This window comes from Macrosteles quadrilineatus, unplaced genomic scaffold, assembly GCF_028750875.1.
Source record: "Macrosteles quadrilineatus isolate MER2022 unplaced genomic scaffold, UCM_ALF_1.0 Scaffold_5__1_contigs__length_97177068, whole genome shotgun sequence".
Lineage (NCBI taxonomy): Eukaryota > Metazoa > Arthropoda > Insecta > Hemiptera > Cicadellidae > Macrosteles > Macrosteles quadrilineatus.
In genome coordinates, this window is record NW_026542598.1 from 83397040 (window position 1) to 83469128 (window position 72089).

The 72089-nt window shown below is 32.0% G+C and overlaps 1 protein-coding gene across 5 annotated transcripts; it reads right to left on the reverse strand.

Annotated features, from left to right (window-relative positions):
* Positions 1–4510: 4510 nt before the first annotated feature.
* LOC128994581 (dentin sialophosphoprotein-like) lies at positions 4511–31673 on the reverse strand. Of its 5 annotated transcripts, none has more exons than XM_054419231.1 (26): positions 31572–31673; positions 27104–27202; positions 26476–26634; positions 25911–26066; positions 25130–25270; positions 24577–24732; positions 22107–22265; positions 21557–21712; positions 20185–20337; positions 19626–19775; positions 18981–19139; positions 18408–18563; positions 17065–17187; positions 16503–16658; positions 16139–16279; positions 15601–15756; positions 15108–15197; positions 14695–14850; positions 14153–14308; positions 12580–12681; positions 11679–11780; positions 9298–9399; positions 8732–8872; positions 8212–8355; positions 6977–7120; positions 4511–5879 (listed from the first exon to the last, which is right to left on the reverse strand). In XM_054419231.1, exons 1-26 carry the CDS (start codon positions 31627–31629, stop codon positions 4816–4818), a joined length of 4479 nt encoding a protein of 1492 aa, XP_054275206.1. In that variant the 5' UTR covers positions 31630–31673; the 3' UTR covers positions 4511–4815. The 5 variants fall into 5 exon arrangements, with proteins under 5 accessions (XP_054275206.1, XP_054275204.1, XP_054275207.1 ...); XM_054419229.1 differs by having other exon boundaries at positions 12580–12684; XM_054419232.1 differs by lacking the exon at positions 15108–15197 and having other exon boundaries at positions 12580–12684.
* Between the last annotated feature and the right edge of the window lie 40416 nt (positions 31674–72089).

Consider the following 72089-nt stretch of genomic DNA (forward strand, 5'->3'; position numbering starts at 1 on the left):
CAGTTTTTACTCTTTGTCTTCTTCCTCTTCTGGGGTAGTACAAGTATTTCTTGTCTTCTCTGCGAAAGTCTTTTCCTTCTTATCCCACTACCTTTACCATATCTTATAGACTGGTTGATCTTTTGCACTGTCTTCTGAGCAGTCTGAAAAGGTCTTCCATTTCTTCAGCCTTCTCTTCATATTGTTACAAGTCAGGAGCCCCGCGTAACAATAGCCAGGCGCCGTCTCAAAAGGGTTGTTTGTTTACACGGGTTTCTCCGTACGTGCCAGTGAAAGACAATAGACCCATGTCAACGGACTACGTCAATAGGGTCTTTGACATCCACCAGAAGCTTCTACGGTGATCCGTAAACAGCTTTGTTTGGGCTACTAGGTGCCTCCAGAATGTTCCACGGTAAACTTATATAAGGGACCGTCTTCCGGCACACGGCAGTTGAGTTGAGTTGAGCCTTCCGAGAATCGTCGCAGCAAGCGCGTGTCGGTGTTAGTGACCAGTGCTAGTGCTAGTGGCAGTGACAGTGTAGTGACGGTGTAGAGACAGTGTAGTGACAGTATAGTGACAGTGTTGTGACAGAAGTAGTGATAAATCCTGTAAAGGTTAGCTGTAAGTAGAATCATTGTAAATTAGAATAGGCTTTAGCTAGGTTAGATAGGGTTAGTTAGGTGTTAGGTAATTGTAATATCTGTAAATATAGAACAATTAGTGTAAATAAATAGTTATTATAAAATCGCCAAGTTTTATATTGTAAAGAACCCGTTAAGTCCGCAACAATATCTTACCTTTTGTCGTTTGTGGTCAGGAATCATCTTGCCCCAGTGCCTGATCTCCTCCTGTTCGAACTCTCTCCAGTTTCGTCTTTGAGCGTGCGCGTTGTTGCAACATAATAGGAGAACACATAGAAAACGGAAAATGTCCGTTTTGAGGTAACAATCTTTTGGGATACCTCAGAATGTGGTCATGACGTCATAGAATAGTGCTACTATCGACCAATAAGAACCGGATTGGCGATCGTAGTCGTAAGTTGTTTTGACAAACGATTGAAAGTAGTTGTTCGCCCGTTGGTTGCTTGCTTGATGTTGCTGTAGATTGGATTGTAACAACGAACAACTAAACCTAATAGCTACAGCACGGCATTCTCGTGCAAGAATAAATCTCAAGATTCTTCATCTCCTTAGAAATAACATACAGTAATTTATTACTTGTAAATGGTAAACGTCACTTTATATAATGGTGTTTTGGACGAACTAAACATCTTCCAGTAAGTAGGGGAAAGCCTATATTTGACTTAAATAAATCCAAATCACGCCATGTAAAGAAAACAAATCAGAAAGGACACAGTAGCCCTTTTTAGTGATCAATTGACATCAACAAATTATAACCTATACTATTAAATAATGGCAAGTCTCAAGTGTTAATAATTAATTCTTCATTCGGTTTCGGTTGGGATAGTTCACTCAATAGTCACCAGAGTTTTACAATCGGTAGTCCTGTAGTTATTCACTAGTTAAGAGTCTTCATCAGTGGTAGCCATATTGGATTTTAGTCCCATAAGAGCAATGTTAACTTTGAATTTCTAAAAAATTGTGATAAAAATGATTGAGATGTTAAAATAAGGTTTAGTCCTCCTCTAGGGAGTGAAGATTTTAGTTTTGCCATTTTCCCTCTACTTTATAAGTTAATGATAACCTAATAATAAATTGTCAAAACTATAGGTATCTTTATAAGTAACACCGGACGAACCGGCATGCTGCCTCAAATGATGGTATTTTTAGCCTTTAAAACAATTTAATCATAAGTTATCCACCACGTCACTTAACTAAAACGTCCATTTTGAATTTAATATTGATTATTTATTTAATTATTATTCCGATCATTAATCATTTGTTTATTTCGGTATGATAAATATTTTTGGGCATCACTCGCCTTATTGAAATCAGGAGAACATAGTTCTTGTCATATCACATATCACAGTTCATTGCACATACACAATGATAAAAAATACAAAAATAAAAATAAAATCACAGACTATAGTTCTCAGCTCCGACGTTTATGTTCAATTATTATTTATTTATTGATTCGTGTACTTCATTACTTAATTATACATCAACCCATTACAGGCTACAGTAAATTTATTTCCTATTATTTATTTGTCATTTTCTATTATTTATTTATTTGTCATGATGAGTCATGACAAAACGTTTGCCCGTGCCGCGTCGTGTGTGGAACTAGTTCCCGAATTTATGTTAATCGTCTTCGTCTGTCAATGTCTCATGTTTATTTATTTCAATGTTAGTGTTTTTGTGTGTTTGTAGAACTCGACGATCTCGCAAGAGTGACAACAAGAGCCTGAAGATGAGGTTATAACCTTGAAACCGGTTGCTCTATACAACAAATATAGTATCACAGACGGAAACAGGTAATTTTATACCATTTTAATATTCAAGAAGTGATCCTGGACCAAATAACCAAATAACCAAATAATCAATATGAAATTTATTTCCCCAACAAGTAAATTAAGATTGACTAATAAATCTCCTTAAGTGGGGTTTTAAAAGTAAAAAGTATATTGTTGACCTCTTTGAGTTTTCTCTTGGGCCTCAAAATAAGTTTACACTTGAATACTGTACACTCGCAATAAGAAATGGAAATCTAAGAAGGGTCACATTACATTTACAATTAACATGGTTAAAATATATAAATTTTCAGCTTTCGTGTACGACCTCATTTTATCTTCTCGTGAATTCCCCACGCAACATATTATATGTCCAATTCGTTATTCATTATTGACATAGAGTACACAACAATTATGTTAAATCTTTTACCTACGACCATTTTTTAAAGTAGCCGTTTCAGTTCAGTTCTTAGAATTGAAAAGTTTCTCATAACAGCATTGTTTACTTCCATAACAGCATAGTTTTACCATAGACTAACCAACACAAGTATACTTCTCATCCCATTGTAAATTTTGAAGCACGTTTTTCGTGTCTAGTTCATGTACGTGACACAAAGGCGTTAGTGTCGACGAAACTTTGTTTCTATTATTTTAGTGTTAATTTCTTGATTTGTGCTTTACTGTTTGGTTATATAACTAGGGGGCAAGTTATTGTTTATGATTAGATCGTATTATTTGGTTATACGAGGTTTTAAATGGCTGTAATAAAGGGAAACAAATTGTAAACAAAACACAACCTCTACATAAACCGCACAGAACTAACAATAAAATTGACTTCAGCTGTTCCATAAGGATGAGAAATCTACTAAGGGAGTATGTTTTATCTATGGTTTTACTCATAACAACACGGGTAACGGACCAATGACGTTCAAGGATTGAGAGCGAAGAAGTAAAATTGTAATGTTTCGAACTTCAACTAATCAGCTGTTCACGCCAATTTAATTGTTGAGTGGTGCAATTAGTGTTTGGTTCAACGTTTCGTTGCATCACTGTCATTGGCAATGAGAGGTTATGAAAGAAAACATAACCTCTCTTATGGGTAACGACACTCATAGAAGTTTTTAAGGCACTCGCCAAGGCTCGTACCTTAAATTTTCTACTCGTGTCGTTAACACTAACTTTACGCAATCGTTGCGTAAACTACTATTGACAGTTCAGTAAGATTATTTAAATGTCCAGAGATATGGTAGAAACCCGTAAAAATACATCATAACTGGAGACACTATATTGCAAGACCACATAATTTAATTAGTTTTTTATTGACCTATTGATAATGGGCGTTGTAATTTCCGTATGTAAACTTATTTTGTAGTGTTTTTGTTGGACACTGAAAAAAAATTATGTATTTTTTCGTGTTTACTTCTTATAAATCCCACCTCGCAACATAGACCTGGTTATTTTTCTTTTAGTAAACTATGCTGAATGGTATTAATCCGATTGTTCTTTTCTTTTGATCTGTATGAACATGAGCTACGTGTGTTTATGTTCTTGCAAAACAGTACATGGTGGCATGGCAACCCATAAGGCCTACATTAAACTGTTGAAAGTTCATATGCAAGTTATAGTGAAAATAGATTTTTACAGGCTGGATTTATTTCCACGGGTTTAGAACTTCTATTTGATGCAGAAATTAGTTATACTGTGAGGCTAATGGTGTTAATTGAAGCTGATTCCAAAATTGACGTAACAAATATACTTGTTACTCATATGTGTCCGTTAGCATGGTAACTCTATCAACAGGAATTGCTTTTAAAAACATGAAATATTTTAAAGTGTATTTACAATATACTCTTAAGTTATAACACAAACAATTTACACATAGATAGTTTTAGAGTAAGCGAAATCAGAAGGAATAAATATTAAAAATAAAATCGTAAAATAAAGGCTACCCTATAATTAAAGAAAATCCTTGTCAAAATTAACAGTCCGTCATCAACATGAAGTACAACTAAAAACCTCTATATATCACGATAAGATTTAAAGTCTAACACTATTCGAAGTAAATGGGAGACATAACATTTTACAAAATTTTCAAATTTACCTTTAATTGTCACATGTTATGTTTTTATGATTAGTTACAAACACAAATAATGATCAATATAGCAAATACGAGAAGTTACTTAAATTCATCGAAAGAAAACCATTCTGATTTTTAAAAGTTGATGGAAATATCCGAAATTTCACACACACTATTGAAGAAATAAAATGATTTGGTAACATCCTCTTTAGTATAGAATGACGCAGGAGTTTCTTTAAAATTGTTATTTGCACTGCAGAACTTTATATTGTTTGATCCATTTTGAAGACTTAAATAACGGTAAGAAACACGATATTACTATAATAATGGTTATAATGGTGTGTTTTACATTAAAAGTTTGCCGGTGAGAAGAGCGTAAATAGCATTGTAGTAATGCTTTTTAGTCGTATCCGTATGTTCAAACGCTTCAAACAATTTCTCCTCTCTTTTTCTTTCACTCTCTTCGTTGTATTCCTTTTGGATATCTCCTAGGTCAGTTCCAAAGTGGCCTCTCATAAAATTTATAAATTTTACGTCGTCAAATGGTTTTTCTAAAAACATTTTACGTAGTTCATCAGCAAAAAACTTCTGTTGATTCAACGCTATGTCCAGTATGGTTGTATGCAATTCTTCGTCAAACATATCGCTTTCTTTGAGGTGTGCCTTTATGGTATCAACTCCCTTTTCTTCGACAAATTTCTTCATTTCGGGAAGAGAAAGTTGAAGGAATTGCGCGTTTGACAGAAGGTGTTGATCATCTTGGTTTGGTTCGGAATCCAGTGTGTTCTCCCGCACGATATATGACTCACGTTTGATAAGGTCCGTGATGAATTTGATGTACTTTTCATCCATTCCATTTTTTTCAGGGGTCTGATGCGTTGACAAAATTGCATTTATATCGTTTTCTAGTGAATCTCCATACTGTACCTTATAAAACTCTCTGACTTTTTGCATAAGACAAGGTGTAAGAGTTACGATTATCTGTATCAAAATTTTCCGCGCTGCCACCTTTTGTGGGAAAGTTTTTCCAATGCTGAAACTAGGATGATTTGTCAACCTGGGTTCGAGAAATGTAAACAGTATATAGTTCAACTGATCGGCGTAAAACTCGTCCAAGGGTGTTGCCAGGTCCTCCATGGTTTTCTGGAACCTATTCCCTATCGTGATTCTATCGTGCACTGTCTTTCTCAGTTTGACCTTCTCGATTACTCTGTATTTCTCAGCGAGTGTTTTTCTTTCGTTCTCCGTGCGGAAAGCGAGTATGGGGATAAGCTTCATCTTGTCCAAGTCGTCAGACATAATTGTCCTTATGTCGTCCTCCATGTTAACGGTTGTCCAATGGCTCGTCCCCCCGGGTGTGCACCTAGTCCATGGACAAATCTCGCATTTGTCGTCTCCATAAACAGTCGCTGCAACATCACAATCGGTCATTAGAGGAAATGAATGGTGATGGACAAAACATAATTTTCCTACAGTTTTCCTACACAGATGCATTTCGGTCATTAGAATTAGTTTATTCACAATCAACAGGTGAATGCCCATGCGTAGAATAAATCGATAATCACATTTTAAATGTTATACATAACTGAATTTTTTTATCCCGATACAATCTAAACGACCGGCAACCTTGTGCGCCTCTCGTTAAAAAAATACCACTATGCTCACTAGCTGTACAAATAACTGTATTTTATGATGTGCACAAATAAATATCATACAGCAACGAAAATGTTGTTTTCAATACAATGTTGCAGCAATAACTTTTTTTTTATTAATGCAAAAAAGAATCACCTGGAGTTGAGGACATCAGCTGTAGTAAATTTTATAACAAGAATGGAGAGTACGATTTTGCACTTTCGAGACCATGTTATGTTTACTATTATGTTTGAAGTGCAAGCACTCCATTGGTCGAGACCGTGCAAAACACTTTTGCTTGAGGTTTGAACTATGTTTTTCACCACACTACTGAATAAAAAATCATTGGAATATTAAGTTTCACTGTGGAACAATTTTAAAACTAAGTCTAATATTTACAGTTCAAACTTAGGGTTACTGTGCAGTTCTGGTTATTGGATATAGATATCCCTTTATTAGAATAGTGAATTACTTCCTACGCTCTTTTCTAAACGACAATGTTACATACACATCCATTTCGGGTGGTTAAACGACAGTTTTGAAAACGGGTCCCGTTTTTTCGTATGTCTACGTTGCCACTAAGCACTACACTGTGAACGTTTTGGTAGAAGTCTAAAAAATGAGTTTACTCAGTATCGAATAGAGTATTATTTGATAAGTGGCGTGAGTTTAGAGAGCTAATCCAAGTAAATTCCGGTTAGCAAACTCGTTTTTGATACACCATAGCCAAGAACCAAGGCCAATGACATTGTTAAGACAGTATATGAGCGACAGTGAAAAAATAATACACTTTAATGATAATGATAGTTGTATAAACATCAAGAATATATCGTCTATTTCTAAGGCGCGTGTACATGTTTTTACAATACTGTACCTGGAAGTACCGGTTTCTCAATCCATCCGGTTCCGGTATTCTGTGAAATTTCACTATTTCCTTTATTCCCATTAGATCCTTGACTTTCTCCATTGCTAAGAGAGTTGTCTACCATTTTATTTTGATCATCCGGTTCATGGAGGGCTACGAATAAACAGTGAATCTCTTAGATTTTAAATCGGAAAGTAACTAAAATAAAATTATTTTAAACTAACATAACTTTATTGTTGAGATTGAGTTGCAGGTTTCTGCTTGGTACAAATCAGCCGTTGTAAAAAAATTTAACAATTAATAGTGCTGCACCTTGTTGGTAAACCTGTTAACTTTTTAATGCTATTGAACATCACAGAATCAAATTGTTTAGTTGAAATAGCTGTTAAGATTCACTTCAGAGCCACTGGGGCGGAGCCATTTGGATTGATCACGAAATTGATGGTGCGAAAAACGTGTAAACTTATTCCATGAAATTCTACACGTATGTACCAAGTTTTGAAGCCATCGGTCCAGTGGTGTCTAGGATTATAACAGCCAAATAAACAAACATATAAACAAACCAACATCCTATCTATTATATATATATATATATAAAATATATATATCAAATATATATACATAATAATAATATATATAATATATCATATATATAATATAATAATAATAATAATGATAATAATAATAAATTATATTCATATGTATTTCATTGGATTAGCTGTCTTAAATTGTGAAATATGCAATTTGGCAGTTCTTCTTGTTTACATTGAAATTTCAAAGCAAATGTACCACCAATTGCCGCGAACAAAAAGTGAACCTCTTAGACTGCATTTGGGGAGTGTTACCAGTAGAGTTATTTGAAATTAACATAACCTTCCCATGAGAGATTGAATTTTGCAAGCAGTTTTCACAGGCCAAAAATATTGTCTATGAAAAAGAAAGATAATTTTAGAAAAAAAGTATCTTTTTCAAACAAAATAAACATTTTCTAATTTTTAGTCCCTTGTTTTAATTTAACGTATGTAAAACCCCAAAAATATTTTTTGTTTTCAAATTGGTAAAATGTAGGTTTGATAAACTGTCTTAGGATTCGCTATCGAAGCATTTTACGAGTTTAGGATAACAAGTGAAAAATCATATAACTTTTTGTGGTTCAAACAATCTGCCTGTCAAGAATTCACTATGTGTCTAAGAATACATTGTCTATTTCTAAGGCTCGTGTACATGTTTTTACAATACTTTACCTGGAAGTACCGGTTTCTCAATCCATCCGGTTCCGGTATTCTGTGAAATTTCACTAGTTTCTTTATTTCCATTAGGTCCTTGATTTTCTCCTTTGCTAAGAGAGTTTTCTACAATTTTATTTTGATCATCCGGTTCATGGAAGGCTGCGAACAAACAGCGAATTTTTAGATTTTAAATTGGAAAGTAACTAAAATAAAATTGTTTCAAACTAACATAACTTTAAAATAGCAATTAAGACTTGCAAGTAATTTTTCTTATAAATATTCTTGTATAAACATTTTTCAAGACAAAAGTAACATTTTCTCATTCAGTATCTTTTTTTGTAAGTTGAAAAAAAGTAAAATTAAAATTTGAAAACAATGAAATAGCAATAGCCACTGAAAAGTCTAAAGTATTGCTGAGATTACAGTAAACATTTTATTTCTGTTCCCTTCGACAGTTCAACTGAAGTATCTGGAGGCTTTTAATGCCGTAACATCTCGTTTTGTTAAGGAGTCCATTTTTACAAGGCGAACGTACCTGGTATTTTGGCTTCTTCATGTTTAAAATCCCCAGTTCTAGCACTAGGCTGATCTGTTCGACTATTTGTAATACTTTTGCCTTCTCCATTCCCACTGGGTCCTTGGCTTCCCTCATTTTCTGAAGGGATTCTTCCAAATCCTACAAAATGTCTTTGGATTTTAGACAATATTTTGGGATATTTGTCTACGATTAAACAAATCAACATCACAATGGAACAATGCCAACAACAATAAAACATTTATTTGTGTAACTAGCTGTGAAAACTTTACCAAAATATCTATGAATGTTCGTCAATACCAGTACTTGAAAATTGCTCGATTTCGAGCAACAGGTACAGTAGTTTGATTTATTTTAAGAAAATCAACAGACATTGGCCGGTGCTGCCTATGCGTCTGCTAGGTAAAAAAAAATGTAAACCAAATTATAATAGAATATATAAAATTAAAATAAAAAAGCTAAATCTTAAATAAAAAAGCTCGTACGATAAGTCTGTTGAATTAATTAAAAAAGTCACCTTTTTGTCAACGTACATTATAATAGCGTGTACATTATAATAGCCTTACCTTTATTCACCACCGAATTGTGACTGGGTAATTTTCTCGTAGTAATTTGTTTGTCTGTCATGGGTAACTGGGAGTGCTTGTTCAAGAAAATCTTTGAGGAGCCTGCGAAAACATAAAATGCATTCTTTCAATGACTTACAGATAAAGAGAATCAGCAAACTGGCAAATACTTCCACCCATTAGCTTGACCTTGGCAATAACCCCATAATCACGGGGATTAGTGGGATTAACTTTGATATATTAATGGGGATAATCAAAAAAGTAACAATCACTTCTGAACCGTAATTTTACATCAATAGAGATGTACCAATGTGTTTGGAGTAAAAATAACTATAACATAGCCTACTAAATATTAATCAAATATTTTCAAGCAATTTGTTATCGTAGTTTACGTTGTTTTATGGGTTTTTATAGGAAAATCATAATTAAAATTGAATTTTTTTAAAAATTCAAAGAAACCTGGAGAGACCACGGATGGGCCCACGTCCCAGATGTAATAAAAATCGGACCACGGTTGTGGTATGTAGACCAGTACACACCCTTACACACACATCAACATCACAAACGATCCTGTTAATATTTCTGCATCAAAAAACGATAAAATTATTAATGTTTATTTTGATTGAGATATAACTGCTGCTAGTTAAACACATTGTTATCTTTTAGTTGTGTCTGAGAAGATATTATAATGTTATTTTAGAAAATGAAAATATATATATATATATATATATATATATATATATATATATTACATTTTACTTCTACTTTTGAAATACATTCTGAAATATTTACATATTTAATTTTCATACAACCAATTATACAAAGGCCTAACTAAAAATTTGTTGCATTATAAAATATTAATAAATAAAAAAGTCTGCTTTTCAAGGTCACAGGAAGTTAATGTATTAAATATAATAGTATAACTAAATTGTACTTACCTCATACCTCGTATACCAAATATCATAAAAATATCTTAAAAAATTACTTTAATTATTACAGTTTGAAATTCAAGGGTAGTTCACTCTAAATCGAAAACTTGTTGTAAAAACATTGATTTTAATCCTTATTGCGCATTATTTTTTAAGTTTCAGAATCATTTTTATAATTTTTAATTTTTATTAATATAATAAAAATAAGGGATGAAACAACCCTTTACACAAGTGAAAATAATTTTAAATACTAAAAAAGACAATATAAGTACAATGCACTAAATAAGTACAATGTAAATACAAATAAGACAATAAGTTAAAAATATTCGATATAAGGATGTAGGTTGTTACAGGAATTTTATGAAACTATTTAATCGTCAATTACCACAATCTTAAAATACATTAACCAACCACATAGTTGTACACATTATTGTATTTAGCTTTTAATAAGCTGTATGTATTGAAAGTAAAGCGTATACACAGATTTGTAATTGAAATGTCAAAATATAAACATCGTGTATTTCCTCATTATTGACATGGAGATTTAATTTTCAAAATTTAATTTTCAATCTTCACATCGACCCTTTTAATGCCTTCTGGGCAGAGCCCGAGGACGATATTTTAGCGGGAATAAGGTTGTAACACACACACCTCCTAATTTTCCACAGAGCTTGCAACAAAATGTTGATGGCACATGTTGCCAATCGGTGTTGTAGACAAATGTTTTAAACATTTTGTAGCAAACCACGGCACAAACGCGACTCAAACCCAATACTGCAAACAGATGTTTACAAATTCTTGTGAAAAACAAAGCTTTTGTAGCAAAAAACTGTCAACTGATGTCAACATTTTCGAACTTGCGGGTTTTCCTATTATTAAACCTTTGTTAAAACAGTGTTGTAATCTATGTTGTGAACGCGGTTTTGGACTTTCATGTACGGACTCCCTCGAAGAGATTGCTATTTTTTATTAATATACTGGACCTTCAAAATACGCTACAAACGTATAGGGTACTACCATACAGAGCAAAATCGTGGAACATCAAAATGCTGGTATAAAGTAATTTGATTTGCAAAACCATTTCAAATAAATTCTTGATTACTTACAATGTGACTTGAGTAAGTAAGTAAAGAAATCAAAGACATAGGAATGGGGAAAATTATGAAGCACATTAACCCTTCATTCAAACTGTCTATTAATCGCTATGCATTGATAACAAAACCATATTTCATAAGCCAAAAAGTTGAAACTATTTTTTTTATATTTAGTTGGTTTGCCATGTTGTTCACATTGATCATAATCGAATAAAGACCCAAGGGGATTTTTATACATATGTATTTATTATAACTGTAGACTTTCAAGTTTGTAGCGTGTTCGAAAAGTCTGGTGAATTAATTAAAAGAGACTTCTTTGGCAACATCGAGTATAATAGTGTAGAATATACAGACTTACCTTTATTCATCTGCGAAATATGACTGGGTTTTTCACTCGCAGGAAGAAGATTGCTTGCCTTCACGATCTCGATGAGTTTCTCCAAGAATCTCAAAAGGAAGCCTGCGAACACATAAATGCATTCACTTTATAACTACATACACACTATACACACATTATACATCAATGCATTATCAATGCATTATACATTGTACATTATAACTTTCCAAATAAATTCTATTAGCAAACCGGCAATCAAAATCGTCCAAGAAGTTTTTATCATTTTACGTAGTTTTATGGGGGTTATAGGAAAAATCATAATTAAAATTCAAAAATTGAAAGAAAGAAAATTCAAAAATTGAGCGATGCGAACGAGCTCATCTTGAAAATAAACTAGCATTTGACATAAAACCACATTAGGACAAGACGGCGTCTGTCAGGCCAGCTAGTAAAAAAATATAATGATTTGTTTATGTAAACATACACTATAACCTCTAATTAAAATATTGGTTTTAACACTTGAACGATTCAAATAATAATATTTATGACTTATGAACACTTCACACACATTAAGTGAAATTTTCACTTCACAACACTATACTTTCACATTTTCCATAGTTAATCTTCGTACTTCATCTTCAAGCAATAAATGATACACTATAACTATCGGTAAACTAATATAGTAAATACTTCTTCATAAAAACGAATAAAATATTCTAAGAAATATAACGACACCCAAATTAGCTGATGTACAAATATGATAAAGAACTATTTTTTCTGTCCATTATTTCAATATATAGTTCATTAATAAGAATTGATATGTAACTATATGTAGCGTGTTTGAAAAGTCTGGTGCATTAATTAACACTTGTAACCTTCTTTGGCATCATGCAGTAGAATGGCGTGGAATATACATCCTTACCTTTCTTCTTCTTTGCAAAGAAACCGGATAGTTTACTCTTAGTGGGATGTCCGTCTGCCATCTGGAACTCTTGAAATTTGCTCATCCACAAATTAAAGGAGCCTGCTAAAAGATAAATGCATTCTTACAATTATAACTTTCTAAATAAACTGGCAAATATTTCCTCCCATTAGTTGTTAAAAGCCCTTTGTTGCCATACGGCTGTTAGGATGGATGTTATGACATTCCATTCATGTTGGAAACTAGAATAGAACCTTAAGACCCTGTCACACATGGCGAGTTTACTCGCCGCTACTACAGAAAACATACTACTATAACCCAGAATGCCAACCGCATGGTAAAAACCATTAGGCGTTTTGAGAGAGTTTTGCCTGTCAATCCGTAGGCAGCGCCACCAGCGTTGCCATGCACTCAGCATAGCAACGCTGGTGGCGCTGCCTACGATTGATAGGCAAAGCTCTCTCAAAACACTTAATGGTTTTTACCATGCGGTTGGCATTCTGGGTTATAGTAGTATGTTTTCTGTGCCGCTACTTAGTCACCACTTGTACTCGCAGGCTGAAAAACACTTTCAGTCACACATATGGCGAGTTGGGGCGGCTACTTCAGTTTGATGGTTGTGTAGAATAAATTACTGTGCTGAGGAAAATGTCATGTTTGGGATTAAATTTTAAGACGTATGCTGCGGATTTGCGTAAGTGATCTGTGCAAAAAACAAGAACAAGAAGAAACGACGGTGGGTTCGGGAGTGGTTAGGGAGACGAGAGGGTGCTTCATCAATACTAATGAAAGAATTGGCAAATGAAGGACCCCAATAATATTTTAAAATAATGAAGATACCCGTTAAAAAATATCAGCAAGCCCATTTCGTGCGCTTCAGTGTGGGGCTCAAAATCACTGCACAGACAACTGCTATCCGACATATGAACAGGGTGAATTGTAATCAAATTAATCTGTGTAAAGTTAAATTAGCCTGTTGGATGAATACAGTCATTAGGATTGCTATGTCAGATTCCAACAGAATTAATGTCTAATAGTCCATTATCTTCTCACCTTACATGTATAACTAATCTGAGACGTTTGTGTATTTCGGTCTTTTGGTGGAATTCAACTAGTTCGTGCTCCTTGAATTGGTGTCCCACAAATTGCTTCGAACGAAAAGGGAACCCCTAAGGCTTGTATTTGGGAAATGTATACAGTAGAATTATTTAAAATTAATTAAACACTTCATAATGTGAGGGATTGAGATTTGCAAGCAGTTATCACAGGCAAAAAAATAAAAAAAATCCAGAAAATATAAAGATATTATTGTTGTAGAAAATAGTATATTTTTAAAACAAAATAGTAGTTTTCTAGTTTAGTTGCTTGTTTGAATTTAGCGTATAAAAATTGGCAAAAGGTGTGGAAACAGTCTTAAAAATCGCTATCCAAGCATTTTTGAGTCAAGATTAAGAGTGAAAATCATATAAATTTGTGTTGTTAAAACAAATTTGCATGTCAACAACTCTCTTTGTGTCTAAGAATCCATTTTCTATTCCTAAGGCTAGTGTACCTGTATTTTACACTAGTGTACCTCTAGGTAACGGTTTCCCAACGCCCCTGGTTCTGGTATTATGTGAAATTTCACCGTTTTCTTTATTTCCATTACGTCCTTGATGTTTTCCATTGTTAAAAAAGTTCCCTCCGTTTTTCTTATGGTCCTCCAATGCATTAATTACATTTTGAATTGCTGTGAATAAACAATGAATCTTATAGATTTTCAATATAATTTAAATCTAATCTAAGTTCAAAATAATTCAATCTTAGTTTCTCTTTAGTATTTTTGCCTAGGGAACAGAGTGGTAAAGATTGTGTTATAACATCTTTTAAAGACAAAATTAGAACTTTCTTATTCAGTATAATTTTTTGGAAATCGGCAGAAGGTAACATTTAAAGTTTAAAAACAAATAAACAGCAAATTGCTATAGCAATATCAAAAGTTTTAGTTTAGTTTAGAGTAAACATTGAATATCAGATTAGGTTGATTGTTCAACCCAAGTTTCTGGAGGCTAAAATATCTGCATGACGTCACATCTTGTTTTGCCAAAGAATCCTTTTCTAATAAGGCAAACATACCTGCTATTTTGGCTTCTATATTTTCAACATCCGGAGTGCTAGCACCGAGGTGATCTGTTTGTCCATTTGCAATCCTTTTGTCTCCATTCCCTTTGGGATCGTGGTCAAATTCTCCCAATAGTCTTAGGATATCAGACATAAGTTCGGGATTTTCGTCTGTGAATAAACAAATCAACATCATAATGGATACGGCCAAAGACAAAAATATCCAGAGACAAAAAAGCTGTGAAAACTTTACCAAAATATCTATAAATGTTCGTGATGATGATAGTAAGGGCAGTAGTAATAGTCAATTAAAATAGTAAATTGGAATCGAAAGATCTGTATACTGTTGCATGGATGCAGTCATTAGGCTTGCTATGTCACCTTCCAATAGAATTTATGTCTAACAATTCATTCTCTTTTCACCTTACCAGTATCACTAATCTGAGATGTTTTTGTATTTCCGTCAATTGGTTGAACTCCACTAGTTCGTGTTCCTTGAATTGGTGTCCCACCAATTGCTGAGAATGAAAAACAAACGTTTTAATCTTGTATTTGGGAAGTGTTTACAGTAAAATTATTTCAAATGAACATGATCATCCTATGTGAGATTGAAATTTGTTATCGAATATTACAGACGAAAAATATCTGGGAAGAAAAATAATAATAATTGTTGTATAAAATAGAAAGTCTTTTTAAAACAGAATTGAAATTTTTTTCATCCAGCTACTTGTTTAAATTTAATAAATAGAAATTAGTAAAAAGTGTGGAAACAGTCTTAAAAATCGCTATCCAAGCATTTTTTGAGCTTAGAATAAAAGTACTTTTTGTGGTTAAAAAATCTGCCTGTCAACAATTCACTATGTGTTTAATAATCCATTGTCTATTCCTAAGGGTCGTTTACATGTTTTTACACTACTGTACCTGGATCTACCGGTTTCCCAATCCCTCCGGTTCCGGTATTCTGTGAAATTTTACCATTTTCTTTATTTCCATTAGGTCCTTGATCTTCTCCTTTGCTAAGAGAGTTTCCTACCTTTTTATTTTGACTATCCGGTTCATGGGGTACACCATGAAGGGCTGCGAATAAACATTAAATATTAAAGATTTTAAATTGGCAATTTACTTAAATAAAATAATTTTAAACTAACATAGCTTTAAAATTGAGATTGACAAATGCAAGTAATTTTTATTATAAGTATTCTTGTCTAGGAACCAGAATAACAATGATTGTTGTATAACATCTTTGAAGACAAAAGTACAGTTTTGTCATTCAGTATCTAAAAGTACAATCTAAAATTTGAAAAAGAAATAGCAATCGCCATCGGAAAGACAAAAGTATTGCTGATACTACAGTAAAAATTGAGTTGCTAATCTCTTCGACAGTTCAACTGAAGTTTCTGGAGGCTAAAATGCCATCACATCTCGTTTTGTTCAGGAATTGTATACAAGGCGAACGTACCTGATGTTTTGGCTTCTTTGTGTTCAAAATCCCCAGTTATAGAACTAGGCTGATCTGTTTGACTATTTGTAATACTTTTGTCCTCTCCATTCCCAATGGGTCCCTGGCTTCCCTCCTTTCCTGAAGGACTTCCTCCAAATCCTACAAAATGTTTTTGGATTTTAGACATTAGTTTGGGATGTTTGTCTATGATTTAACAAATCAACATCAAAATGGAACAATGCCAACAAGAATAGAAAATTCAGTTGTGTAACTAGCTGTGGAAACTTTACCAAAATATCTATGAATGTCAACAATTCTCTAAATGTCTGAATCCATTGGTTTGTTCCTAAGGCTCATGTGCCTGTTTTTTACACCACCGTACCTGGAAGTACCGGTTTCCCATTCTCTCTGGCATCGGTACTCTGTGATACATCACTATTTTCTTTATTTACATTAGGTCCTTGATTTTCTCCTTTGCCATGAAGGTTTTCTGCCTCTTTCTTTTGGTTCTCAAATGCACTGACTAGACCATGAAGGGCTGTGAATAAACAGTGAATATTTTAGTTTTTAAATAATTAGCAAGCAACTAAAATAAAATAAGTTCAAACAAACATTACTTCAAAATTTGGAGTGTCACTTGCAAGCAGATTATCTTGAGTAGTATTCTTGTCTAGGAAAGAGAATGATAATGAATGTTGGATAAACATATTTTTAAGTCATTAGTATTATTATCTCATACAGTATATTTTTTTGGAAATTGGCAAAAAGAAAAAAATTACACAGCTATCGCTATAGAAATTTTACAAGTTTTGTTGGGTTAAGATTTTGAAGTTGAATATCAGATTAGGTTGATTGTTCAACCTAAGTTTCTGGAGGCTAAAATATCTGCACGTCGTCACATCTTGTTTCGTCAAAGAATCCATTTTCTGATGAGGTAAACGTACCTGCTATTTGGTCTTCTGTATATTTACTATCCTCAGTGCTTTTGTCTTCTCCATTCCCATTGGTTTTGTGGTCAAATTCTTCTAAAATCTTTTGGATGTCAGACATTAGATCGGGATTTTCGTCTGTGAAAACAAATCAACGTCACAATGGATACGTCTATCAAAAACAGAAAATTCCTTTGTCTAAATAGCTGTGGAAACATTACTAAAATATCAATGAATGTTCGTATTGATGATAGCACGGGTAGTAGTAATAGTAAATTGTTTATAGGCAAGTTTTCACTGATTTCCAAGGAAGGTTTTTATTTATTTTATTTCGAATGGATATGAATAAATTGTATAACAATAGTTGTATTCGGATTCTTTGTATTCTAAAGAATAAGTTCATGTGAAATAGAGCGAGTGAAACAATAATTAAAATAAGCCTTCACTTTTATGATTGCGTGTTTCAGGATCAAATTAAATGCTAAGCTTTTGTTTTAAAATTACATGGTGTGTAATTTTACCCTGGTTCTGAGTTGTCAAATGTTGTAAGACAATCTAGAAAAGATACAAATAGAAATTGGTAATGAAACATGCAAAAATTTTATCATGGGTGATGAATCTTACTCAAGATCAGTGTTTGACACTCAGCAGTACCAAATTTTACCTTCGCGAGATGGCGAGTACGCTGGATACGTGGAACTACAATGTATCTGTGAACATACACTAACAATTCTTTCGAGTACACAGGGATGTTGCTTGAGAAGATGTGACTTACTATTTCAGTTCTGGTGAAGAATTGTGTGACTTGATGTTTAATGGTTAACTCGGTTCATTACAGAGTAAAAAAATTAATAATCCCCAGGGTGTGAAAAGAACAAAAATAAAAAGAAAAGGCAAAAGTATGTGTTGAAGAAGTTCCTGCTTCTTAAATTGGTGCCCTACCGATTGCTGCGAATGAAATGAAGAGTGAACTCTTTGACATGTATTTGGGAATTGTGTACAAAATTAACATAACCTCCCTATGTGAGATTGATAATTGCAATCGGTTATCACATCCCAAAATATCATCCAGAAAAAAATTAATTATTGTTGTAGAAAATAATATCTTTTAGTTTTAAAAACATAATACAAGTTTTATCATTTAGTTGTTTGTGTAAATTTAACGTATATAAATTGGTAAAGGGTGTAAAATAGTCTTAAAAATCACTATCCATGCATTTCTTTTTAGTTTGGAATAAAAAGCGAAAAATCATATAACATGTTTTGGTTCAAAAAATCTGCATGTCAACAATTCTCTATGCGTCAAGAATCCATTGTCTATTCCTAATGCTCGTGTACCTGTTTTTACACTACTGTACCTGGATCTACCAGTTTCCCAATCCCCCCCGGTCCGGTATTCTGTGAAATTTCACCATTTTCTTTATTCCCATTATGTCCTTCATTTTCTCCTTTGCTAAGAGAGTTTTCTCCTTTTTTCTTATCTTTTCCAAATGCACTGAGTACATCATGAAAGGCTGTGTAAAAACAGTGAATCTTTTAGATTTTACATAATTGACAAGTAATTAAAATAACATAAATTACAAACTAACACAACCTCAAAATTGAGATTGGCTCTTGCAAGCAATTCTCTCTTTAGTAGTATTCTTGTCTAGAAAAAAGGGAATACAATTGATTGTTGTATAAACTTATTTTTGAGACAAAGGTAAACATTTCTGATTCAGTAGGCTATCTTCGTTTTGAAAATTGGCAAAAATTAATATTTAAAATTTGAAAACAAAGAAACAACAATCGCTATAGAATTATCAAAAGTGTTAAGAGTAAATTGAATATAAGATTACTCTGATGGACTTAAGTTACTGGAGGCTGAAATATCTGCATGATGTCTTATTTTGTTTTGTCAAAGAATATATTTTCTAATAAGGCAAACGTACCTGCTTTTTGGGCGTCTGTATATTTAGCATCCCCAGTGCTAGCACCGGGCTGATCGGTTGGACCATTTGTAATACTTCGGCCTTCTCCATTCCCATTGGGTCCGTGGCCAAGTCTTTCCAAAACTCTTTGGATTCCAGGCTTTAGTTCGGGAGTTTTGTCTGCGAATAAACAGATCAACAAAACAATGGATACGGGCAACAAAAACAGAAAATTCCTTTTTATAAATGATCGGAAGTAGTAGTAATAGTAAATTTTTAATGGCAACTTTTTACTGATTTCCATGGAGTGTTTATATTTATTTAATCTCGAAGGGAAGTGGATCAAAGAATTTGATATTGTGAAAAATTATAGATAAAACATACCCTATTGCTTAGTCTATGGAAAAACCTACAGCATAAATAAAAATTACCAACTTATAAGAGCGAAGATGATATGAGGTAAGTTTGGGATTTTAAGACCTAGTCCAAATTTTTAACTTGCTTTTTGACTGATGTCTATAGAATCTAATGGCTATTCCCAAAGCTGGTTGATATATTTTTACACTACCGTACCTGTAAGTACTGGTTTGCCAATCTAATTCACTATGTGTCTAAGGATCTATTGTATATTCCTAAGGCTCGTGTACCTGTTTTAAACTACTGTACCTGGAAGTACCGGATTCCCTCCGGTTCCGGTATTCTGTGAAATATCACTATCTTCTTTATTTCCATTAGGTCCTTGATGTTCTCCTTTGCCATGAAGGTTTTCTGCCTTTTCCTTTTGGTTCTCAAATGCATTGACTAGACCATGAAGGGCTGTGCATAAACAGTGAATCTTAGTTTTTCAATAGTAGGGAAAATGATTTCAAACTAACATAACTTCAAAACTGAGATTGACACTTGGGGACTTGCAAGCAGTTTCTCTTTAGTAGTATTCTTGTCTAGGAAAGAGAATGATAGTTATTGTTGTATAAACCTATTTTAAAGTCAAAAGTAGAATTATATCATTCAGTATCTTTTTTAATTAGCAAGAAGTAAAATTTAATATTTGGAATCAAAGAACAGCAATCGCTATAAAAATATCAAAAGTTTTGTTGAGTTTAGAGTAAAAATTGAATAGTGGATTACTTTGATGGTTCAACCGAAGTTTCTGGGAGTTAAAAGATTTGCACAACGTCACATCTTGTTTCGTCAAAGAATCCATTTCTTAATGAGGTAAACGTACCTGCTATTTGGGCTTCTGTATATTTATTATCCCCAGTGTTAGCACTATCTGTTTGCCCATCTGTAATACTTTTGTCTTTTCCATTCCCTTTGGGTTCGCTGTGAAATCCTTCCAATATTCTCAGGATTTCAGACATTTGTTCGGGATTTTCGTCTGTGAAAAACAAACAACAACAAATCAACATTACAATAGATACGGCCAATAAAAACAGAAAATTCCTTTTTGTAAAAAAATAAAAAATACCGACTTTTTGGATCGAAGATGATAGGAGACATGTTTTGTATATTTTGGACTCAATTCAAATTTTCGACTTGCTTGTTATTGGATGTCTTTAGAATTTATTGCGTCTGATATTTCTTAAAGCTACGACCACCAACCATATTTTTTGTTGAACTACCTCTAGTTATTAAAATGACGTAAAACAATACAGTTTTTATCTTCTAATTAATTCTATACCATTGTTTGCATTAACAATGGTACTTCAGGGACATGCAAAAAAATTATTTATGTTTAAAAATAAAAATGGCATGTCATTTTAGACTGACCTCCCATACAGTTTAAACAAACTATTTCTAAATGTGGTAATTCCGAGCCAAATGTTGGTCAACTTCAATTTTCTCATATTACTGTTGTTGTCTTTACGGAGAAAGCAGCGAAATGCATTTATATAGTACGCTTCACTGAGTTCTAAAACTAGGTAAAGATTTATTTTACGTTCAATATCAAGTACTTTAGTTGTGTGTTGTGTTGTTCTTTCCTATCTGCAAGCCTTGATGCTCAAAATCACCAAAGGATTGCCAAGCCCATTTCGGGTGCCTCAGTGCGGGGCTCAATATCACTGCACAAACAACTGCTGTCCAACATATGAACAGGATGAATTGGAATCTTAAGATACAGTTAAATAGGCCTGTTGGATGGTTACAGTCAGGCTCACTATGTCAGCTTCCAACACAATTAATATCTAACAATCCATTCTCTTCTCACCATACCTTTTTCACTAATCTCCTTGACATTAGTGTCCAATGTAATGCCGCGAATGAAAATGATATTGAAAATTGTGAGCAGTTATCACAGTGCAAAAATATTGTCCGGAAAAAATAAACACTTATTGTTTTAGAAAATAGTATCTTATTAAAAACTAATACAAATTTTTATTATTTAGTTGCTTGTTTGCATTTAACGTTTAAAAATTGGTGTGGAAACAGTCATAAAAAATTCCATCCAAGCATTTTTTATAGTTTAGAATAAAAAGTGAAAATCATATAACTTTCGAGGTTCAAAAAATTTGCATGTCAACAATTCTTTGTATCTAAGAAATAAGAATCCATTGTCTATTCCTAAGGCTCGTTTAAATGTTTTTACACTACTGTACCTGGATCTACCGGTTGCCCAATCCCTCCGGTTGCGGTATTGTGTGAAATTTCACCATGTTCTTTATTTCCATTAGGTCCTTGATTTTCTCCTTTGCTAAGTGAGTTTTCTCCCTTTTTCTTTTCTTTTCCAAATGCACTGAGTACGTCATGAAAGGCTGCGAATAAACAGTGAATCTTTTAGTTTTTCAATAATTAGCAAATGACTAAAATAAAACAATTTCCAAATAACATAATTTAATAATTGAGATTGAGTCCTGCAATCAGTTTCTGTTCAGTATTCTTGTCTAGGAAACAGAATGATAATGATTGTTGTAAAAACTTAATTTTAAGACAAAAGTAACATTTTCTTATTCAGTATATTTCTTTTTATTGGCAAAAAGTATAAAAACAGCAATCGCTATAGAAATATCAAAAGTTTTGCTGAGTTTAGAGTAAAATTTGAATATCAGAGTACTTTGATGGTTCAACCGAAGTTTCTGGAGGCTAAAATATCTGCACGCCACCACATCTTGTTTCGTCAAAGAATCCATTTTCCTAAGGCAAACGTACCTGCTTTTTGGGCGTCTGTATATTTAGCATCCCCAGTGCTAGCACCAAGCTGATCGGTTGGACCATTTGTAATACTTTGGCCTTCTCCATTCCCATTGGGTCCGTGGCCAAGTCTTTCCAAAAGTTTTTGGATTCCAGGCATTAATTCGGGATCTTTGCCTGCAAATAAACAAATCAACAAAACAATGGATACGGGCAACAAAAACAGGAAATTCCTTTGTGTAAATAGATGTAGAATTTTGCCAAAATATCTATAGGCCTAAATGTTCGTATTGGTAACCTCAACTTCCCGCCGTGGATTTAATGGAAGTAAGAAAATATCCATGAAAGTACGGTGAAAATTAGGTCATAAATAAATAAACCTGTGTCCTGTATTCAAAACTTGCTATAATCAATGCTCTTAAAATTGTGAGTTTATTAGCTATTTGTAACAGTTGGCGTGATCTTGGCCTGAACCAAGTGTAACCGTGTGGTTATACATCTGGTCAGGGTAATATTTTGATTTTTAGTATGGTATATTACCGGGAGTTAACAGATTTAGTGGTAAAGCGTAAGGCTTTGGAACCTGAGGTTCCGGGCTCAAATCCCACCAGTGACCGGTGGTTGAACATCCGGTTATCGTAATATTTCGGGATTTATTATGGAGTAATATTGGGAGTTAACTGGTCCAGTGGTAAAGCGCAAGCCTTTGAAGCCTAGGTCATGGGTTCGAATCCTAGTAACCGATTGTTTCAAAAGAGTAATACTTCTTGTGGCTAATGGCTGTGCTAATTAGAGCGCGTTCCCGCCAAAATCAGCTGTTAGTAGTGTACAAGGTCAGGATAGTGGTGACATAACCTCAACTTTCCGCCAAGATCGAAATGCATACGTATTGACCTCACTGTATTGTAATATGACTTAATGTATGTAGTCTAAAACCAAATGTATCAAACATAACCTCACTTTTTGTAGGGACTGTAGTGCCATATACCTAAACAAGTCTAGACATATTGGAAAGTCTGAATTTTGTTTTTCATGTAGGTCATATTTGTGACGCTGGACGCTAGTGTAGATATTTTGGGTGAGGTTCATAATGTCCAAATTTCACAAACTCCAACGTCTAAAATATTAAATAAACAGTGCGTTTCATAATGTCCAAACTTCATAACTTTCAAATAAGCACAGTTTTACAATGTCCAAATTTCACAAACTCCAACGTTAATATATTAAATAAACAGTGCGTTTCATAACCTCCAAATTTCATAAACTCCAAAATTATAACTTTTAAATAATCACAGATTCACAATGTCCAAATTTCACAAACTCCAACGTTTAATTATTTAATAAACAGAGCGGTTCATAACCTCCAAGTTTCATAAACTCCAACGGTACAGTCTCTGCCAGAAGTCGCTGCAGATAGACTATTGTTGTGCCTGCTATCTGACTGTGGCAACCACTAGAGATACTTCTGGCCCAGACTGTACCGTTGGAGGTTATGAAATTTGGACATTATGAACCGCTCTGTTTATTTGGTATCCAAACGTTGGAGTTTGTGAAACTTGTACATAGTGAAACAGTGATTATCTGAATGTTATAGATTTGGAGCTTATGAAATTTGGAGGTTATGAACTGCTCTGTTTATTTAATATTTAAACTTTGGAGTTTGTGAAACTTGGACATTGTGAAACAGTGATTATTTGAATATTATAGTTTTGGAGCTTACGCGCTGTTCATTTAATATTTTAAGCGTTGGAGTTTGTGAGATTTGGAGTTAATGAAACGCTCCCGATATTTTATGTTTAAAAAAAGGTTTTATGGTCTGTTCTTTGGAGCCATTTTTACTGTGGTTGGATGAGTTATTGTTTAAATAGTTTTTTTTTTTTTTTTGAGGTATTGAATAACTATAAAAGAACAAGATCCTAGGGATCCAGCTGAGAAATCTATCAAGGGAGTATGTTTTCATAGCTTTATGATATATGTAACCCTACTTGTTGTAACTGATTTATTTAATCAATGAAAACTTTTTTCAATTACTTACCTGCGGGATCCGTGAATGTTGGATACTACTCACTTAAAACTGAGACTAGCTATGATAACTGACATTGGGATTCAACTTATTTTTTACTTGTTACTGCTAGAGTACATTAATTTACTAAAAAGTATCATGCATACCACTTATTACTTTTAGCGCACTGTATTTTAACCGACCTGGTTATTACACAATCACTTTCGTAGAAGATTGCCGGATTTGTAATCCAACATAGAGACAAGTACATCTAAAAACTAATGAGTAACTGAATTAAAATGGTAAGAGGTGTGGAAACAGTTTTAAAAATCGCTATCCAAACATTTTTAGAGTTAAGAATAAAACGTAAAAATCATTTACCTCTTTGCGGTTAAAAAAAATCTGGATGTCAACAATTAATTCTCTGTGTCTAAAAATCTATTGTCTATTCCTAAGGCTCGTGTACCTGTTTTTACACTACTGTACCTGGAAGTACCGGTTTCCCAATTCCTCCGGTTCCGGTATTCTGTGAAATGTCACTATTTTCTTTATTTCTATTAGGTCCTTGATTTTCTCCTTCGCTAAGAGACTTTTCCACCTTTTTATTTTGATCATCCGGTTCATGGGGTACACCATTAAGGGCTGAAATAAACAGTGAATCGTTTATCGTACACAAAATAATTTCAAACCAACATAACTTAAAGTTGAGATTGAGACTTTTTATTATTATATTGAGCAAGTAATTTTTACTATAAGTATTCTTATCTAGAAAATAGGAAGATAATGATTGTTGTATAACATATTTTAAGACAAATTTTTTTTTCATTCATTATCTTTTTTTGTATGTTTTAAAAAAGTGAAATTTAAAATTTGTTAATAAATAAATAGCAATCGATATTGAAAAGTCAAAAGTATTGCTGAGATTACAGTAAAAAATGAGTTGCTGATCCCTTTGACAGTTCAACTGAAGTTTCTGGAGGCTAAAATGACGTCACACCTCGTTTTGTTAAGGAATCCGTTTTTTACTAGGCGAACGTACCTGATGTTTTGGTTTCTTTAGGTTTAAAATCCCCAGTTCTAGCACTAGGCTGATCTGTTCGACTATTTGTAATACTTTTGTCTTCTCCTTTCCCACTGGGTCCTTGGCTTCCCTCATTTTCTGAAGGGCTTTCTCCAAATCCTAAAAAACACCTTTGAATTTTAGAAATTAGTTTGGGATATTTGTCTATGATTAAACAAAACAACATCACAATGGAACAATGCCAACAAAAATAGAAAACTCAGTTGTGTAACTAGCTGTGGAAACTTTACCAAATTATCTATGAATGTTCGTCTTGATGATAGTAAGGGGAGTAGTACTAATACATTGTTTACAGGCAAGTTTTTAATGATTTCCAAGGAGAGTTTATATTTATTATCTTCTCGAAGGGATATGCATGAATAAAATGAATGAAATAATATGTTTATTTTCCACATAATGTACAAAATGAACAAAATACACACTGACACGAAAATTATAAAATATAAAATTAAATTAAAAAATAAGAATATTTTCTGTATTACCCTATTTGAATTATTTAAAGAAAATCCACAGATATTGGAAAGTGCTGCCTGTGCGTCAGCTGGGTTGCTATTAAAAAAAGTAAACCAAATTATAATGGAATACATAGAATTAAAATAAACTGATATTAGTTTAGAACAAAAATTGAAAATCGTCTAACTTTTTGTGGTTCAAAAAATCTGCATGTTAACAATTCTCTGTGTCTAAGAATACATTGTCTATTCCTAAGGCTCGTGTACCTGTTTTTACACTACTGTACCTGGAAGTACCGGTTTCCCAATCCCTCCGGTTCCGGTATTATGTGAAATTTCACTATTTTCTTTATTTCCATTAGATCCTTGATTTTCTCCTTCACTAAGAGAGTTTTCTGCCTTTTCCTTTCTTTTCTTCAATTCATTTAGTACACCATGAAGGGCTGCGAATAAACAGAGAGTCTTTTAGATGTTCAATAATTAGCAAGTAACTAAAATAAAATAATTTCAAACTAACATAATTTAATAATTGCGGTTGAGTCTTGCAATCAGTTTCTCTTCAGTATTCTTTTCTAGGGAACATAATGATGATGATTGTTGTATATACTTCACAAAAGTAACATTTCCTCATTCAGAATCTTTTTTGGAAATAAGCAAAAAGAAATTTTTATAATTTGAAAACAAAGAAACATCAATCGTATAGAAACATCAAAAGTTTTGCTGAGTTTAGAGTAAAAGATTAATTAATATCAGATTACTTTGATGGTTCAACCGAAGTTTCTGGAGGCTAAATTATCCGCACGAAGTCACATCCTCTTTCGTCAAAGAATCCATTTTCTTAAGGCAACGTACCTGCTATTTGGGCGTCTGTATGTTCATCATCCCCAGTGCTAGCACTAAGCTGATCGGTTAGACCATTTGTAATACTTTGGTCTTCTCCATTTCCATTGGGTCCATGGCCAAGTCTTTCCAAAAGTTTTTGCATATCAGACATTAGTTCGGGATTTTTGTCTGTGAATAAACAAATCAACATCTTAATGGATACGGCCAAAACAAAAGACAATTCCCCCTTTTCATCACTCCATACTGAAAGTAACTATTTTCGATAACAGCTGAATCAAAGAAAGTTGTTGTTTCCCAAATTTAGATCGAGGGAAAAACGATCAGCTGATTTTCCCTCGTTCTAAATTTACTTTCCCTCGCTCTCGATTCGTTCTCCATTTATTCACTACACGCGCAAGAGCTTTGTTACGGGTTACGGTTTATTTTAATCATTAAATCAGCTGCTTTCATTTTTGCACAATCTAAATGTATACATAAACAGGAATTAGTTAGGTTTGCTGTGTAAATCAGCTGATTTCATTTTTGCACAATATAAATTTATACTGAAACAGGCATATATAGTGCGTGTTTGAAATTGCTCACTGGCAACAACACCCATAAATATACCAGTAAAATAGCGTAGAATATACGTACTTACCTTTCGTGTCCGAAAGAAGACTGGCTATTTCACTTTCGGTGGGAGGTTCGTCTGCGGTAGCGAGCTCGTAGAGTCTTTCCCACAAAGAATTAAGTAAGCCTGCAAAAACATAAATGCATTCGAATTATAACATTCAATACACGTTATCAGCAAACTGGCAAATACCTCCTCCCATTTCAATAATCCTTATCACGGGCAAGCGGTGGGAGTAACTTTGATGTATTTAAAATCACAAAAGTTACAATCACTTTTGAACCGTAATTTCACAGCAATTGGGTTGTACCATTTTGTTTGGAGTTAAAAGGGCTGTTACATACTAAATTTGAATCAAAATCAATCGAGCCGTTTTATAGTATTTCGTCGTTGTTGTTGTGGAAAAATCACCATAAAACTAACATATAAAAAAATTTTAGAAACCTGAAGATACCGTGATAGACCAACGTCCCAAATTTAATTTAAATCGGACCATAGGTGTGGTCTGTAGCTCTGAACACTTCCAGACACACATGCAGATACACACATCGACATTTCTTCGAAAAATATTAATTTGGGTTCAGGGAACCCAAAACCGATACGTCCACACAAAACTCAAACAGGAAAATGTTTACGAAAACAATACTTTCTCCTACATAAAGAAATTCTAAAACTTCACGTTCAGGTCGCAGTCATTTTAATGCGCTTGGATTGTGAAATTTAATTCGGTTTATATTTCTCATAACCAACGGATTATTCATATGCAGAAGTTCATTGTGCTCTTATCGTGTCTAATAACATCCAAACACAGAAACTTTGCCTTAAATAGTACCTATGTTGACAGATGATTTGCAGTGGCCTATTACGGACCGTGGCCCACTTGCTCGTAAGATTTTTTTAAATAACACTACAATTAGACTGTAAAAAATCACACAAAGAGTAATTGCAGATACTGTCATTACAGAAAGGTCATGGTCCTTTGTAATACATCTCATCATCCTTTAAACGTCACTATCTACTTAACAATTTACAGTATGTTCTTTTTGGAAATGCAGCTTTGCTTTGTCATTTGCATTATTTGTTGCCAATGAAGCCGCGCACGACCATATGAACGAGGCCCCAACAGTTCAAGAATTAAAGCCTACTACAAGTATATTCCACTACACCTAACATTATGAAGAGAGATTATATTGACAACTTTATGTAATTGATAAGGCTGAAACAACTGACATCCACCGCATGTCAAGGAATTCTAGTTTGACAGTAACACCACGACCACGACCAATTTATCTAAACTATGATAGAGGGTTATTCATTGGCACAGAATTACCATATGATGACCTGACGAAGCTTACACAGTTTAAGGGTGTACCTCCCTTTGAAGTAAGAATGTGCCTTCTCAACAAACAGATTTTTTTCCTCAAATAAAAGCATCGATTTAATCTGCATTACACCACTAATACGATTTTAATACTATTTAAAGGTAAACAAAATCAGTATAGTAATAATAACTCCGATGATGTAAGGTATTGGAAATATTTTATTCATTGAATGATCGACCATATTTTGTAACTAACGCAATAGTCATTATTGGTTTTACAATTATTACTCAGTAAAAAATGCTAAATGCTCAAAATTTGTATAATTTGACTGTATTTAACGCAGTTAGATGAGTTCGCGTATGCTTGAAAGTAACCCTCAATTTTGACGGGTTTCATCTAGTTTATAATACAAGCACAATAACCTTGGTAAGTTTGGCTAAAATGTGTTCAGCCGTTATTGCATGATTCAATTACACAGTTTGCATGAGGCGCGATCTCATAGCTCAGCTCAGTTACTAATTATTAACATAATTGTAATGCAACACGTGATCTTATGTAGATGACACACAGTAGGCCTACTTCTAACACCACCCAAAATTAAAACTCTAATGTTTGACCAAAACAATACTTTCTCCATAATACTATAGAGGGAGAAAGTAAAAGAGTAGGAGTCAATGTACACTAAAGCATATTTGAGTCCCAAATTCTATCATAGTAGACAAAACATTAAGAGAATTTTAATTCCTAATACTAGCTCACAGTGAGGCTCTTTTAGGTTTGTTAGAGCAAAAAATTGTCATAGATTAAAAATATAGGTATTAGCTCAGAGACTAAATAATTTGATTATTGAAGTCATTCGCTGTAAATCTTTACTTGGCAAACTTCGTCTGCTAAATTTGACTACGAAAATAAAATATATTAACATCGTTAATCGAATAAATTTCTGTTTTTATCGTGTCAAGTTGTATACTTTAATACTCTTAATACCTCTTTTGATATTAAGATCAATGAACACGTAAAATGGAGATATTTTAACTCAAATGTATCATTTCACTGTCTAAATAACATCAGATGTATAATTATCCTTAATATTTTCAAAATAATTTGTTGAATACATGACTAAAAGCAGTTTGTTTATTTTGGAAAAAGATGGAAACAATTTCGTTAGTTTATTTGGGTAAACAATATAGGCAACATTTGTGTGGGAATCCATCTAAAAGAATAGGGCATGGCAAAATAGTATTTCGTACCTAGGGCCGAAAATTAGGTTTTGCCGGCTCGAGATAGTTTTTAAGTTCGAGACGAAGTCGAGATCTTAAATCGATCGAGAGCTGCAAAACCATTTCGGTCCGTGGTACGAACGCTATTTTTCACCACACTATACCCTATTACCACTATTTACCATTATAATAATGCACACTGATAGTCAACACAACTACAACTTTAAGGTTATGTGAAGAAATAATTTAAGGAATCAGCAAAAATAAAAAGTTGCTAGGCAACGGTGACAGTAAAACAATTCTATTACAATGTTATGGATACTGATTGTGCATTCATGCACAACATTCATTCATAACATGCATTCATGTTTTAAGTTACTTGGTCCCCAAATAACGGTGACAGCTGTCATGGCCAGCAAAACGTAACTTTCAGCCACCAATTGTATGTAAAACCGCTAAAAACATCATAATGTGGTGAAAAAATAGTTAATTGAAATTGCACTAAAAACCAGCTGTTTTCACTGTGTGATTCCATAATAATCCCTTAATCACTTGTAACGAGTAGATCATAACTCACAACATTATGCACAAGATTTTAAAAACAAATCGATGAGTTTCGTAAGACAATACCTCGATTATGAAAGACGCACCAGATGAGAATAATAATAGCCATATACGATTTGTTCATTTTGTGTTCATACGTCCACCTCCTAACGCACAACACACTTTATGAAATGGCGTCTACACTGACTTTGACGAGTGCGACAGTTGGTGAAAACAAGTGCAGCTAAGTAAACAGTGATTAAATCAAACAGTGATTAAAGTATATCCTCAGTGAATCTGCCGCTATTTAGTGATATTCGCGAAATTATATTTTTAGTCAATAACATTGAGCCAGGTTTGCAGAACAGCGAAGCCTCGATAGCAAGATTCTCAGTATTAAACATACTCCGTAGTTAGTGTAGACGAAACTTCAAACGTTCCCCCTGTACTTGCATGGATTTTATTGTTTGACACAATATTCTTCCCGATTATCGAAAACATGTAGCCTATTATATATCTCACGAACGAGCCCCCCATACACGTAAAACGATCGGCCGGCCAGCGAGGGCCGGAAGGCCAAACTGAACAGTTTGGCCTGTGAAAGGAGGGTCCCCATACACGCAACGATTCGCCTGCCGGCCGGACTGAAATTTCTCCGCCTAGTGGCAAGTGTGCAGTCAGTTTTCGTACGGCAAAAACGTTTTTGTTAACCTGCTATAAGCTGGATCTTTTAAAAGTCCCTGTTGTGGTATGCCTTCGTTTTGACCCTCCTCCGACATTCATGTTTTCTTTATTCTTCTATAAAGGCTAGCACATGCTGATTAGTCCACGTAGCCATATTAGTACAAAGACTGAACAGAAAATAAAGTTAGGTTATGTCAATGACCGTGCCTGACCTTAAAAATGAACGTAAATAAAAAAATAATGCTACTATTGTACTGTCGGCCTTCCGGTGGCCTGCCGGCGACCCCATACACGTAACGATCGGCTTGAAGGCGGGGGTTGGCCGGACGACGACCCCATACACGTAACGATCGGCCGGCCGGCGTGGACTGTTCAGGCCGGGCCGGCCGGCCGATCGTTACGTGTATGGGGGGCCAACAAAATAATTTGTTGAATACGTCGCTAACAGCAGTTTGTTTATTTTGGAAAACAAGATGGAAACAATTTCGGTACTTTATTTGGGTAAACAATATAGGCAACATTTGTGTGGGAATCAATCTAAAAGAATAGGACAGGGCGAACAAATCGTTAATCAAATTGCACTAAAAACCAGCTGTTCCTTTGACAGTGTAATTACAAAATAATCCCTAAAGTAATCCACAATCACTAGGTATGAATAGATCATAACTCTCGACAGTGCGCACGAGATATTAAAAACAAATTGATGAGTTTCGTATGACAATTTACCTTGATTATGAAAGTAGCACCAGATGAAAATCAGAATAGCCATAGACGATCTGTCCATTTTGTGTTCATACGTTCACCTCCTAGCGCACAAAAACACACACACTTTATGAAAGTGGCAGCTACACTGACTTTGACGAGTGCGACAGTTGGTGAAAACAAGCTAAGTAAACAGTGATTAAAATAAAGTACAACCTCAGCGAGTTTGCCGCTATTTCACGTTATTCGCGAAAATATTTTTGGCCAATAACATATTTATTGAGGTTTACAGAACAGCGAAGCCTCGATAAGAAGACACTCAGTAACAAGTAGGATGGATTTCACACGACTCTTAATCACATGTTATTGCAACGTCGATAAAATGTCAACCTTGATAACGAGTGTCCTATTTGATCATCTCCATGATAGACTATTTACAGAGGTTCTGATGAATAATTTACGTCTAAATACTATTGAATAAATGTAATATAGTGATAACAATTGATATTTTTAGACAGATAATAAATTTAACTAAATATTATTTGTATATTGTTTTTAGCAACTGTCTTCTATTTCTGTAAAATTCTTGATTAGCCTGGAGATACCATGGTATCTCCACCAGTAGTACCATCAGCATTTGGTGGTAGTACCCACATACCAAATTTCATAAAAATTCGAGGTGTGGTCTTTAGCTATGTACACATCCGCACACACATACAGATACACACACAAACAGACATAGAACCAAATCTTTGGGTTCAGGAGGACCCAAAACGGATATTCACCCAAAACTCAAACTCAAAAACTTTGACGAAAACAATACAGTACTTTCTACAGAGGGGGGAATAGAAAGACTCCCTTGTGAAACTAACTTCATATACAGTTTTTGGACGAGAAATGCACATATCCAACTATGAAAAATTGTTAACACTGTATTAGCAAAGGGTGATAGAAATGGCCTTTAGCAACATTGCCAACTTAAACATTGGGACGCGAGTGTTAACTTTCCGGGACATGTGAGAAAGTTTGGTTAGGCGTAATGCAAGCTACAATGTAAAGCTTATTACATTTCAGGATTTAAAGTTCTTAATTTCTACCTTATTAACTAGGTCGGAAGGTTTCCTTTTACTTTTACCTTTAAATTTCTTAACCAATTTGTGATCGTTTTTTTAGCTGAGTTGTGACTATAACGACTTTTATTTCGGCAAGGTGATGGGTTCTTTTTCTTCTAGGCACTAGGCACGAGCCCGGGATAGTTTTTCACAACTTTACCTAGCAGTTGTGGCATTATAACTTAGTTAAAAATCAATTGGGGATTTTGATGGAATTTGAACCCGGGACCTCAGGGACCGAGTTCCCGCGCTCTAACAACTAGACCAGCTGCTCCCCAAGGAGATGGGTTGGATTCCTGACATATTCAAACTTGTTTTAGGGGTATGAAAGTCTTCGATTTGGGAGTTTTTGGTGTAAAATGAAACCGGACAAACTTAAAACAAATTGTACGTAAAATACCATGATAGTGCTTTAAAACAAAATGTGGGTTTTCATTAAACATATTTCATGGTGTAATAGATTCTTATTTATTTCGTCCTTAATTAAGCAATCATTGTTATATTACGTTCAGCTGAGTTTCGTATTCAAGAGTAGACTACTCAGGTCAACAAACCTTAAGTTGTTATCGAAGGACTATACAGCCTCAAAGTTTTAGACCTGAGTATGTACTTTTGAGTACGAAACCGATTTTTCATTTCCCACATACACATCTTAAGGATCGAGATTTTTTTTCCTCTTTTAACCTTGCATTTGCCCGTCCACATAGACTACAGATCTGTGCGTGGAACGTGTCCAGCGAATAACGAAAAATATCCTTAAAAACATAAAAAAATAACAGGGCTTTTATTAACATGCATATGGCAAGTTCCGGAATAAATAGCGTTCAGAACGTCACGTGGTCTACGTCACGAACCACGTGGGCGTTACAGAAGCGTGACGTAACAGTGTCAGTTGCAGGCAGGCTCTGCTTGTTGTCATTGTGCGTCATGGTTCTGTCAAGCTCGTTTATTATTTTTCGAGTCAGTCAAAGAATGGCAGGTTGAAACAATGACTGGGTTGTAGGCCGCACGCAAAATAATACTATGCAATACTTAAATGTAAGTAATTGGTTGGGAAAAGAATTAGTATTGTTAGCCTCTGGTAACCTAACAAACATGGTACCATGATTGCTAGAAAACAACAACTCAAGACAAAAAAAGTACTGTGATTGGAATTTCTCCCATTTGTTTTGATTTTCAGTTTATATTTTGATGTCACCAACATGGCAATCTATAAACCCATGTTAATCTTTTTAATTTAAAATTTATTTTTTGTGCTTATTTTTTAGCCTATTTTAATTTATAAAGGGATTCTGCACATCTACAGGCAAATATTATCTTTCTAACAGTATGCGTAGATTTTCCCTGCGATGCACTGGAGCTGAGAAAAAATGTTGTTCGGTGTTATTTAAGAGACTTACAAGAACGAAGAATTTAACCCAAAACATGGAGAAAACGTTGTTTTACACAAATCGTTGTACCAAACACTAATTGCACCATTCGACAATTAAATTAGCCAAACAGCTGATTCGTTGAAGTTCAAATAATTACAATTTTACTTCTCCTCTCTCAAAACTTGAACCTCATTGGTCCGTTACCCGTGTTGCTATGTAAAACTATGCAGTTATGAAAGTAAACAACACTGTTCTAAGAACTGAACTGAAAAGGCTAGTTTACAAAACGGTCGTAGGTAAAAACCCTTTTAAGGATAAATCACTTTAATTTGGCCGATTTGATAATCGGAGCAAGGACGAAGTCGGATCAAGTTTCGGCGATGATTTAGACGAGCATTTGCACGATTAATGAGTCATAAACGACCTATAACTCAGGTTTAGTCAGCTCGTCGTAAACCAACTAGTAGAGCACGTGGAAGGCCCTCATGTCTCGTTATATTATATAACTCATAGATAGTGTTGTATCCTATTGTACGTAATTGTATGAGTGTGTCGTATTGAATTGTATGACATTGTATTCCATGTGTTGTATTGAATCAGTGCGTTTTGTACAGTATCTAATTGATTGTGTTGTATTGTAGTTGATTACGTTGGATTGCATTGTATACAATTGGATTTAATTGATCATTTAGTACTGTATTGATTAGTATGGTATTGTTACGTTTTGTACCGTATTTTAATTATATATCTTTTTGTTCCACGTTAGATACATTTTAAGGGTTTTAATAGAAGAGGTCACGCGAGTTAATATTTTGACTACATAATGGTGAATCGTTGTTAAAAATTGTAATTGTAACTAATTATAACTAACTACCTTTCGATATTATTCACAATAATTTATCCTTGACATGAATACTCTGTTGTTGACTCTAATATTGACAATACAGTGTTTCATTGTATCGTACTGTAGGCTACTGTAGTGCGCTTGCCGTGAAAAGTCAGTGGATTAATTATAGGCCTATATATATTTGAAAGCTATTACCCTTTTAACTCATTTTAATTATCAACCAATTTTAATTTTAATTATCAATTTTAATGCTTGTATGTGTGTTGTCGTGTGCTTTTCTTGAAGCTACGACTTCTTTTCCAATGTATATTTATTACAATCTGAACATTTTATTTGATGAATGCCTGATTTGTTCATATCTTTAATTTGGTTGTTACATGTTTCATTAGAAATTTTGTTTTCATCATCTGAAAGGCATTATTTTAAAAAGCATTGTATTCCAATGTCAAGCAAGGATTTTGAAAAAGAGAAAAACATCATCCTATATTAGCCTCAAATAATTGGCACAAATATTCCATAGTTGAAAAAAATATTCGAAAGAAAATTAAGAAGAAATTTGAAACACAAAGATCGTTTGAAGAAAACAATATAAAATAATATATTTGCATCCCCCATGATACAACCATAAGCAAAACAAGAAGAAAAACCTTCCAAAATTTAAATTTGAAATTAGTTACAAGACAAAAAATAATGCAATGCACTACACTGGAAATACTTTGCCTGTATTGTACGGTGTATTATGGTATTGTATTGTATTGTATTGCAAAGTACTGTACTACTACCTTGACGCACAAAAATGTTTAAAGAAACAAGCTTCAGATTTTATCTTTGATTATTTAATAGTCAATGAATAGCTTTAACAAACTTTATAATTCAACTACTTCCACCTTTTAAAGTCAATCTTGTTTCTTATCTCATGGTCATAACAGAAAAATAGAAGAGAAAATTAACCACCCAAAAGTTGCACTTGCAGCCAAAATAACTTGAATCGCTTCCAGGATAATTTAGTGAAGGTAGTTTAGGTTTGTGGAGTGGAGTAGCCTACGCTTAACTCTCTCATCCTCTGTGAATAAATCCTTTGAGGATTCGTGAGTGGGCGTTTGCAATTTGAAATGTATGATTCTGTGGCCAAACGCACCCATTGATAAAATACCCCCGCCGCAGCAAACCTGCAGACTAAGCGAATTTCAACTCGTCTGATTACATTTTTACTAAAATATTTCCATAAATAAGACATATTATTCCCTATTTAAATTATTCCCTATTTAACATTAGATTTAACGAGTGCTTAGGTTTGCTGCTGCGGGGAAGGTAAAAAGTGTTTTTTGACCATACGTCAATAGTATAGGATGAAATAAATAAATTTGCCAAATTTTATCAATATATACCCATAAACAAGTAAACTACAACAATTTTCATTTTCTCCATAAGAATAACATGGGAATTTTTAATTACACTATTTTTGAATTTTCTCCGTGACCGTTAGGCATACAACAGCGCTTCAATATACTAAATTATTTCTTTTTTTAAGCTCTACAAAACGGTTTGGAAAGAAATCGCAAAATGTTTTGTTTCTAGGTTCAAAAATGGGAAAAACACATTTTTACCCCATAAAACCCCCCATAAACCCCCGTTCCCATGGTACGATTATGCTGGATCGCGAACTCGTTCGAATAAACGTAGGTTTACACGTTTGTACCAAATTTCATCAAAATCGCATCATTTTTGCTCGAGTTATCGCGCTAACGGGTACTACGGTAATAGCTTATTCCCTATATGGGAAATTCGCTAAAAGGGGTGTGTGTTAAATTATGTATTTTTGTAAGGTGTTTGACTGTAGTAAGAACATTTTGTCAGGTTTGGTTCGGTTAGGTTAGGTTGGATTGGGTTAGGTTAGGTTAGGTTAGGTTTGATTAGGTTAGGCTAGATTAGGTTAGGTTAGGACTATAAACATAAATTGATAACATTTTTTTAAACATAATTTTTTATTGTATAAAATATTTTACTTTCGTTAATTCTAGCTATTGCCCGTCAGCTTTGACCGACATAATTTTATGGTTTTTTTTTCAACTTTTAACCCGCTGAAGATGTGACTTCGCTACGGAACTACTTACTCTCTCTCCAATTAAAATTAAAATACTACTCCTGTTAATAACTATAATAGTTAGAGTTAAAAACATAGAACAATTATACGGGTTTTACAACTTTATCTAGTTGGACATCAGAAACAAATTCCGGTTGATTTACATTTTTTGACAAACAGGGAAGTTTCTACATTGGTAAATTCAAATTGGCTTTTCCATCCATCAAATGGATTGATTAGAGTGAACGAATCAATAAAGTAATTTATTAGTACTCCATTTAGGTTCATATTTTGCATTGGTTGGTACCATTTGCTCGATATACACCTTAACTTTCACTTTAATAGTCAATATTGTTGTTTAGAAATTACTTTAACACTTATAGCGATTGTAGTTAACAACACAATTATTAAAAAGCTCTCAAGAGTTCGTAGACTTTAAATTACTACAGTAATCTGATCGGGGTTGGAATGTTTTTAGGATGAATTTTTTTAATAATAGGTAGCCTAATTAAATTTATTATATGAACTCATTATATAGCCAAAAAATCTCATAATAGGCATTTGAGTAGACTTTTGTATCCAGTGATACTTAAATAAACTACTGAAAAGTGTATTTTCGATACAAAAAGAATCTAGAGATACAACAATAACAGCAACTTGTCTCTTCTATAGAAAGGCGAGACAAGTATCCTCTGGTCAAAAAGGTAAATTAAAGTTTAAATTAAACCGCTATGGTTGATCGTCAGCTTCGTAAATAAAATATATTAAAATATAAAACAAGCAAATATAGCCTCAAAAATTGGTTAAAACTGTAAATAAATTCAATACTACGCATAACTCTTTACTATAAAATTACTAAAAAGTAATACAACGTATTTTAACTAAATTATTATTTATTTTATAAGTATTTTAACAATGGGACGATATAATTTCAAAACAATTAATTTTTCAAGCAGAGTCTTTCCTACATTTAAAAACTCTTTTGAAACACTTTTGTCTGACCATTTCAAACACCACAATAATTTAAAAACTGCAATTATTTATTTTTCGCTTTTATATTATAATTTGAACATCGAAATTACCATATTTAACCTATAGTTAATTCTAGAAAATACTTCACAGAATCTTGTAACATCCACACAGTTTAAATGTACATAAATATTTGAACCTTTTACATAATTTAACAACACATTTTACACACTGAAGCTTAATATCTCAGTTTGTGTAACCTTTTTGTGACACCACGGACTCAGCTTTTGAACGAGGGTTGCAAAGGTTAAAGATTTTTGAAACCTTGAACATGATTTTGAACCCAAACTAAATTATTGGTTTCTGATTAACTTAACTGCCCCAGGTAAGGAGTGGTTGTGGTTGCACCCCTTGGTTTGCGCAGGTCATGAATTCCCCCCTTTCCACCCCCCCCCCTACCATACCTCCCAACAACACCCGGATGGTGTACAACTATTTACGCTAGTCTACGTTGACAACTCGTCGTCGGTTCATCGTTGTCTGTGCACCAGAGATTCGTAAGTTGCATGTGATTTTTTTTATTTAGAAAAATATTTTATTATAATTTTTAAGTAAAATGGAGTTACAATATTGTAATTTCTGGTAGTAATTTTCGTTGTATTTTAAATAATATTTTGTATAATGATTTCTTTTTAAATACAGTGGAACCTTGATAACAAGACCCTCTACAAGTCACCCTTGATAACAAGTGTCATTTTCAAATCCTCTTGAGCTTTAGTCCTAATCACATGTTAATACAAACCTCAAGAAGTCAACCTTGATAACAAGTCTTATTTAAATATTTACCCTTACGAGAGTCTTGTTATCGAGGTTCTACTGTATGAACGAAAGAAGTACACCACTATATAGATGATATAAAAAGGTATAAAAAGGTAGGATATAGGTCGGGAAATATAGGTTTTTAAATTATTAGTTTAAATTTTTAAACATTTAAGTAAACAATAAATAATAATGGGGGCGAAAGAGCCTTGGTGTAGAGACCTCTATATGATTTTCACTAATCAAATGTTTTATTAGACAGTTAGTCTTTCAATTCCTTTTTCTTTAATTCTACCCTAACTTTGAAAAATAATATTTAAATTACGTTATTGGAATTTTCAAAAATTAATAGTTATTCCAAAGGCATAAATTACTCAGACCATTCTCAGACTTAGCAATATCCAGTACTGTATTTAAAGAGTAAGATATTACTTGCAAGACTTTTCAATCAATTTCAGAAATGGAGACATGTTTGGGTGAAGATTTAAAAATTATTGTATTAATTAATTTCAAAAGATACATAATTACCCAAAGGTATCTAACACCTGCTTATAGCTTAACTTGTGTGTGACTGTTCAATTTTGATCAGTGAAATATAATCATTTTAACCACTAAATCCAATCTATGTAAACACCTGTCTAAATTTGTAACGTAATTACTAATGTAAAAATGTTTTCTTGTACTAAACTTCTCAGTCAAAATACTTTGTGTGTTTGTGAAATAAGTTTATTTTAGCAACTCTAAAACTTATAAGTTAAAAAATATTCGTTGTAATCTGTGGTATGTTTTACAAGCTTTCATTCGCCTAATTTTAAATGCATAAATCGTGTTATAGTTTGAAATATATTCTATCAACTTTATCAATTCTGAGATTAGGTGAATCTATCGTGCTAGATTGTGTGGTATGTTCTATCAGTACCAAAACTTATGGATTCTACAAGGGACAATATTTTTCCTACAGTTACCTAACAATGTACATGTTCTCTCACTGATCTGAGAAAGCAAAGTGGCCAATTCGCTCATCAGTGAGACAATGTTAACATTGTCTCACTCTAATTACTTTGTCTCACTCCAGATTTGCAACGTGAAGGCACGAAATAGTGAACGCGTATGCAGGCAACGTCGTATGCGCGCGAAATATGTTGGCAGCACTGGCTGTAAATCAGCTGGTCAGCTTTTGTACTCTTGTATTTGTCACTTCACATTAAATGTTATATTAAAAGTTCACTTCTGTGGAAAAATAGGTTATGTTTCTTCACCAATTTATTTGTTTTATGGTAACTGTAGGAAAAGTATAATGTGCAACTCGAGTTCAAAGTACAATTGCCTCACTCGAGAAACCATTCCTCACTCGCCTACGGCTCGTAAATAAGGATTTCTCTCGAGTGAGTCAATTGCTCACTTTTCTCACTAGTTGCACAAATAACTATTGTTTATTTCATGTAGGTGGTTCTTGGTAGACTCCATTGTTTCTATGTTGAATTCTGAAGTACTAATGAATTTAACTTTTGTACATGATGTTTTAAGTTAATAATTGTAATGCTGAATTGTGTCAATTCAGTTTGGATACTGTATTATTCCAAGTCAAACTTGTGTAGCTTAATTGTATCACAACATATAATTTCTTTCTTGACAATTAACCAATAAAAGATTCTATGTATTCTATAAGCTAAACTTCTTCCCAACTATTTAACGGGCTGTATATTGTTTTTAAAATAATTTTACAATATTCAACTTTAAAAAGGAACTTAAATTGAGTCCAGTAAAAAAGACAACATTAATTCCAAGAAATATCATAAAAGTTTAAATTTACAACTCGTATACATCTTTTTGTGACAGTCAAAGCTGTTGTGATAAAAACTTTTCTCGTTCGTAGAAAAGTGGAAGATTAAATTTGTAAAGTGACATTCAGCGAGTACTTTCCTTTGAAAATACATTGGAAAATGGCCAGCTATGTGCATAATCACATATAAAATAATCAGATAATGAATTAAACTAATTATTTGGTTGATGTAATAAATGAGGAATATATGTCTGATAATTATTATTTATTCATCTAGTACTAAGTAAATAAACCTCTTCACTGAAAGAGCATAAGTTCTTAATACAGATTGACATATTTGATAAGTAATTTTCAAGATGTTAACGTTCAAATAAGCTTAAGTGATTTGCCATAAGAGATTGTGATATTTTAATTAGCAAGGAGAACTTTTCTGGGCTAATATTTTATTGAAAAATAGTAAAACCTATTTATAAATTATTGACAAGTATAAAATATGCCACACCTTTTCAAAGTCTCTTTATATAATGTGCATCCAATCGTCTTCTAAAATAATTACTTGCGTTAGATCTTGGTCAGATTAAGTAAGAATAACTAATAACTAAATTCTTTTCCTGTATGGTTCCAATTTTATGACTTCTAAATATTCTAAGTCTTTTTAAAGTTTTTAGCATGGGTAAAAAAGTTTAAGGCCTTTTTTTATAACAGAACAAATAATTCAGTGTACAGTATTCATAATTACCTTTATTTGAAAAAGATTGGTTATGTGTTACAAATCACAAAATTCTTACTTATTACGGGTATCAAAAATATCATTTATAAAAATAAAATGTAATAAACCTTCAAATATTTTGAATTTAAATGTTGACATTACAGGAAAATACTGAATGTGTTAAATATGAATTTTAAAAATAGTAGAATAATGATAATGTTTAAATCAAAGGGGTCTTACTCTACTACAGATTAATTTTCAAATTAGTGCAATTACTGTATTAGTATTTTAAAACCAATAGATTTAAAGAAAAAATCGAGTTAGAAACTTAGCCTTTTTATTTTATTACTATTACGTGCATACAATTTAACAACAAAAACTGTTTTCCTCATTCCTGTAAATGTTTTATTTTACTGAAAAGTTACAAAAAACATTGTTTTGGTCAAAAGTTTCCTAAACATGCTTCATCTATATAAATAATTTATTTTGGAGCGAGTTTATACTAGTAACTTGTGCATTGTTTGAACAGTAATTTTAAATGAAAACTTAACCGCTTTAACGTATTGTGACGTATACATGTTTCAGAAAGATATTCAAACTTTTCAGCTGTACTGGAAATAAGTGGCCAAACATAAAAAATTTTAAGAGTATGCCCTACTTATAATAGACATAATGAGTTATACAAAATCCCCATTTAAGAATGGCATAATTCAAATAGTTTTCGAGATACTTAAAGTGGTATGGTTAAGCAGTTTACCTTGTATACACATACTAAGCATATAATCTAAGACAATGAGGTATTGATGTCAACAATGAGGATAACTCCAGTGCCATCTTCATCGTATGTCAGTAGATCAAGGATCTGATCGTTATATAAATGTCAATGTTATTGGAGCAGGTGTAAAGCTTTGACAAGACGAAAATGTTGTGTTTTCCAAGTTCGAAATTCTCTATTTCCCGGTTTACATCTATTAAATTCAAGGGTAAAATGTATATTTTGAATTTTCAGCTAACACTTTTATTAAAAATAGGGAATCGTTTTGAATACAAAATTCCCTGGATTTAGTATTTAAATGTTTTAATTATTAAAACCTTAAAATTTAAAATCAGCGGTATTTAATCTGGGGGCACGAGTCCTTGGGGGGCTGAAAGGATGGAGGAGGGGGGGGCTAGCACTCCTAATAAATATAAAATAGTAATAATAAATCAAAATTAAAGCAAAAATAATAGAAGATTTATTTGGGGCTGTAGCTATGTTAAACAATTAAATTTAATCACATTGCCTAATGGAAAATATAGGTTAGATAATTAATTACACAGGGATATTGGAATACAGCTATTAAATATTATATATGAGCTTAATATGGATGGTGGGAGTGAGAAAAAATCAGGATTGTAAGTGAGCGAAAAAGGTTGAGAATTACTACGGAAAAAAATTACAGAGAGTAAATTAATACATGAATAATTCGTTACAATGGCAATCTATTTCGAGTAGTCTTCAAGTCACCGAAATGATAAAGGTCAGGGTAACCACTTACAGTATAAATGTTTAGTATAAGTGAGGAGGTATAGGTAATTGCTGTAAGAGGTAAATGCATTTTCTTAGATTCACAAAATATTATTTTTTACCCTTACAATTAATCAATCAACTAATATAAGCAGTTAAATTGACTTAAAACGGGGAGGGGCAAATCATTTTCATAGAAACTGTGCCTTTTGTCTAGGAACACAATTTTAAATGCAATATTACGAAGACAATGTTGTTAACGAAAACGGTTGTCTATGTGTATTAGAAATAAAGTGAAGGGAATAAGAAGCTGTATTCATGAAGACGATATAAAATGAGTAAATTATGAAACAATATTGTTTTGTTTGCTCGGTTCTGCTTCCATTAAGTTCCTTTGAGTTCACAACATGCCACTGTTATTTACATTGTTTATCATCAACTTCACAAGATTTTAAGTAGGTCAAAAGCTTTCAGTTTGTTAGACATATTTTTAAATTTTGTTTGTCTTGAAACATTTTATCTTTGACATTTTCAATTTGTCTAATATTTTTCGCAACTCACAAAATAATTTCTTTATAGTAAGTTTTCATGTTGGCTATAATTTAATTGTATTATTTTTTAAGCCACTAAGTTTTTATAGGAACTTTCTGTTGAAAAATCGTCCAATAAACAAACACTTCACGTCTTTGGTTTTTTAAATATAAAACAATAAAATTGTAAGACTCAGATCTCGTTGTCAGAGTGCAGACCTTCGGTCCTAGAGATTTGGGTTCTATTCCCTCAAATCAACAATAACTTAAACTATGTAATAGTATTGTGATTATCATATGTATGGTTTGGAGCCCACCATCCAACTACGAAAAAACTATGGATATCTGAGGCAAGATCTTTATCATTCCTTAATAAACAACAACAAACAAAAAATATGTAATTTAAAAGGGTATTGTACAATATCAACTGTTGGATTTTTTAAACTATTCACTGATACATCCCAAAATATAAACACACGTATGAGTAAATAAACACAATTAACTGATATTTGGGATATTTTCGGAAATTACTTCAATTTTCTTCCTTCCGACTTTTCTGTGAACGTTGCCAAGGTATATTGAATCGTCTCTATCTCCAAGGCTCGTTTATTAATTGATTCACTGTAAACAGTAGGTCAATTCAATCTGTTATATTGACTTGTTTATTTCTCCTGTTATTGACTTTATTGGAACATTTTACGACTTGGAGCGGAAATTTCCGTTTTCTTGTTTCAATTTAAAGTGCGATAAAGTGATGATAATTAAATTTTTTTATTTTTGACAATATTTTGTCCTCTTTATTTTTTACAATATTTGGTAGATGTCGTATTTTACCATTATTGTGTTAGAACTGTTTCGAAAATGGTTTCAATTTGTTGTTTCTGAAAATTTCGTTCAGTAGTATTATCATCCATAAATACTATTTGTGTGTTGTGTACATTTTTAGACTTAGAAAAAATCCCCATTGTTTGGAAAAAGTTAGATTGTAAAAATTATGTACTTAAATTGCAACTCTTTATTAAAAAATGTGATTAAATTACTATGTTATATCAATACAACAATTAATTGTAAAATTAAAATAAATATTGGATATTATAAACGGCTTAATTACTAAAAAAAAAAAAATTAAGTAAAAAATAACAAGTAAAAGTAAATTAATAGGCAAGCATGTTTCTTGTAAACCTTTCACATATGTGTTGCAGGGAAAATCTACACATACTGGTATAAAGATGTTTTCCTTTAGATGTACAGAATCTATTTATAATTTAAAATAGGCTAAAAATTAACACAAAAAACGATTTATTTAAAATTTAAACAAATTAACATAGGCATTATGGGTTGCCATGCTGGTGACGAAAACACAAAGAAAAATAAACAGACGATCAAAACAAATGAAAGAAATTCCAATTACATTTTTATTTACAGCGTAGGGTGAAAATAGAGAAGTCTGTACATTACATGTACATTTACAGACTCTATATTAGCTACCAAGAACGATTTTATACCGCAATCTAACTAACAGCATTCTTACGAATCATTCCTCATTCGTAAATTAATTTATTTATAAAATGGAAATAAATAAAATTATTATAATACATAATGAATATGATATTCCTTATTCGAATGATAAATAAAATTGGACTACTCGCCAAAGGGAATCTGGGATTTTAGAGAGAGAGAAGCTTAAAAGCACGTGTTTCAGGCGAGTGTTCTTGGATGAAACATTTTCTGACGAAATCAACTTCTTATCAAATAAACTTCGATTCCTTTGCCAGACATCTTACAATTTATTACTACGGGATCCAATGAATATTTTTCGATAGTTTCTAGTTAATACTTTACGAATTTTACAAGACAAATCTGCAGATTGCATTAATTCGATTATTTGTATAACCGATATTTTTTATTTAAATGCCATGTACACAGTATAAATTTTTGTAACTAATACTTTTTTATTTAATAATTTTGTGTTGGTTTTTGTAAATAATATACTGTATACAAAGAACATGCTATATGTTGATAGGGTTTGTGAAGAATACATTAAACATTTTGACTAAAATTGATTTGTTAATACAATTTCAATACTTCTCTTCTAACACTTTTCATTGAGTATCTGTAAATTTATTTGTTGTATAAAACTAGTCAGCCTAATTTTAAATTCATTGTTTAACATTGAATCAGTATGAGACCTAATGTTGAGGTTTTGACTACCGAAACCTAAGTTCTCCCAGTGGAACTTAAAGCTGAATACATCAATATATATATATATGATGTTTATATATTTCTTTACATAATGACCGAGTGTGTATGTTCAATTAAATCTCTATCCGCCGAGTAAATCACATTATTTCTCAGGAGACATTTTCTTAACTGACATAGACAATGTAGAATTAGAATATTAACATTGTTTGAGATTAAGGGTTGTCATTTGTTCCACGTCAGGAACAGCGGCGCCATTGAGTCATATCTACGTAGTTTTGAATGCTTAATCACAAACTCTTCCGACCCAGTTTGGTTATTTGAAAGTTTTTACGTATGGTGAAATACGCCTTTTAGATAATTTCCCATATAGGGAATAAGCTATTACCGTAGGTCTCATGGTAAGACCTGGATCCAGGACCAATTTACTTTTTTTCGTTTTGAGGTCCTAAGAGGCCTTAAACACCATCCGTTCAAATTCATATACAAACATATATGAAAAAGTAGAACAGAACAGAAGTATGTATACATATATGTGTCCGTTAGCGCGATAACTCGAGCAAAAATCATCCGATTTTGATGAAAATTGGTACAAACGTGTAATCCTACGTTTATCCGAACGAGTTTGCGAACCAGCATGATCTGACTATAGGAACAGGGGTTTATGGGGGGTTTTATAGGGTTAATTTGGTTTTCCCATGTTGACCCTAAAAACATAAAATTTATCAACTTCTTCCAAAACCATTTTGTAGAGCTTAAAAACACAATTAATTTAGTATATTGAAGCGTTGTTGTGCGCCTAATGGTTACGGAGAAAATTCCAAAAAATTATAAATTTAAAATTTCCATGTTATTCTTATGGAGAATAAGTCAACTGTCGTAGTTTGCTTGTTTATAAACATATTAAGATCGAATTTGGAAAATACTTTCATTTCTTACTAAACTATTAACATTTTACAGAAAAAACACTTTTACCCTCCCTGTTGCAGCAAACCTAAGTACTCGTTAAACTAATTCTATTTAAATAGGAAATAAATGTGATATTTTTATGGAGGCATTTTAGTGTAAATCCAACCAGGCAAATGGAAATTCACTTAGTCTGCAGGTTTGCTGCCACTGGAAGTGGAAGTGGAAGAGCTGTTGTGGGTAAAGGTAATTTATTCTGATTATTATTTTCATTCTGATTACAGTTGGGTTTAGTGTTGCCTTCGTTTACCTCGTATAGTAATCCAAGGGGTGGGGTTACGTGCACACCACGAATCAAAATACCACTCTAAAAACATAAAATAATCAATACCGGTAGTAAAAGATGATTTATACATTACATCGAGTGTGTTTTGAATTTATATTTAGTCAGAAATAGCACAGAATGGTTGGTGAAGAAATCTAGACTTATTTCAGTTTGAAAAGTCGTCATTAGTTTTCTGTTAATACTTTTGCGATTTTCCCCATAAAATACTTTAGTTACTGCCACCGCATAAGGTTTGTTCACTAACTAATAGGAGAAAGTATGTGTTAGATGGATGATACCATATATTCTTGATATATATTTATGAGACCTTAATGAGGAAATTGTACATTGAAATGCCCCAACAGTTCTAGAATTTGGTTAAATTATTAATATGAATGTTAGTATTCTAACAGAACTACGTTATTACATTTAGATGTACGTAAGGATAACTTATTTAACAACTAATTTGATTGAATTAACAAACAGCAGGAATATGTTGATTTTAACCCTGATCTCGTAAAACCACCCATAATTTAAATTATTTATTGCATAAACTGAACAAGAAAATATCAGAAATTCTAATAATTCATTTAACTACTAGTTTTCATCCTTTAATGTAGTAGAAAACATTCCTTTTCTGAACATTTAACTTATGACTTCCTGAATGTAGCCCTAAAATAAAGTGAAAGTTCTACTGGCGGTTAAGACCTTTTTTTAGTTCCCCCCTATAAAAAATATTGTTTTCGTTAAATTTTTCATTTTTTTTAGTTTAGTTTAGGGGGGGGGGGGAATATACATTTTGGGTGCCCCCATAAAACCTAAAAAATTGGTTTCTGACGTGTATGTGGGTTAACTCACGGTACTCCAAGTAGTATTTATTTGGATTTTAAATGGTAATTTTTTAATAAAATTCATAAAATAATAGGAAAATTAATTGGATTTTTTACAAAAACTACTCCAACTATTTTAATTAAAATTTAGTTTGTTATGTCCCTTTAAATCAATAGAAAATTGTATAAACCTCAATACTGTAAAAATTACAGTTCAAAAGTTGATTGCAATTTTAGTGAGTTTCCATATTAATAATCATAGAACTCCCATCGCACACCCTTGATAAGGGCTGTTGACAAGCCAATGGGAGAAAGTATGTATATGACTTATTCCCAATAGTTGCACCTTTAGTATGAGGGTGTGCATGGAAAAATCCAGACACAGAATTATAACTAAGTTTGGATTCTAAAATATAATTATTTCACAAAATCTGGATAAATAATAGTGAATTAAAATAATAAATCAATAATTTGGTTCCAACAGTTTATGATTCAAATTTGCAATGAAAGTGAAATAGGTTTGTAATTTAATTCGTTTTAAAATCACTTTAAGCAAAATATCCCAATCAAATATCAGATATTTACTAAAGCTAGGGATCACGTGGAAGCCCTCAGGCACGGAAATAATTATAAAAAGTGTAAAAGGATTCGTTTGAATATCGCTTGGCTTATACTAATCATTCCATATCCAACACGTTTGATTTTAGTCCGTAATATGTTATTAGTTTCCATTCAAACACGGCTCAAGGCGTAATAGATGTATCACTGATTCTCTAGGCCCACGTGATGTTATTTAAGTGACCGTAAAAAGTTTTATTGAAATAAAATAGTTGAAACTTGTACTTTTATTCAATCGCTGAACCGTTTCCTTCTGCTACAAATTTGTTTATTGTTATTTATACTACACACATTATTACAAATATATATCGACGAAAATATCTGGGAAGCTGAGAAGTTATAGTGCACGCATTGAAATCCACAGGTTGTTGGCTCGATTGTGCATGGGGTCTATTTTACACTCAGAACACATACGTTAGGTCGAAATGCTATGAAAAAATCTGTCGAAAACACCCACTAGATAACAAAAATACTGAAAAATCAATAGCAACAATAATTAATTAGTTGATGCAATGGCAAAACAACATAAAAAGTCATAGCTACTTTATACTGGGAGATCAAACATTTGTTTATAAATTTGCATCAATAATTTAAAGTCATATACATAAAACAGATAATCTGAAGAGAGTGCTGAATTGTTGTCTTGGCAAACTTTTCTGAAATTGTAAGAGGTGCTAATGTGAAATTTTGTGTCAAAGCAAAAGAAAAATGCTTTTCTCATTCAGTAAAATCTTTCCAAATTCTCATGTACAATAGTTTACAGCTCTGAAAACTATTTTTCTGAAAGAAAACTATTATATGTACTTTATTGAAAATATCAGACTTGTTCAGTAACTAATTCTAAACCAACATAAAAAGTGAAAACTTACACATTACATTTTTATATCTTGTCGGTTTGACGATTGAAATAGCTTAAAGTAACAAAATATCCTGTACTGGTAATTGTTCAAAGGATTGAATCGTTGGAAAGATACAAACAATTAAACTGCTTAAAGGATGAAATTGTTTTAGTCCAGAACTGTTTGTATTCAAAGAAATTCATAACATGACGTGACATGAATTTTATCTTCAAAAGAAGGTTTTACATGCTCTACCTTCAATGTAATTATCATCTTCTGCCTTCATTTTTATTAAATGAAGATAAATACAGCTGAATAAATCTTTTATGTTTTAACTAACCCCAGAGCTGTGCAAATGTTCATAGTTTTCCTTAAAAGACTTCTAAGCTTAAATAAATTAACTTTGCATGAAAAGTTTTAGCTGATTTCACATGAAAGCAGTTCCAAGAATTCACGGCCGAATTGATATTTTCCTTGAAAGCAATACGTAGAACTAGGTGGCAACCAAGAACAGCTGATTTGTTTGGTTTAGATAATACAAAGTTATATCACCCATAGAAGAATTACTTTCTTAAAAGTTAATATGTTCTCAGCAGTGTGTCCCATAGGTAAACAGCTCAGTTCCGAAAAATTGTGCCATGGGTAAAAAAAAAATCAAGTATGATTTCTTTTCCTAGACTGCTTTGTAAAGATTTTGGAAAACGTTTTATTCTCGATTTTATTTTTATTTTGACCCGTAAAACAATTTCCCAGAATTTGGCTGTTAACTTACGGGGCACCGTGTATAAAAGCTATACAGTAATACGAACTGGGTTATGACAGTTGCAATCATAATTAGATTTAATAGAACTAAATTAAATTATTAAGTTGTTAACACGTAACACTAATAATTGCTTCCATGATTTATTACGTTATTAATTGTTCTCAAATGAAATAATTGATACATTTCCACAATAGGGAAAGTCTACCGTTTGATGATGTGTTCGAAGTTAAAAATGTATAAACGATGTGAGCCAAAACCTTTTTGAAAAATTAGATATCATACTTAAGTAATTAATAATGTAAATAAACCTTTTATTATTTTTTGCACAAAATAAATTAAATTATGTACATTTTAGATGAATGGTGATAGTTATAATTATTTCCTTTGTATGGAGTAGGAAAGCATTGCTATACAACGTCCACGAAAAATTAATAATTGATTTTAAAGATACCACTCTAAAAATTAGATAAGCTTAGAGTTACTAAAATCAGCAAAACTAAAGGCTATTCGCAATAATCAAACTTGACATAAACTATGATTATCAATAAGTATTTCTTTAAATAAATAATATTTATTTATTTGAAAAACTAATTTTTACTTTTGTATCTGTTATCTTTTGTTAATTTCCCATTACAATCATGTTTGCAATCATATTTTTATTTTTAGTAACTGTCTTATTTATTTTAAGTAGTATGATACGTTTTAATAATTTTTGCAAACAAAACATAGCTAAATATTTTAAAAGCTATTAAAAAAATTATATGACACAGGATGGATACAAAACAATAAGATATCAAGACTAATAATATGAGTGGTTTGTTCAATAAAGATGATGATACATGGATAAGACACACGTGGCAAATACACTGAATACATTTCTAAATGTTTCCTTTTACCAAACGCACCAACAAAAGCTCTAAGCTGGGTCAATCCTTCTAAAGCTAACCTTTGACTCTTTGGCACTACAAATTAGTAAAATTCCAAATTAAAATGTTTGATTTTGTAGGTGAAAAAGTTGATTTCTACGAAAGCAGACATAGAATAAATATTTGGAACGTCCTTATTCAATGTGGTTTCACATTTCGTAACAGATCGTGTTTTAAACTCCGACTTCTGGATATTATCATGATTGGTTCTTATGATTTATGAAGTAGATTTGTATATCCTTAGAAATATAGGCATTATTTATGCCTCTACTATTCAGTTTACAGCATTCGAGAAAGACATTTACGGGGAAAATGTTTTTGGTGGAGCAAAACAATGTTTTTAGCATGCATTTAAATGATGTTACATTTTTCCTAGAATTGCTATAAAACATAAAATCAAGATTGGACGAAAGTTTCAACCTTCTTATTACCTTCGAAGGTTAATCAGTTATATTTACGTCTGCACTTTGGTTTGGATTTTTCTTGAAGGTGATTTTACAAAATTCACTTGGCTTTAAAAATCCTTGGACAATTTATAACAGCCGCTGATTATTTACGATCTCAAAATAGTTTTGCAAACACCAGAGTGATTGTAATTTAAATATTTATTGCACTGTGAGATTATTATTTTTTTTGTAGTTTTAAATTTTTTTATGAGCTAAAATGTCTAAGCTCCAAGGAGTCTTAAAAAACTTAAGTAAAAACGATGATTACTTTCTTCATTATTTCAACCAAATAGTAAAAATCAAACGTATATTTCGATGTTATATGAGTAAAAAGCTGCAAGTACCTACGTTATATTCATAGTAAAATGACATTTAGTACTTGTACACCACGTGAAGCACACTACAAGGATTTCGTCTGGCGAAGCTAATTGAAAATGCCAGTGGCTTCTGTGGACGACGGTCAATGAAGTTAATTAGAAGATCAGATTGGCCTTCTGTGCATCGCAATTCCGTGGAATATCCTCCCCAACATGATAATCATACTGTTTAATGGAACTAGAAATAAAGCTGTAAAAAGAATAAATATGTGTAGGTGAGTGATTTTAGTGCTCACCTAATTGACGTAAGGTCACCGGTTCGATCCTAAAAAGTAGCTATGTCATGGTTCGTAACTGGTTCTAGTTAATTTAAGCTTGTATTATGATGTATCAACTAAGGAAGCATTTTTTTAAAACTTGAAATGAGCTCAAAATTGCATCGCTGTCTTAGGCGAATTGAGTTGTTTGGATTTATTGATTGGAAATTCATTAAAAGTTGGTTGGTGGAAATTCTTTAATATACACTTCTATGTATTCCTTTTAAAATTTTAAAATAGTCACACAGACTACTGCTGATGTAACAACTTTCGCAACTTAAAAAATTTGTACTCTACGACCTTAAGTATTTAAAGTTCTTAAATGCACTTCTAAAACCAAAGATATTCTAAGATGTAGACTAATTTTCAGTTAATTTTTGTGGAAAATGAAATTCAACTAGGCTTATTTGTATTAAATAAAATTATAATAAAATTTGTATATTTATCGTTGGTAATCAAGGATATCTTCCTTAAATAATCAGTATTAAAAAATAACCATATGAATACCAGATATTAGAACTATATTGGAACAACTTAAGTATACGAATTAATGACACAATTAAAAGGATACAGCTGATAATTCGTTGTCCAAACACAGCTTTCATAACCAACTAATATAATCATTTGAAATTGGTCATAATTACATGGCGTTACATAGGGGTATGTTTAAACCGATTTGTGTTAGTGTGCCCTACATGTATGTGTGTGTTTGTGTGTGTGTGTAATATTATGTACACGTGTACGTGCCATCATCTGTGTGTGTTTGTGTGTGTGCGTGTTTTGGTGTGCTCATGTCAAAGTCACGCTCGACAACCATTATACAATGTCGCTCTGACAAGTTTTACCATTAATCTGAGTAAAGAAGTTGATTTATCACCTCTCCTTCACTAAGCCATCTCTTGTTTGTATGTTACACTTGTGACAATCAATGTACAACGTCGGTGGATAAAGTGATGAGTCGATTCAGCATAGTTTTTCGAACAAAATAATACATAATTAAATTACTTATTATACTAGAGTTGGTCAATGGTCGAAAACTCGACCAAAAGTATTGTGCAAACTTCTCTATTTTCATCCCACGATGTGAATAAAACATGTGATTGGAATTTCTTCCATTTGTTTTGATATTTTGTTGTTATTTCGTCACCAACATGACAACCTATAAGGCCCATGTTAATTTTTTTTATTTTATATTAATTTTATGTGTTTATTTTTTAACATAATTTAATTTTATAGGTTCTATTCTGCATATCTACAGGAAAATATCTCTCATTTGGTACCAACCGCGTGTAATTTGGTCCAGTAGTATGGCCAGGATAGCTGTCATAAGTTTTGCAAATGTTTTTTAGTGTATAAGATATATTATTGATTTTAAATTCCATTTCACGATTTTGCAAAACAATTCGTTCAACAATGTAAAGGTTTTGATATCCACAAATAATATAAATGAAGAATACAATATCTCGGTATATTTATAATTGTTATAATATTATAAGACACAAAACACACATTTATTTCTATCAAAATTGCAATATTTAAATTAATAGTCAAAAATGGCACCCAAAAAGTTTTGTAATTTTATTGACGTTTTTACTTTTAAAGCCATAAATGAACAAGATACCTACAGTGGAAAAAACAAATCTTTACTGTATTAATAGTTTAATCACCTTTCAACAAAAAATGTGTAAAAAAGTCTTATGTTTTACAGAGGCACATTGTAGTTTAATATAAAATACTGTTCAACACTAATAGACGATATTTATTTTAAGCTCGCAGAAAGTTGATGTATTTATTATTCTTCGAAATAAATTTATTAATATTTTATTATAACTCAAATGTTTTATAAATTGTTTAACGGTTGCGTGAGTAAAAAAAATGAACTTAATACTTAAAACGTGAAATGTCTCTTTTTGTGTGTTAATTCTCCTTTCAAAAAGTAGGTAGGTTGAATTATTTAGGTGGATTTTAAACATAAATAAAATTAGTGACTAATAGTGCTACAATATTTATAAATCTTGTTTTATAAAAAACATTCTTCTTAGTACAACTGCAGTACCATATTTTCTTTTGTATTGATATGTTCTTAAAACCTTAGAACTAACGTCATTTGAAGAAAATGTGCTATTATTTTTTCAAAAATTATTCCAGGGCCAAAAATAAATAATACAACCATAATTTTAACTATTTCGATGGACTGGATGGTTTGATTATTATCTTTACAGAAAAAAATTGTAATTGATAATTTTCGTTTATAGACTTTCAACGCAGCCAAATTAAACTATTAAAAAAACATTATTATTTATTTTGTTTTAAGTTTACATAATAGAAAAGTAGTTTAAGTCTGCCTGATGACTAACACCTCACGATGAACACGTGGCAGAGATTAATTTCCTTTTACATTTTCGAGTTTTCTCTCTTCTTGGCAAATTAAGTTCTCAGGTGAACGACCATTTATCCTTAACATGTCAAGATTAAAAATTGCCATTGTGGATTAAAGACACCTATGTAAGTGCAATTTCAGTGATGTCTGTCAAATAAAAATCTAAATAAAGTAAAAAATTGAAACTTTGATTTCTTTATAAATAGATTTGGTAAAGTGCAATTGATAATTGTATTGAGAAACAACTTTTTGAATAGTTTGCTATTGTCGATGTTATGTTTACACTAATATAGGCTATGTAAAAAAATGAAAAAAATTGTGACAAATAAATACAAAGGGAACTAATGCAATTTTACAATATCATACTACTATATTACTTACTGAATAAAATAATTCAATTTATGGTAACATTAATGAAAATGCACAACTACCAAAGGCCATATGTATTGTGTTTTTAAAAAGTAAAAAGAAACCCCAATTCCACCATAGCTAAAAACTATCCATTTCATTTATGTTTTGTGTAATAGAATATTGATTTCAAGAAGTACTAAAACGAAAATTATATTATTCAAGAAATTTTTTTTTTGTTTCTATTTACATAAATTTAGCTCTTCATTTGTAGGCTATATACAAGTTAGTACCTAATATCTAATTTTAAAACCTGAATTATCATGAAATAAATTGTAAAATCCCATTTAAATATCATAAAAAATAATCAAAATCCATAGTTTTATGTACAGTTTATCACCAATCATACTGTTAATTCATAAATAACATTTGTCTAACGTGTTCCACTACCAACGGTGTAAGTTTTAAAAAAGAAATACCATACTGTAAAATTATTCTTCAAAATCAAGAGAAAATAACATTTACGATATGCATAAACGTAATAGTGACGTAAGCGAAGGAACAGTAAAAGCTTCCACAATTTTATTGGCTTACTTCAGTTAGGGAAATCCCTAACCCAATAAAATAAATATTTCCTTGCAACACTAATATCTTTAATAAAAGTCTCCTTTCTTACAGTTTTACAGCTAAATTTTCTATATTCATCTTAAGAGATACCCTTGAGCATGTTTGTTTTCGCAAACTGTAGAAATCTTGTGGAATAAAGACTACACCATACAATATCAAAAAATGTTTTTTTCTTGTTTTGTAGTAGCCATTTTGTTGAAAGGCTTCGTGGTTCTCAAAACTATGCAACTGGGACAAAACATAACCTTGTCAAAACAAACTTAGTAACACCCATTCCCATTGTAAAAATCAGCTGTTTGAAATCACCGGAACAGATAAAAACAGTTTATTTTTACACCATTCTTAGGTGTATAACCCTAAATTGTGAATAACCCTGTATTCACTACATTATTTCTCCATTTAATGTATAATAAACCTATATTTAAACACTGCTACCAATTTTAAACAACACAATTGGACAGTTTTTCAAATAAAGTCCACGAAATTCACTATTGTTCAAACAATGTTTAGTTGACTTCATCAGCGCCCTGGTGAAGATTTAATTAGGCTCTGGGGCGAAGTGTGTTTACCAAAACCGAGGAAACAGTCCCCCTGGAACCATCAGTCATCAATTTACATATTTACCAACGGAATTCACTTCGGCATAGTTCATTTTTCAAATGAAATTCCATAAAAAAATATCAGTAACCAGACAAGGCTGATTTGAATTTCACGTTGGAATACTGATATGGTGTGAAAACTAAAATGAAACATGATGTAGTATGTTCTCTTTTCTATACCTAAATAGAAATTTAACTAAGCAATAGAAAGATTACGGCACTGTTAATAATTAAATTGGCATTTCTTAACTGTTTAAAAATTATACCTTTAAAAACATTACAATACCTTTAAGTTATATCTTTTCATTATTCCTTTGTTGGCAGAGTGTGGGCATTGTTCCCTGAGGTCGCGGGTTCAAATCCAGCCAATCACAAATGGATTTTATTTATTTTTTTAAGTAATAATCCCGCAACCTAGACCTAGCCTGAACTAATATGGAAAACGATTCCGGGCTGGATTAATGATTTAATGAAATTAATTTACGCTATGCATTGTATTTGTACTGTTTAGTATAATTTCCATTAGCATTAAAAAAATATGTATTACTAAATTGTACAATATAAACATAACATTCAGTCAATATATACGTTTATACATAACTATTACATGTATAAATTTGGTTAGTATCCTTTTAGATGTTAAAATAAAATTTATCTTAAGATTTACTTTACATTATAATACATCCATTATATGTTGTATGTATTGTACTGATAATACATCCAGTAAGTTTTCTACTGTATTATCATAAAATTTGCATTTAGGTAATCGCTGAAACCTATTGGTTCAATAAATACTTTAATAAATCAATCCAAAAAGTCAAGAAGGTAAAATATCCTGAACTGACTTCAATACTTTTCATGATCACTTGTAATTGCCAATCTACAATTCCCGTCCCTTTCAATCAAGGGATGGACCTTTTCTAATTAGAAATTCTCGAGACGGTCATTGGTATTTTTTCTTTAGGATCATGCAAACATTTATCTATTCAAAGAGTGAATCTCGATAGTTAAAACGTAAAAGGTACAACTTTATAACTTTATAACTTAATGAACGAAATTGCAGTCTTTTTATTTAATTGTGTCTATGTTTATTATATTATTCCTATTTGTTTTACATAACAATCATAATTTTTATGCTGTATAAAAATCCTTGTATACTATATATTATACACACAACACAAAAGAAAAGTAACTTTTCTTAAATTAACTTGTTTCATAAACTTTTACCCTTTCAACTCCAAAGAGAATTCATTATTGATTCTATTTCTGTGTTTTCTTCTTCTTGTGAACACAAAAATCAAATTTCATCAGGATAAGTAGATTGAAGTAACAGTAGCAAAATACCTGATCACAAAGTGAAGCTCGGTAAGATTGCAATACACTTATCTCGACTATTTTTTTTTTTTTCAAGATGTCCAGTGTCCACCGTACCTTGTCGTAGGTAGTGAATTATCGAAGATTTGCAGCAGTTTTAAAAATTTTTCAAAAGTATAGTAGTTTTAAAATTTATAATTGTAGGTTTTTTTTCATTTTAGCGAATTTCCCCCAGGAAAAATGCTATTAATCGTAGTAGGTGGCATGGTAAAAAACCTAGACCTGGGACCAATTTAAATTTTTTTTTTATAGAGCCTAGAGGCCAAAAATACGGTGTTAAAACCGTTCACATGTACATATATACTATGTGTTTCTGCGAACGTAATATTTGAGTAATTTAAGCCCTATTACGATTACATTTGGCATGAATGTTTCAGCTGTATAAGTTTAAATTGGTTCGCAAACCATCGAGATTGGGTTAGGAGTGTCAAAGATGTTTTGAAATATTCATAATATGGGGTTTTCACATTTTTACCCTTAACTCATAAAAATAGAGTTGTTACAGAATTTAAGGTTATGGAGAAATATTAAAAAAAAAACTGTACATTTAAAGTCCTTTGGTAATTTTTATGGAGAAAAGTAACCAATTTCTAGTTTACTTGTTAATGGAATAATCTTTAAAAATGCTAGAAACCCCTTCATAAAACTCTTTTTTCTTCCCCATAGAAGCAAACCTAATTACTCGATAAATCAAATTTTATTTAAATGGTAAATAAATCTGACAAATTCAAGGATATTGTACTTGTATATTTATTCAATGTTTTAGTCGAAATCTATTCAAACAAAAATGGAAATTTGTTTATTCTGCAGGTTTGCTGTGAGGGGGTATTACGTATAATAGGATTGATAGCAATATCTATATTCGGTTTTTGTAATCATGCATATTTTTTACTCATAAAGTTTTTATATTTAAGAAGAAAATTTTTTGTTGGTTATTGTGGCTATATAACGATGAAGTTATAAGTATAAGTAGACAGCATTAAGAGTGTGAGGGTTTTCATATTTATAGACAGCCCATCTATCTCCCGTTATCACACCCCTATTTCCCACCCCCTCCCCCCCTTTCAGGAAATGCGGTTTGACTCTCGATTGTCACCGTTTCCACCAATGTCTTGTTTGTTGGTTCGAAATGGTGAAATTTTCGGATAAAATATTTCTTACTTCTTGATTGAGCTTCAATTTTATTTTTAATCAATACTTTAACACATACTTGATCAATACACATCAACATGATGCTATTTTTGCGCGTTACTATTGTATAACGTTTTATTTTCTAGATTAATGGTAAAATAAAATTTTTGGTCTGAGAAGTCAAAGTTAAAATAATAAACCTTCAAAAACCTAATTGCCTATCGAATTGAGAAAATGTAGCTAATATATAATTATTGTAAAATTCAAAAAAAACTGCATTGACTTTATTCATGAAAACTTGAATATTCTAACAAAATGAAAAAATAGTATCACTAGGTTGATAACATATGAACTTAATTTGAAAGGTTGAGAACAAAACTGTAATCTGTTGTAAAACACTGATTGACTCAATAATGTTTCTGATTGTTTGGAATACAGCTACAGCATTTTACCATTAAATACAATTTTTTCGCCAAATACTAAATTTATTTTTGATGATTTATTCCGAAAGACGAAGGTTACAGCCTAATGAAGAGAGGGTGGCAAACGGAATAATACAAACACTTTTGGAATTTGCATGAGCAAATATTTTTTTACGTGTTCAATTGGATTCTTCCAATCTCATGTTTTTTTTTTTTTTTTTTTTTTTACAATGTTTGATGTGTAAAACTTTTACAACTGACATTAAAAATAACAATAAACCAGTGTTACTCATTAGACGTATAAGAAAGCATAATCTATTCGTGGTTAGGATTGGGAATTGGATTTAATTAACAGTATTTCAGTAATGGTAATTCAAAATATCGCTGGTTCGATTCTGAGGTAGGGCGGTAGCTGTTTGATAGCTTATGGCTGGTTTTGGACTGAACCCAGCTGACCTCCAATTATTGAGGTCAAAAATGGTCATGGGTCAAAACAGCTGGTTGTAGTAGAAAAGGTACACAAATCATCTAACTTCATTCCACCTTCGTTCACAATATTAAGGAGGTTTTAGGGGTAAAATATATTTACCCTCCAGTTGACCCTTACCATTAAAATAATAGCTCAACAGCTGATTAAGCAACATGAAATACAAAAAAGTGGTGGGGGAACTTCCCCTCAAACCACTTAAATATTTTGAACGGACTAATTAGTCAATTAATACTAAGCAATTTTTTTTAACTCAGCTGGTATTACTAGATTTGGCAACACCACACGGTTCTCATTGGTTCATTCAAAACTACATGGTAAATAGGCTCTTCCCTCAACTGCAAACTTACGTGGTCCCGACTGGAATGCATCATCATTTTAATAACAGAACTATCAAATAATTAATATAATTTTAATAAAAATAACCTTGTTAATTCAAAACATGAACAAAATTCAAACCCTTCTGTGTACGAAGTCATGCTTAATAAAGACATTTAAATTGTATGAAAGAGTAAAAGAACGCGCATGAATTGATTCATAATTATTATAAATAACCAATGGAGTATTCTTTGACACCCAAAGAAATACATGACTTTCACTATAATTCCGTTTTTTTTTCAATTCATAGCAAAATGCAATGCTGTAATATACACGTGTAGATTGTAGTACAATTTGTTCAATTAGTAACTCTTGTTTAAGCCACTCACGTACTGTGTGTTGGAATACATGCAATCTTTGATGCACCTGAGCTCTAATACAAACAGATCTTAATGACTGTCACAAGCAAAACTAATAAGCTAGTTTCTCATGAACAAAACGTTTGTTCAAACCATAAACTGAAAGAGTCAGATACACATCTAAGAATAATTCATGAATGTTTGTAGAGGTTATTTGTTGTAACAGCACGTATACTCTACTAGTTTTATATTTTATTCAATAAATTTCATTTCCTTTTTAACTTTCAACAAAACACTTGTGAAACTGATCTTATCCCTTCAAACGAAATTTGTTGAAAAGGGGTTTCATAAATAATTGTACCATATTGTTGACATGAAATATGTTTGTGCAAGAAGCAAATTACATTGTAAAGTTTTATTCGTATTTGGGAGGAATTAGTGTACATCGAGATAAAACACAGTGTGTTATTGTTACCAACTATTGGGTATTTAATGAGAAGTTGTTCATTTTAGGCACGGGTGTAATAGTAGTTTTTTCTGTAAACATGTCCAAACTACCCCTCCCCTGCCCCACCCAACTTAAAACCAGACTAGAAACTTTTTAACTACAACTTCAACCATTTTCATCAACTTAAGACGGGGGACTGTTTAAAATATTACATACTCTTTTGGTTTTATTATATTATAAGAGCGAAATTATGTTTTTATTACTTTAGAAAATAAATGTGTTGGGGATAAATTTAATTTTAAAAGCTATGTGTATGTCTTATACAATTTGACAAATCTAATTTTTCACGGTATATTTTTTTTTAAATTAACGAAAACCACAGTGTTTTGCACAAAGCAGTCAACCTAAGTATTAAGTGTAACTTATACTGTATTTTGCGCGAGTAAAAGATTAAAATTCCTTTTATCTAGGCCTGTTTCAACGAAAATTTATTAAAACCTGTAAAGTTCCTAAAATGCATTATGGCACATCTGAAGTATTCTCAAGTAACAGACAAACCAACGTAAATCATTTTAGAAAATGACAATATTGAAAACAAAATCAATGGCCAGGTTTTAAAGTAAAATAAAATAAAGTTGACAAGAGAATGTCAAGAAAATATTACCTCGGAGATAGCGGGGAGAAGACTTTTGTTGCTATTTTTATACTTTCTGGTGTCACTCGGCTCTGAGTGAAGTTTTATCAGTTCCCACAATACACAAAGTTTTAATTTGATTCTGCTTTGTACCTATTTTTATCACACTTCTGTCGCTAGCTTCAACTATTTCATTTAGAGAGGTAAATGCTGTAGTTGGTTGTTGTATTGTACTGTAGTTTTTTTACTGTAACTTATTCATTAAGCCCAATGTAGATTATTTAAATATTTTTGCACTTAGATTTTATGACTAACACTGACTAAGGTTTGGCATTGGTTTTTTTAAGATTTCAGCTTTTTAATAGGATGCATTTTTTGCTTAAGATAAGCTGTAACGATTTATTTATTCATTTATTTATTTATCTAGGTATTCATCTATGTATTTATCTATTTATTTATTTATTATGGATTCACCATTTTTAACAAATCAATTCCATTTTCCATTTTTGATCTAATGAATATTCCATTTTTAACAATCAACTGCTTTAAAAGCTACTTATCAAAATAATTGGAATATCTAAAAAAAATTGTAATTAAAAATTATTTTATTTGTGACAATGTAAAACTTTTTTCTAAATTCATCCATACAAAAATAGTATAAACTAACTAAATACAGTTCCATAAAATTGTATACGATTTTATAACCAGTCAAATGATTTCAGAAAAGTAATAAACTATGAAAGTATTTTTGACATTTGTAATTAATATATAGAAAATTCTATAATATAAATTGAATTTCCACATTTTTACACGATGGTAAACCATTATTAAACTGACTTACATAACTTGAAAATATTGAAAAAAAACTAAACAACAGTTTTCTGTGTACAAACATGTAAACGTTAAATTTATAGCAGTAACAGCAGTAAAACGTTTTTAATATGGGAATTCCTAACACGTCTCCACCATATGTAATGTTTAAAATCTTATAAAGGAGGACAGTTTGTGCCTCCGCGTCACATTTCAAATTTTTTAGGGATTAAGCTTTATAGTAATCATATAACCCGAAGAATTAAAATCCTCTTATTAGAGTTATAATAGCATTAGCAAACCCTTTACAGTTTAATTTGTATAGATTCTTTAACACATGTATATATATATATATATATACGCCAATAACGCTATTCAGAAACATTGTTGTATGCCTAATGGTTGCCAAGAAAAAAAAAACTATAAATATTAAATCCCTTTGTTATTCTTATGAAGAATAAATAAACTGATGTAGTTTACGCATTTAGAGATACTTTCCCTGTAGCAGTAATCCTAAGTACTAATTAAAATTTATGTTATTTCATATTTTAAAAATCAGACAAAAGACAGAACATTTTAAGGAAATATTTTAGTAAAAACTCCTCCAGGTAAATAGGGATTCGCTTAGCCTGCAGGTTTGCTGAGGCAGGGTACTTCAGTAAAAAACAAATATTATTTTACACTCTAGAAATAAAACACATACAAATGCACTGCTGTTGGTAAAGTAGAAATGGCTGTGTTAAGTCGTGGTAAAAGTTAATAAATAACGTGACCGGAATGGGATTTTGAGACTTGGCACTTCTGGGCTTACCAACGGTCAAACTTGACGTTTTAACTTCGCACGAAGTCCAGCTTACAAAACTAGCCTCACTGCTTCATTGATTACTTCAACAATCCTACACAATCTCATGCCCTTGTCCAGGCTCAACTAATTGGAATAAACATCCAATCAGGATTCTTACTTATAGACAAGGATAGACTAGAGTAGAAAACACGATACGATTAACCCAGTTTTAGCGAAATTCCAATACATGGAATAAGCTATTACCATAGTTCTCGTGGTAAGACCTGGACCAGTAGCAGATTTGTGTTTTGTTTTAATGCCCCAGAGTCAAAAAACACCATCAAAAAGTAAAAATGATTCGATTTCGATCAAATTTGGTACAAACGTGTAACCTACCTTCGAAAAAGATCACTAACCACAATGATTGGACTATAGAAACAAGATTAATGGGGTTAAAAATGCCATAATGAGCCAAAGAAAAATCAAATAATTTAGTATCTTTAGGTTTTGTGTGTGGTTATTGGTTATAAAATGAAAAATAATGCAAATGTAAAATTCCCACGTTACTTTAATAAATAATAAATAAACTGCTGTAGTTTGCTTGTTTATTGATATATTTTGATAAAATTTATTAAAATGGTTGATTTTATCCTAAGCTGACATTTCACTTTACATCCCTTGTAGCATTTGTTAAACCAAATATTATTTAAATGGGGAATACATCTGACATGTTTAAGGAAATATTTGAAAGTCCGATGAGGATGGATGTTTGTATAATCATGAGACATGCTGTGATGGGGGTATTAAAAGAATTGATATATTTAGAATTACTCAATAGATAATCGCTACGGAAGTACACTTTTTCACGATAACTACACCAATGCAATGCTTTGGTATATAGATTCATTGTTAAACAACCATGTGAGGTTCAATTTTGTATAAAATAATTTCTAACAAGCTTAACCAACGGCCAAAGTCTTAAAGTTTTTAACTCGACCACTCAAAGTCCAGTTGGTTTATAAAACAAACTTTCTGAATTCATTACAGCTGGACAAGTGGAAAGTTACAATTTGTAACTCAACAATGAACTTATTGAATGAGATTAGTTGGTTTCTTTCGAAAGTCTCTTTATTGGAATACAAGAAATGCGTTTATATGGTTTTTTTTTTGTTTGTTGAGAAATTTTTCTTGAAAATACAACGGTAGTATTTTTTTATGCACGTTGGAACGTATAGATGGCTAAAATTGATTAGTGCAAGTTACTACTTTAGGAAAATTTTAATTTTACCAAAATGTGCATGCAAATGGAAAAAAAACTTTGAAAATTAACAATGTTTTTGAATAACACAAAATAATTACAACAGCTTTTAAAACTTTTTCAGTATTATTGAATTTGAATACTGAAGAAGACTGTATCTGATTGAAAATACGAAGATCAGAGTTTATCTCATTAAATAATAATAAACAGTTCAAGAAAATAAAATTTTACTTTATGTTTGCTTAGAACTATTGTAGATTCTGATTCATGAATGACGGTTTGTCAAAAATTAAATATAGATTTAGACTTCCTGAGCTATCAGGGCACAGGCTGATGCGGAAAACCTAAGAGTATTTGGTACTTACGTATTAAACGGAGGCCACATTTTGTCAGCGCGCTGCGGCGGTTATGTTAGGTTGGGTTATCGTAAATATTATGTGTGTAGGACTTTCCTCGCTTCGTTATGAATCGATACCAGACGAGTTATACTTTCTATTATGATAACCCAACCTAACATAACCGCCGCAGCGCGCTGACAAAATGTGGCCTCCGTTTAATACGTAAGTACCGAGTATTTTTTATTGAAGTTACTACTTATTGAATTATTCTGGGGTTTTGGGGATTTTGGTTGGATATTTAAAACAGTTTTGTAAAAATGGATGATATTATAAGTTTTGGTATCAGAAACATATGATATGTTTAATAAATTTCTCGAGTTTTATGAAAAAAAAAATACAACACAATAATAATGGTTTTCCATTTGGATCATAAACATTTGAAAGTCTATCGTTACAAAGAACTCGTAGTAAAATTTTAGAATGTATTGTAGGCTAAAGAACGAATAATTTTTATGTTGGTAAATGTAAAATAGTGTCAAGCATTTGCACGAGTAGTAAAGTATCCTTCCTTTGATAATAATATTACCTCCCCTTAAAAGTTAGTTACTGTCAAAAATTTTTCATCAAAATGTTTCTAGGAAAAATATTTTTTAATTTCAGGTTTTGATTCTACTATTGACATCGAACACAGCTGCGTTAGAAAAGATAATGCAAAACAGAAGTAATTAATGTTAGAGAATAGCAAAATTTACAAATGTTTTGCTAAACCGTATCGACAGAAATATATATTAAAAACAGTTTGATTTATATTGCGTTTCGAAAAGTATCTTCTTCTTTGTTTGGAAACACATTTATAACACTTTTGTACTCGCAACAATGGACATAGCAGAGCGTTCTCTTCACTGTGTGAAAATAACTGAACTGTACTCAGAGAGAGAAAATACGCTCATATGATTTTGTAATTGTAAAATGTTATGTACAGTTAAATAAAATATGTAAAAGCAATAGACTAGTTTAAACTACAATTATCTTAGGCTATACTATGAAATTCGAAACTAAACGTTTAATTTTATATTTCAGATTGAATCCAACCTGCTTTACAAGTCTACTCATTATTTTCATGAACGTAAAATTCTGTTATTAGCTTAAATTAATGCAGTTAATATTTTAAACTTTTGGCTTAATTTTTAAGGAAAATCCAACTAACAAAAGTCCTGATTAAATTAAATTAACTCAATACAAAAACATACATAATTACTACATTTTTTTCTTTTAAAACATATCCGGCGCTCTTTGTGTCTAATACAACCCTTTACAGAAATCCATATATAAATTCCAAAGTACCCATGAACTTTTCAGAAAGCTACAAGTCACACCCCCATAAACCAATGTTAAAATGTTCGTCATGACGAGAAACCTTGCGCAAAACTATCCATTATTTCATAAATTGCCCTTTAAGGTAGCAATTCCTTTCTAAAGGGAACTTTCCATACCTAATGTTAAAAATGTACCTCAGCTGTACTTATTTGTTTGTTATTCTTTCAATTTATTACATTACTAGCTGTACCCGCGGGCTTTGCCCCGTTTTACTTCATAAGTGAGCTCGTTCGCATGGCTCAATCACGTCCTGGTTGAAGTTCGTTCGATACGCTCACTCACCTTTAGGTTGGAGCTCGTTCGCTGCGCTCACTTGCCTTCAGGTTAGCTCGTTCGCTACGCTAACTCGCCTCCAGGTTGAAGTTCGTTCGCTACGTTAAATGAAAGTTAACATTGGCTCAATTCTTTCTCAGCCGTATGAAATATTTACAAACCACTGTCAAATGGCTGTCCATAGAATAAGCAAAGTTTGTAGTAAGTAATATGAGGTTACTGTAGATATATTTGTCATACATTCATAGTCCATTCCCTAAACATGTATTTGCTCAAAAATTGAAAAATTGTCTGGCTAGTTGAGTGATTATAACTCTCAGCTCAAATCTAAAGGTAGCTGGTTCGAATCAATGCAAAGCAGATTTTGAAGTTAGATTCTAATGGTTTATAGACTATCAATTAATGCAGCTATTTCATCAAATGTCGACGTCATAGTAATAATTCTAATTGGTATTTACCATTCTAATGAAAAAAAAACACTCCAGTGGTGTAAAATCAACCAAAAACAATACAAAAAGAAATAAAATTACCTGGCTGAAATGTATTAAAATAATTATTAATTTGATGTTTTACCAAAATGCAAATGTAGTCTAAGTAGGCCATCTCAGTTGGGAGGCGTCGCATCAACATGTTAATCCGCCGTGGGAACTGGAACAGTTTGGTACATCGTTGTCACTCTGTTTATGATAAACAAGAGGAAAGTAACACTTATAACTACAAGAGCTATAGTTGTTGTTTATGCACAAAGTAACACTTATAACTACAAGAGCTATAGTTCTTGTTTATGCACAAAGTAACACTTATAACTACAAGAGCTATAGTTCTTGTTTATGCACAAAGTAACACTTATAACTACAAGAGCTATAGTTCTTGTTTATGCACAAAGCTCTACTCTTGTTCTAGCCTGTTTCCAATAACCTAAGATCATAGCTTTTAAAGTGTTTAGGTGATCTAGTGGTTAAAATACGAGACTTCTGGTCTAGAATGTCGGGTTATAATCCTACCAACAACTAAATATTTGTAATGGTTATTTTTATAAGGTTATTGCTCGGGGAAATACCCCATCCCAAGGTATCCAGAGCCCATCTTCAAATTTGAAAGTGATTAGGTTTCTTATACTTCGAGAACTAACGCTGTATTACAGATCTTATTCCTTTGGAAGTAATTCGAAAATAATATATTTCTAGTAGACTTCTTAATTTAAGGTAAAATTGAAGCCTGTGTTAATGAGCTTCATACCAACAGTTTTTTGGGAAACCTTTCTTGACTGAATTTGCTGTTATTTCAGAAATTGTGCTTTACTTTTTTTAGTTTTAATATAAAGAGACAGCTTAATTTTTTTTTCTCATACTGCAGCAAAAACGCCAGTTTTTAATGCATGCATTGCGGGTCTATGGTATCATTTTTACTCTCTAGGGAGTAAATAGTTATTTGTGCAACTAGTGAGCAAAGGGAGCAATTGACTCACTCGAGATAAATAATTACTGCCGAGCCGTAGGCGAGTGAGGAATGGTTTCTCGAGTGAGGCAATTGCACTTTGCACTCGAGTTGCAAATTATATTTTCCTACAGTTACCATAAAACAAATAAATTGGTAAAGAAACGTGATATATTTTTACAGAGAAGTGAACTTTTAATATGACATTTAATGATACAACAGTACAACAGTACAGTGCTGTTAACGTATTTTGCGCGCATACGACCTTGTCTTTCGTGCCTTCACGTTGCAAATCTGGAGTGAGACAAAGTAATTAGAGTGAGACAATGTTAACATTGTCTCACTGATGAGCGAATTGGCCACTTTGCTTTCTCAAATCAGTGAGAGAACATGTACATTGTCAGGTAACTGTAGGAAAAATCATTTTTAGTTTCTAGGGAGTAAATATCAGCTGTTATAAACAGTTGAAATTTCAATTGTGGCAGTCTCGTATCGATCGAAATTATGTATCGATTGATTTCTTACGCAAGGCTTTAGCCTAAGTTGTCGATTGCTCGACATATCGATGGTATAATAACACAATCGTAATAGTTGAATTGAAATCATTTAAAAATTCTAGTCATTTGAAAGTCATTTGAAGTCATTTGAAATAATTTGCTGGAAGTCGTTTTTAGAGGTTATCTTTACATAAAAGTTATTTCGTTATCTAGCTTAGTTTGTTAATTAATTATGCAATATGACAAAAAATAAAGGCACCACTTGTGCAAAAAGTGTCTTTTTACACGGGGTTTACACGTTTATACTGAATTTCATCAAAATCAGATCATTTTTGCTCGAGTTATCGTACTAACGGACATATATATGAATTTGTACCGATGGTGTTTTGACCTCTGGGGACCTCAAAACGAAAAGGTAAATCGGTCCCGGGTCCGGGTCTTACCATGTTCGGTAATAGCGTATTCCCAATATGGGAAATTCGCTAAAAGGTTGAGGTTGCAATTAGTTATAAAGTAACAAGACCAGGGTTTAGACCGTTCCATTTCAAAACGTCAAAACATTGTATAAAATGTTAAATAAATAATAAGCGAAACCAGCTTAACCGTGTCGAAAATGGGTTTTAGTTTATCGATAGGATGAGATGTTCGTAGAAGTGTTTGCTACAGCTATGGTCAGTTTTAATGGACTAGGCTTGTATGTTGATACGAGTTTGTTGCTTTCTCCCTCTAATATTCACACACACCAACGGATTATCGGTTTGTGTCGTTCCACTATAATATATAACTCAACAATAAGCTTGGGATTTGGAAACTCAAACATAATATCTTTGCAAACTAAGTCCGGGTAAAATTGATTTTCACCATAGTTTCCTTTGTTTCCCTAAACATAAAACCATCCCTATACGTGCTCCGTGCTAGCATTAGCATAGAAGGATTATACTAAATATTCAAGATGGATTAAAGGTCTACTCCTATAATATATATATATATATATATATGTGTGTGTATTTATATATCAACGATATTGATATAAGCAATAAAACAAATCGCATTTGGGTGAGTCAATGACTGGGCTAGGCTATGTGAAAATATGAGATCGTACACTTGAAATTGATATGTTTTAATTCAACACTTAATTTGTATAAGGGATATGTTCAAGCGTTTGCTCAATTTTCTTTAAAAGCAAGTTGAGGACTGCCATGCCCTTGTGGATAGCCAAATGCATTGCCAAAAGAGAGATTTAAATAAAACTAAACAATCATGACTTATCTATTTTTGCTCTAGACGAATACTACAAATGTAATTGTAAAATACGATTTAATATAATTACGAATTTAAAACCTCTATAACACAGATAAAATACCAATAATAAATAAAAATGGTAAATATCTGGACAATTGATTGTTCTATAGACATTCTTCTTGGTTTATGTAAATTTTAATTGTAGTCATTATTTCTCTTAGATAACATTACGTTTTCATGCATACTTAATGTATTATGAAACTAAGCCTTTGGCTACATTTACTAGGCGAAGTGTATTTGACCTAGTTGATTATGTAGGTTGATTCCTGATGTAATAGTTAATTAGTTGGCAACTCGTTTTGCCAATATACAGGAACGATAGTAGTAGTAACTAGTTGCATATTATAGTAGTTGTAGTAGATTTCATAGTTCAATTATTATTCAAAACCTAGTCGATTAAAATAAAATCTTCGATTAAGTTATAATTATTTTGTGATCGAGAGAATGACTCCTAAAGACAAGATATCCTTGTTGAAGTTTGCAATTTAAAAAGCAGAGCTTAGCAAGATAGGCCGCGTTGAGAGCATACAAGTTTCACTGACTAATTAGGAATTGTGATCAGATAAAGTTTAGAAGATCCGAAGAAGCGGGATAAAAATACAAGTCAATTTTCAGAATATCAACTAAAATTCCAAAGTTTAAACATTTAATATTTTAGTCTTTAGAGATTTTCCTCAACAAATTTATTTAACGATGATTTTATTCTGTATTTGTGGTATATAATATACACGTATTTATTTTTTTAACACAAATTGATTTAGCCACTTGTGTAATAATTGCATCAAGTATCAAGTAGTATTGTTGTAGTAAGTTTGTATTTATTATTAAGTATGTTTCAATTTAGGTAATGATGTGGTTTGGCTTTTGAAATAACTAGAGTAAAACAGTTTGTATAATCAAGCAACGCTGTGAAATCGATATAAATATGTTGAATTGCTCATCACATGATTATAATTGCCTATTAGCACCAAAATCACGTACCAAACCGGGAAATTATTCAATTACATTCGTGAACCGCACGGGTTCCGAACATTTAATTTTAAAATTTAAGTTACATTGAAATATAAACATTTCTATAATAATTCAAATTGTTACAAATAATGAAGTCATATGAAGCAAAGTTTTTGCAGGGATTAAAAGTCATATAAAGGCCAGGCATGTATGATTTCAATCATTAAATCATTGAACATCTGGATAGATACAATTTTAAATGATTTGCATCCAAACCTAAGTAAGCTTAGTATATTTTTCTATGATAGTGAATTTCTCGTGTAAGTGTCAAAGAACGTTTTGAAGCAAGGTTTTATTCAAACCTCTAACAAATATTTTACACTTTAAATGTTTACAAATTCCATCATTTTTTATACGAGCATCCTAAGATATACATTTAATTTAATAAAAATCAGTTAGCCATTTCAGTTACTAATAGTTAAGGGGGGTCGGATGAAAAAAAGGGTTTTTTTTAGTTTTTTATGTTACATTATTCTTCATTTAATGTTCTTTAAAATGATAGATTAATTTTAAAAATCGGTTCGCTAGAAAATTTTATTTAAGTTTTAATAACGCATTGATGCTCAGTTTTGACGTTTCCATGGTAACAAACACATAAAAAATATGTACAAAATTAATTTGTATTTGAAAAATACAAAATTTACCAAATTAAGGCTTGAGGAACTATTTGATAAGGAAAAGAACTCATACAACCCATCTTATGCAGCTGGACAATATTAGAAGTAATTTCGTAATTTCCCCACTTACTTATTACGGGCCTGAATAAGCTGTTTCGTTGCGTTTTCCGAAAACTAATATTTTTTACTTTAGAAACACATATCTCAAAAACTAAAAGAGATATCTTAATAATTTTTGTTTTGTTTCACTCTTTCAGATATACAAGATGAACAAATGATTTTTTTGTGATAGATAAATAAATTATTTAATGTTAGTTCATTAGTTTCGTAACCGTAACATTTTTTCAATAAATTAATAATTAATAAAAAATTTTAAACACATAAATTTCTTTAAACTTTCTGCTTTTTTTAAATACAAATAGATCTACCAACTATAAAAATTTTATGAAGATATATCTTACGGTTTTTGAAACATCAGTTCCTAAATATTAATAAAATAGCATTGCGAAGATAGGCTGTCCGAGCACCCTGAATGTTCCAGTTGGTTCTCTACCTGTCTATTTGAAGATCATCATTCTCTATGACAAGGGCTCTGACTTAATTACGGTATCTCTCTTGTGACCGAAGCTATTTTAGAATGTGGTTTACCCTATGACGGTTTTAGAACCTTACCCTAAATTGAAGCACTTAAGTGCTAATAAACCATAGGCAATGCTAAAAGCATAAAGTCTTTGTCGCTGCAATATGCATTTTATGCTTACAGTGAAGTGAAATAAATTTATTCACGTTAAAATTTGCATTGAAATATTACATTTAAGTAATTTTCTATTATAATATGATGTATACAGAGTATTTTATAGACTATTGTACAAAATGAAGTAGCATTATGTTTGTTTGGTATTTAAATGAGAATATGACACATCTTTTTGTAATGAAGTCGTTCGTTTGTTAAACAAAATAGTTATCATTATTGGCTGGGTTGTTCTACTACCTCAAACATAAATCCTAAATAAAAAATGAATAAACAAATAAACATAAATTTTAATCAGCAATGTTTTGGGGACCTAAACCGAAAACATAACAGTGGCCATGGTCCTACCAAGAGGACTCTAATAGGAATTGTTTTGGCTTGATGCAATTTTTCATTGGTTTACCAATTAATAATGATATGTAACAAAAGTTTGACTTTAGGTTTTGGACTGTCACAAAAAAAAACACTTAAAATCTCATTTGTGTAAAAATATGCAAGCCAAAAACTTAGACAGTACAACCAATATAACACCTTCGTCCCTATAGGGAAAATCTGATAAAATATGTCATAGGATGTGTAATTATCCAGAACTATCAAAATAGGCTAAAAAAACATAAAAAAATCGGGAATCAGTGTATATTTAAATGTTTTTACGTACTAAATATCTTTAAATACGCGAATAATATAAATTCTTATCCTTATACATAATTCTGTAAGACAAAATTTTTACCAGAAAATTGTG

Bases quoted from the DNA above. Each gene is read 5' to 3' on its own strand.
- LOC128994581 (XM_054419229.1), bottom strand. From the start codon at position 31,629: ATGGACAGATCGTCTATGGCTATTCTGATTTTCATCTGGTGCTACTTT. The intron at 26,067-26,475 runs GTACGTTGCCTT...GTTTATTCGCAG, and splicing joins TACAGACGCCCAAATAGCAG to CCCTTCATGGTGTACTAAAT. The intron at 17,188-18,407 runs GTACAGTAGTGT...TTGTTTTCACAG, and splicing joins TGGGAAACTGGTAGATCCAG to ACGAAAATCCCGATCTAATG.